Source organism: Triticum urartu, chromosome 7A (genome assembly GCF_056163025.1).
Source record: "Triticum urartu cultivar PI428250 chromosome 7A, HENAU_Tu73, whole genome shotgun sequence".
Classification (NCBI taxonomy): Eukaryota; Viridiplantae; Streptophyta; class Magnoliopsida; order Poales; family Poaceae; genus Triticum; species Triticum urartu.
Genome location: NC_141879.1, coordinates 73,423,735 through 73,495,554, shown reverse-complemented (window position 1 = coordinate 73,495,554; position 71,820 = coordinate 73,423,735). Strand labels below are relative to the sequence as shown.

Below are 71,820 nucleotides of genomic sequence, written 5' to 3'. Positions count from 1 at the left end.
CGATCCCCATCCTCCCTGGTTTTTGCGAAATCCCAACTCCATTTTTTTGCCCGGTCTCATATGCGCTGCAGACAGGGGACTTCGACCTCGCCTGCGTTCTCCCAGGTTCGTCGGCATCAACCCGACCTCCCACAAGTTGGCGTTCGGAGGTTTGGCGCCCTTGCCAATCCATTCTCTGATTTGTTTTAGTTTGGTGGAGATGTAATTGTTTGATAGTTTTCAGTTTGTTAGAACAAAGGGTAGCAGGTAACTACAAGATACATTGCTTGCTGGTTTGCTACAATATTTGACCTGATGGGAGATATGATGAATTCCTTGCTGGTTTGTTACGATATTTGGTCTGAGTGGGGACAAGATGAATTGCTTGTTGGTTTATCTGAGTATCTTTGTTGCACTAATACTACAAACACATGTTATCCATTTCTCCCTTGGTATATCTATTTGGGGAAGATTATAGTTTGACCACTGAGTAGAAATCAAATGCTTAATATTGGAATGTTTGCTGGATAAGAAGGTTGAAAAACTAGACGGTGTCGTACTCTCATGACTTCTCTTCTTTATGTTTGGTGTTCAAGATACTTATGCCACCATGTAAAATATTTATCCAATAACTTCTCTCTTGATGTGCAGCTATATCTGAACTTCTTGATAATGCAATAGATGAGGTTTGTAATATCTTCTAACATCTTCTATGAATTAGATACTCGCTGATTTAAATTGTGTGATAATACTCAAATGTCTGAAACACGGTTTATTCTGTTGTAAGCTGAAAATTTGAGATGTCACATTCCTGTTTCTGGGAAAACCATGCTATTACTGCTATCACATTTATTTATTTATTTTGTTGTATTCGTGTATTATAACACAATGCTCTGTTCATCAGGGTGTTAATAACTTCACTTTCTAACAAATGCCTCATCACTGATGGGGGTGACATCGAACAACAATTCTGTGTGGTTAATACTGTAAATTTGAGAAATTGATTTGCAAGCATGTGCCCATTGCAAATTTCATGGGTACATTATACATTAAGAATTTGTATGACCTGACATTCACGGGTGCTAATATTTTCTGAATAGGCATGAGTGAAAAGGTGATTGAGAATTCTGATGGACAGTGATGGGGAGGTATTTCTCAAGGTTGCTAGGTGGGTGGACTTTCCTTTTCTGCAAGGACTTCTCTAGGTGGGTTGTTCTGATTTCACAAGATTGAAAGAACTGAAAATTCAGTTAATTAGTCATGTTATTGGGCACTGAGAATGTTTCTCATATTAGTTTGTTAATATGCTTGGTTGTTACATTTTAGAAGTGATGTGTTTGTCTCGAGAAGTAATATTCTGCTCTACTTACGCTCTGAATTTGTGTGGGAAATTTATGCAGTTCTCTGCTTGCACTTTGGATGACCGTGTGAAGCACTGAATTCTGACGTCGGCCTTGCCGCAGAAGTCCGCCCGCACCGCTGATCGGCGGGTGTCGAAGAGGCCCAAATCGCTCCCACTCTGAAGCTCAAGGAGGTTCCAATCACCACCGGCGAAGAGGATGAGGACATCCTGGATATGTAGCCACGCAAGGTGGATCCCTCATCCCGTAGAAGCTGCGAGAAGAGGAGCCCCAGCCAGACGACTTACCCCCGTCTCCCGCAGATGGTTCTTCTTCCATTGAGATGCCCAGGCCTGACGGATCTTTCTCGTCATCAGCCCAGGGCCCGGTCCGCCGGAGCAGTCAGAGAGGAGTGGCGGATGTGCATCCTCTTAGACGCCGCCGGTCCAGAGGAAGCGTCATCACGCCCAGTGTTCTATAAAGAAAACTATCATTGATCTGATCTATGTTTTCTGCATGTTATGTGTTTGATGAGATTCCTCCAAGCCAGCTGTTCAGTGAGCCCCCCTAATTCAGTTGTTTCGGTTGGTTAGAGATTGCTTGTGATTCACTTGTCGATCAGTTAATTAGATTGATTTTTTAGTATGTTCATTCAGCTTATTCAAATAATCACATTCACAGGTTTAGTTTGGTTTGGTTATCCCATATATACTTAGTAGTTCTTTTAGTCCCGTTCATGTTGAGAATTTCTGAAATCAAATGTACAATTTGCGTAGTTAAAAGGTATTAAAGTGATGTTTGTATGCATAGTTTCTGCCTTTATTGTAGCTAGAAAAATGTGACTGCAAATTTTGCCAATCATTTATAGTTCCTGCCTGTTTTCCTAACTTTTTTCTAGGAAGGAATAACAGTAGGACATGCATGTGTTACTTTCCAAGACTTGTTCGAGATAAGGACCCAATGAGTCGTCGGAAACTTCCCCTGTCTCTGCAGCAGTAAATGATTGTTCAGAGTGAGAGTTTGTCTAAAAATTGTGCAGAGTGAGGCTCTAGCATGCTGCACACGGTGTAGACAAAGGTATGGCATCTTTCATTTGTTTTTGTTTTTTGAAGTTAGCAGGCTGCGCACGTACATCTCTATGTGTAATTTTGAGCCTTTGTTAGCTTGTTGATGCAACAAGTGCCGAGGAGTGACGTGTGTGCTTACCTCATGTTTTTAAAAGGAAAACCTTCCATGAAACAACTTATTTCAGTATGTTTTTATCTTCCCCTATGATTTATATGTAGTCAAGTTTAGCCTCTGTGCTGAAATTGTATATAGTGTTAGCCTATAAAAACATAAGTTGTTATGTTCACTTTCATAAGTGAACCACAAAGATTTCTCGCCAAAAAAAACCCATATGGATTAGTATCCCGTGGGCAAATAAGAAAATGCAATTATTTCAAGGATTTCAGTCATCCTTGCGGTTTCTGGAACTATAACAACTTCCGTGTATACTTCTATACTGTATTCTCTGTACTTGAGATTTTTTTTTGTGCAAAGTATCCAATATCCATGTATATCTTTTTGGTTGTGCTTATGCTCTTGAATAATAGAGCCATTTTCTTGGAAATTCACTCCCGATTTAACTCTCTTCTTTTCTGAATCAATTTAACTGTGTTGGTCATACAATTTCCTCGGAGCAAGAGCAAATTTAACAAGGCAATATAACAAAACGTGGAGCAGCTAATGTACATCCAATCAACTCTCAGGGCATTCGAGGAGGTACTGCTCTTTGACTGAACAACATGTTCACGTTTTTCTTATTGACGGAAGCATGCTCACGTGGAGGCGCCCAGAGGTTGTGTGTGGGCATGTATGACGTTGGGATAGTCATATGCTTATTTTCTGAGATGTCATCCTATCCATGACTTTGAACATCAGTTGTAAATAAGAAGGGAAGTTGTATCTATAGCACCGGTGTTATTTATCCCTTGCATCAAAATGTAGAATTTTCTCACTAGATTTGCACAACATAGATATAATGTATATATTTTCTCAAGTATTTGCAATGACCAGATCTTAAGAAACGGTGTGCATATTAAGGCCTAAAACTTGTATTTGCATTTACGTCCTTGGTTACTGCAATGGATCACCTGAACTGACAAAATAGTGGGTTAGCATACTTTGAAAAGAACAACACTTGAGCATATGTAGCCATGTAGGTCATCGAAGCTGCTTTCTTGATACTTGATACATACATGCTACCACATGCATGCTGGATTTGTGCTCTATTCAGATTTCAGTATAAGCATGCGAGAAAATAAGCCATTTTAAATTGAGTCCTGACATATTTTGTTTTCCACTTTGAGCTTCTGTTACAGAGAGGAACAATGGATATATCGAATAAAAAATGTAACCAGCTTTCCCCGGGTGAAGAATCCTCTACTAAAAACGAGCCTCAGGTACATCCTACTCAAGCTACTTCTGTCGCTAAATGACCTGGACACCTGGTGCATTCAATTGTTCTCCATTTATCCATGAAGATATCATAACATGCTTTATTTTGTTTACAAACAAACTGTTGCAGAATCAATTTAATTCTGTTAGTGGGCAATCCCTCTATATTAATGGATACATACATAGTGGCATGCCTTTTTAGCATCATCTTCTATCATGTTATATTATTGCCTACTGCCTAACAATTTTTTGCCGAAGGGGGCAGATGGCATAGGAGAGATCCACAACAAGTTTTCCTCAGGTTCTTTTGCTGACAACAAGCCTGCACAACAGCATGCTCGCGCACACCGCAACCATAGAGATATACCACGACACATACCAGGTCAGTGACTGACATATCATCTATTTCACCCTTCATATGCATCCGCTTCTTTCTCGTCCCCTTTTTCAGGGCGATCAGAAGGGCAAGATTGGCATTTTTATATTTTCCATTACAGTTGGTTATAAATTTTTACTTTGTTTTGCCAGGAGAGTTGTGCTTCATGTAGCTATTACACCAGGATAATTGTATGCTTGCGCTGAAGAAAAGGTTATACCAACCGAGGCCAAGTGCACTGAACTCACCCATGCCTCGTATGGATGGCTATTCTAAATTGGATGCTCTTGTTTCCAGATTTCTCTTCGTTTCCTGATTTCGTTAATTTTCAACTATTTCACATTGCCATGCAGGTTTGGGGCTCAAATGTGGAGACCTCTCCTCCAGCGGACAACATCACAATGTATTTTCATAGAATACTTATGTAGGTCTTCTCCTCTCGGAACTGTTAACATTCTTCGTTCTTCAAGTGAGTTTTCATATAATTGAGGTAGTGGGAAGAAAACATACTGTAATATCTGAAAGATATGTAAATAGTTCAAGTAATTCGAAGATATCACTAAAATATACATATACATACATATATGCTGTATACAACTATATTATGAAATATACATTTTGACTTCTGAGCAGAGTCCTTTCTTTAGTCAATTAGACATGGACATCAAATAACTAAGCGAAATTAGCATGATCTTGTATCAGTTAGCACGTGGGTTGCTGAAATGGGGGTACGGTGGCACATGTTTGTTCGTATGTACATGTTGGGTTCAGGGAGTTCAGAACTTAAGGTTTCTTCATTTAAGATGGTTCCTTTTTCTTCTTTCATAGATCTCTTGTTTTCATATTTGTGTATAATTTCCATCATCAAAACAGGCTTCAGAATTCTTTGATTTCATGGCTAATGGAGTTGCATGCTGTAAAAATCAGCCAAAGTACAGATTGTACGCTCATTCTTAGTCTTGTTTTGTGTGGAATTATGGAGACCGGTCGGTGCAGATGCGGCTTATAAAGTTTCATACTTCCGATCCAGTACTTCATAAAAAAAAATCAAAGTGTGCATAGGTTTATTGTTCTGTGTTGTATTCCTGGACTTTGTGTCGTACGAGCCATTGAATTTTTTGGATTTGGTTTTGCTGTACCTGCAGAAATTTTGGCATGTTTAAGACTTTAGTTATGCTTCTCGAGTAGCATTGGAATTGTTCTCAGACTACTTTCTCTTGTGATAGCTTTAGCGATGATGGAAATTGGAGTGCAGCTTGATTATTGACACCTCATTCTATGACAGGCTTGGCAAGAAAGGCGGCAGCTGACGAAAGGTCACCACCAAGATGAGCGAGACTGCGCCGACGGACTCAGGTGTGTGCTCTCGTTGGTGGTTTCAGTTTGATAATTCTCGTTACACCTAGCTTCTGTTCTCTCAATCTCTGGGAATTTTGTGTGCCATTGCATTATTGAATACGTGCCAGCAGGATGAAAAGCAGCAAGCAGCGGTGCATCATCCAGAGGCGGTCAGCATGGGGATAAACCTGCCTTTCCTCCACGTTGACGAACAGCAGGACCTAAGATAGCTGAGGTGCGCTTGCAGATAGAGGCGCTCCTGCAAGAGATGAGGGAGCAGTTGGTGGTCCGGACGGCGAAGATCAGGTCAACGTCGGCTGCTTTGCTGTGCCATTGCCACACTTCGGCTGGTACACGCTCGGACGGCCATGGCGCCGGCGCCACTTCGTCATCTTCTCTGGAGACACACCATTTCTGCGGGATAAGTCATTGGAGGAAGATGAGAGATGAGTGATTGGAGGAAGATGAGAGATGAGTCGCTTACTCACTGACAGAAAAATATTTGGGCACAACCTCTTTTTCACGAGGGATGATTGATTGTTCCTCCACCTTCGCTTTTGTGCCTTATGCGTTGCTTGTGAACCACTGTTGTTTAGGTTGTCGGTCATGTAAACTACAATGACATATTAATATAATTTGACTCCTAAGCCACTTCCTTTAACACTGTGAACTACATCCAGCAACGTGGAAGGGGCGTGTCCAACATGGCACCGCCCAGCTTTCTATCAGGCGGCGCGCCATGGCGCGCCCCAACCGCTAGTATATACTATGTGGTCATTTTATGCAGTTGGAAAGGCGGTGTGCTTGGCGATTTGGCTGCTGTCAGATTGCGGTAGAAAAGTGATGGACAATTGAGATCGACCACAAGTCCTCAACACAAAGAGAACAAACACTGCTACTACCTTAACAGTGTGCACAAATCAAACCACCGACCGACGTGCATATCGGCATCCTCTGCCTCCCCACATCCTCTGCCTCCCATCAAAATTTCATTCCCTCCCGCCTGAAATTCCGAAAATCTTGCTGCCAAAATTATACGAAAAGTAACGCAAACCACGTCGCGCATGCTTCCAATCCATCCAAGCAAGTTGAAAACCAAAACCAAAACGAAAAGCCACCCAAACCCAAACGACCCACCCTCTTCCTCTCCCCGTCTTCTCTTCTCCCGATGCGTCGCCGCCTCTCCCCATCTTCCGCTAAGCCACCGCCACCGCCCTCTCACACCTCCTCTCACCGTCGCCTGTGGCACTTCGAGAACGAGCAGCAGAGGAGGCGGCGCTCCAAGATCGTCCTGCCTCGTCGTAGTGGCTGACGGCCAGGTGCTCCTCCTCAAGGAGGCGCATCCTCGATCTGGCCGCCCGGCTCCGCACTCGCGCAGCCGACGGCGCCCGGGACGGAGGCGCTACAGTTGGACCAAGACCCCGCATTTTTCGTCGACGGGCTGACTCCACCACCGGCGGCATCACGCTGCAGTTCCAGCGATCCGCGACCGTCTCCGGCAAGGAGCAGGAGCAGGAGGCGGTGGCGCACGTCGCCTGCAGCAGCCTCCACATCAACCGCATCGCCATCCAGGTTCGTCAGGCCTCTCGCCCCCGTCCCGTCTTCCGTTCCCCTCCGCCGCTGCATCTTCCTTAATTGGTTTCTCTTCCCTACGCGCTGTCTCCGGTGCCAAGTACTCTAGATTGGATCTCAGGCGGATCCATTCGTCTTCCATCCACAGAACAGAAAAGAATCGGTTATTTTGGGCACTCAACAACTAATGTATTAGCTTCTACAGTACTGTGTGGAATTGGGATGTGTACGACTCTCCCTGCTTCTTCTGATAGATACATTTATCCGTGAGGGAGTGAAAATCTACTTATACTTGCTTACTGCAATACTATGTACTAATTTGTAACTGAATTACTCTGTCCGTGCTTTATCTCTACTGTCCAGCCAGATGAATTGAATGAATGTCAATGTGGTAGCAGAGGATATATACAGAATCTGCCAAGGACCGTGCACAACATGCACAAAGTCAAAACATTATATTGTCATGAGGAATAAGATATTGGTCTACTTGCTGCAACTTCTTGAAATTTCCTGATTTGGAACAAAAATCGTTCTACATGTTAATGGTACCCGACCGTATGAGCCATAAAAATTGCAATCCCAGCATCATTAACGGCTTAATACATGTCTAGTTGTAAGCACTTGAGGCTCTTTGTTGTTATTCACTAATCTCGCTTGTCACTAACAGGGCTAACCCAATTATTGACCAACCCTGCTTTTGCTGAAATATCCTCTTTGAAAAACTCTGTAGTTAAAGATAACCTGTTGAAGCTAGAATTCTAATGCCGTGTTGTCTTCCGCCTATAAGTATTACTCCAAGTGATTATCCTACTGTACCCATGTTTTTGACAAAGAATGATTTGAAAAAAAAATCTAGTCAATCTGTTTACACATTGCAACAAAATCCTGACTATTTACATGTTTAGGTTGGGTCAATTGCTTTGCTCACCCTGGAGATGCAGCTCTGGACGCTGCTGAAACTACAATGGTAAATGCATGCATACCAACCGCCCCCGTCCCATCTTCTATTCGCGGCCGCCGCCACATCTTCCTTATTGGTTTCCCTATCCTTCGTGCTGCCTGCGACGCCAAGAGATTTTGATCGTCAGGCGAATCCATTTTTTCGGAAATTAAAAATAGAGCTTGTTTTTGGTATTCAACAACTGTATATACAACTTATATGTGGAACTTGGGATGTCTAGCAGTCTGCTTCTGACAGATAGATATCTGTGAGGGGGTGACAATTTACTTACTTGAGATGTAATTTATAACTGAAATACTCAATGGAATTAAGATATTGATCTAGTTGCTGATACTTTTTGAAATTTTCTGATTGAGCCAGGACACAAACTGTACGTGGTAATATGGTATGATGACCGATGAACGATAGAAGTCAGAATCGAGTATTGGTTAATGCCTTGATACATGCCTAGTTCTAAACACTTGAGGATGTTATCTTTGCTGAGATGGGTGCCTAGTTATTGACTGACAAATGCACTACGTGTCATTAACAAGGTCTATGGAGACGAGCTATGGTCATTTGCTTACTTTGAATTGTTTGATGATTTATTCACCGTTAAATTGCGCTCTTGTTACTTTGGACGATGGTTCCTGAAAGCTAAATATCCTTCTAGAAAATTTGAAGCAAACTCTCTAGCCAAAGACAATCTGTTGAAGAATCCTAATGTTGTGTTGTCTTTAATTTCAACATTTGTCTATGTGATTATCTTACTGTACCCATATTTATGATCTAGAATGATTTTAAGATTTCTACCCAACTACTTCTGATATGGCAACAATATTCTAAACGTTTACATATCCAGGTTTGGTCAATCGATTTGCTAATGCGGGAGATGTAGCTTTAGAGGCTGCTGGCACTACAACAGTGAAGGTATGCATGCGTGCCTTCTCAAATTTTCTGCTAGTTGTCTCTTGTAGGATTTTCTAACTGCTTGCATCATCAGTAAAAAAATTCATGTTTACGCTTGTAATTCTCCCAAGTCTCATGAATCAGCTAGATTTTTTCAGAATGTCACAATTGCAAGAAATTGTGTGGGTCTATTAATCAATCTTTGGTTAAGTCATTGAAGATGGTTGAAACTAGAAACACTGTGAACCATGAATGAAGAATAAATATTGATGCTACCTGTTGTTGAAAAAAGATTTCCTTTTTGAAATTGTTGTTCTCAGTTCCCCTGGTTGAGGAACATATTTCTAAAAAATATTGCAGACCTAGCAACACAAGTGCAACAAGATCAATAGCTTTATCTGCTGACTACCCAATCAGAGTCTTGTCACTTCATGTATTGAGGCACTTACAATAATTAGATGCTGATATTTTTTAGGGATGAGACAACAAGATTAGTCCTTTTGCTTGTTTACTTAGATGAACCTTTGCTGGAAACACTCTGAAATCAATTCGTTTGGGGTGTTCTCCTCTAGCGGTTCTAAGGCGCATAGAGGGTGTTGTTTAGGGTCAAATGGCTTATTCTTTATGGTCTCTGATGAATGCTATGGTCTTTGGATGCTCTATATGCATCCAATTGCTTAGTTTCCTAAAGTCCTCAATTTGAAGTGTTTATTGTTGTTGTTCTAGATACTGATTGTCATGTGCTATATCTATCTAGCTCAAGGCCTGCTTAGAATTTCAACTCTAGGCTTAATTCAATGCTAGGATAACTAATTTTGGTTCATTGGTGTTCTATTTAGTATGGAATGTATCTTCTGTTTCAACTACTTACCGTAGGTTTAGGGCATTATTTAATATGAGTGGATTTTTAGCACCCGGGTGCCTAGGCACCCCCTTATCAGCACTGTTGGTCCAGATTCCATTGCCTAGATATATGTGCCATGTACTGTAGTGAACATCTAGTTAGCAGTCGTTTTGTTTGTTAATCACGGAGTCTGCTCGGTTTTCAAAAGTGGCTCGTAGGTTGATTCCCCCTAGTATGTCACTGTTGCTCGTAAGAAGAAGATGATGCCTCCCCTAGAATCTTTTCTGATGCTATCAGCTCTGGTCACCCCCCAAAAGCTAACACAATAAACCAAACTGAAGACGACGTGGCGACTGGGAATCTCTTGTTATGCTGGTGGGCACATGCACTCTCAATATGTTGTCACTTCAACCATCTCGTGTACCGTGCAGACCGACTGCCATGCCTAAACCTGTCACACCTATTTCTGCATGCTGCCTCCTTCACCCGTCGCTTGCCTGATTAAAAAAAGCTGCACGATTACTCTGAACACGCAATACGTCTGCAGCTGCATAGAGGCTTGCATGAATATGATAACTGGGTGCCTATACTCCTGGGTGTTGTCTCACCTTTCCGTATTTAATATACTTGAAAGCCTGATTCACTATTCCCTTCAGTAACTAACTACCCCACGTGGTTTTTTCAACCAATAGACTGAATCTATGGTCTGTTTGGTAGCATTACCATACTATAGTTTGCACAATATGGCATGCTATAGTTATTTTTTGTGTGTAAGTGCTCTGTATAGTTACTCAATCCCCTTTTGGTTCATGCATGCTTACATGTCTGGTCTTGAGGTGCTATCTACCTTAAGGCTTGCTTAGAATTGTAACTCTAGGATTAACTTGATACTATGATTGCTAATTGATTTATTTGTCTTCTATTTAGCATGGACTATATTCTCTGTTTCCACTACTTAGGACATTGTTTAATATACTTGAAAGCATGAGTCACTCCTGAAAGCATTGTTTAATATACACGATGAATGGTCATTCGGTTATTGCGAGAATGGTAGCTTCTTCTGATACATTGCAAACTTGTTCCTGTTTGATGATGGTTGCTGAAAGCTAAACATCCTTTTAGAAAAACTCAGTATTCAAAGACAACCTGTGGCTGATATTCTTGTGGTGGCTATCAGTGTGGTGCATAGGTAGGCTTTGCTGCGATTCTCCCATGGAATGTAGCACATAATGTTCCTTTACATGCCCTTTCCTGTTATTAAGTTTTAGAGATGAGGAATAGCATTGAGATCCTGGATCTCATGTTGGCCATCATGCCATGGCAACTTCTAGGATTTTAGGCTTCCGTGATATGCATGATTCTTATGATGTGTGTCCATGACTGTTGCACGCCCATGACTGTTGCTTCCAACCATAAGGTCAAATTTTGTTGGCTTCCTGCAACCACAAAAAAAAATCTGGTTTCCCCATTTTGAATTTTCTGGTTGCCTAATACTATGATTAAACGTTGCTCCATTCAACCTACTCAATTCGTTTATGATGTAGGAGTGTACTACAAGAAGGGGGGTTCACTTTGCGTGGGTTGTACTTGCGTATGTGTGGAATTTCATGCATGGTTCATCAGTGCATAGGTGCATCCTTCCTATCAACCACATACACGTTCAAGTATTACTTGTGCCTATCCAACTAGGTGCATACACTACATTTGATGTTTCATGCTGATTTTTGTAGCGATATTTGCAAGATGTTTTCTTTCCTTTTAGGGAATTATGGAACATGAAAAGAGTTGCAAATGTTTCACTTTGTTAAATTAAATAAATAAAGACACTACAGCCTGTTGAAATCACACGAGCAGCAGAGCTCCTTTTAATTAGAAAGCTTGCATATTGATGATTAGTTTTGTCCTTGTTCCTTCTAGAACAGGAGGTTGCAATATTGCTGATTTCTGTCCTAATCCCTTCAATCAAAAAGTTTTACTCAGTCCAGGTATCCTTTTGCAAAGCTTAGATGGTGTTATGCACTGGGCAATGGAGACAATCGCGTGGTGGTAAGCCTCCTCTCCACTCGCAATGGACTTCAATGCTCCTTGGCGGGTCGCTGAGATGCAGCCATGCAGCCTCAAATCGCCATCTCCAGGAGAAGGAGGTTTGGTTTTGCTCTTACTCTATGTTGCTATTACGTGCACTTCACCACTCATTGACACTTAACTGGATGTTTTTTTGATGCATGTGTGGATGGCATGAGAGCTAGTTCTTGGGGTTCATGTCAAATCTGCTCTCAACTTCTCAACAAAGGGGTAGGCCACCCACGACATGATTTCCTTTTGATCTTGATTAAAATCAGTAGACTGTTTTTCTGTCCACAAACGCACCAAAAAACAGAAGAGGCTGTTGTCTTGTCCTCTTTTCTTTTTTCTTGGATTTCAGCCACAGATTATCTTGTTACCTGCCTTGCCCTGTTTTGTGCAGCAGCAATAACCATGATTGATTTCGTACAACAAAGGAGAAGGGGTTCATTTGGGCAGGCAAGCTGTGCGGTCAGAGGTGGTGCTACCGTTCGGCATTGGCTGCACACATTGCCATGGTGAGCTCCTCTACCTCCTCTGTAGTTGTTTGCCCTGATGATGCTCATGGCCATCGACCCGCGGTCGTACAATGCTCTGTTTCACCGCCATCGAGCCATGGATGATCTAGGATTAGTTAGGGTTTTGGTGCGGATAGAGATTTGTTACTTTGATGGGCTGCTGTTTAAGGTTGATTGGCTTGATTAGCTCAACAGGCTGTTGTTTAGGGATGAATATATAAGTATGTTGTGGTCTGCAGTTCCGGCATTCAAGTCTTGTGTTGCTGCATTCTAGTGGAGGTAAAAGCATTTAACTTGAATAGGAAAGTTTGATCCACTTATAACTGATTGTCCATCCATACATTCTACCTACCTAGGTGTGTTGTTGTTTTTCTTCTGTTGCTAAGATTAATAGCATCACATATCCTATGTTTTTCTTTCTCACTCAAGTAGAACCTTGTGAGGTGTGTGTGCCCCCTTCAAGCGCAACATCCAGCCCATCTTTTGCTGCTAACTGAAAGCACAACAGCTACTGTATGTTTTAGGGGTAGAAATGATAATCTATGCCCCTTGCTGTTTGCTATACAAGGTGATTCCACTTCATCCTCCAGCTAGTTACGTCGTCACTTTTGTTTGCATAACTTTGTTGATGCCTTATTCTTTTAACCACCAAAATCTTCTATTAACGCATGCTTAATCTATGTATTTGTACATAAATTATTGTCCAAACTAATAATATCATCTCATGGGGAATTGGAATTGCAATTCAATTTCAATTTGAACTCAACTGAGATGGATCTGATTGGATTATACCTTTCCAACCGATGATACATGTGTGAATCTATAGAAAGAAATAATAGTGTAGGGTTGCCTCAGTTGATGCCATGCCAGTGTCCATGATTGACGCCCGAAGGGTGGGCAAATTGGCAGGACGTATTTAACAGAATCTTGATAGGTGAAGTTCACATTCCCCAGCTCACCAAAAAGTGCATGAAGTCTATCCTTCAACTTATGAACCGCCGCTTTCAATTTATGAACCACCGCTTCCTTTTTCGATCCATCCTAGAGTTGCGTCGGTCCCAAAGCCTATGCGGGCGCCTCGACCGCTACTCGCTCATTGCCAGCAACCCTGCCATCAATGCCTGCCTGTTCTGCCGCTACCTGGATGACGCCACATGATAGCGCGCCCGCGTGGCCTACATCCTCCATCCCCCGAGTGCCTCTGCGGCCGCGCGCGGCTCCATTCTCTCATCTTCTCGCGCCCGCATTGCCTTCCGCGCCGGCTCTCATCATTGGCCTTCTCTATTGTCACATGCCCATCTTGCGGCTGTGCCCACCCTACTTCCTGTAGCTCAACAAAGTTACAATCTGCAACATCCAATGTTCAACTTTCGGGGATGATGGATACAATTTGACCTACCTTTCGGGTTTTTTCCCTTTGATCTCGAGTGAGTTTTTGTTAGCCCGGTTCCTCTCCAGTTCTTGTAATATTTAGTGTTATCTCAATGAATGAATGGCATGAATGCCTCCGCCTTCGATTGACGGGGATGATGGATACGATTCAACTTACCACTAAACTGGGATGGAGAATATTCCACCCATGGAATACCAGCGTATTTGCTAGCCTCTTCTTTTCAACAAACAGTTTGCATGGGTCTACAACTACAGAAGAAAGGTATTACAAATTTAGCACCATTATCAACATAGAAAGTAACATTAATTACCAATTCAAAGTCATTAATTACCAATTCACACTCCTTGATATCAAATCCGTTGTGTTCATTGATGAGATTTAGGAAGTAAATACCAACTCCGGCCTTTTTTTATCAAGGCAGTGGAAGTTAATTAGCTAGTGATATCAACTGTTAATTAAACCTAAGAGTAGACTAATTAAAATATAGGAAGTTGTTGTGTGGACTCACATATCGACTTTAGTCTCATTTGGCAATATCATATAAAAGGAAGTGTTTTCTTCTAAACTGAATAGCAAACTTTGTGATTGCGATGCCTTCTTTGTGCCTGCTGCTTTTGTAACATATTCTCACTTTTAACCTCACTAGGGAACTTTGTAACCCATCAACCTGTTAATTCAGATACATATGAATTAAATTAGCTAGCTAGAAATTAATTGAATCTTTTATGAAGCATAACTTAGAAGTAGACAGTGTACAAACCACATTTTGTATGACTCTTCCATGTTGCTCTCGCCGTTATAACCGACTCAATGTTGGGCAGAAGAGAATAGTTTTAGATTAAACAGAGACATGATGCATAAAACCCAGTGACTATCATTCTGCAAAAAATATAAATCTGGAAAATAATATTTCAGTTAAATGAGTGCATCATTTTCACTGGAAATGAAATCATTTCCTCAAGCCAGCATTTACCCTCTCGATAAGTTTTATTTCTGCTTCTTCTATCCTAAGATATCATCAATGAATCCATCTGCACATTTGCCATCAAGAATCTTCACCTGTTTTCGTGTCAAATGAAAAATCAGCTAGTCTTTATTGGCACAACAAATTGTTATCTACTATCGTCGTAAAAGCACGATAAGCGGTGAACCAAATACATCTCAGCCACCCAATCACATTGATCTAATGCTTCAAATTGTTTCAACTGATCAAACGTGTTTACCCACTAATTACTCACCATGCTACTACCCCTTTCTAATTCTAAGTATAATCTGACCAAAACTAACTACTACCTTGCACCACCTCCCACACCCCCACCAAACAGTAACGCTACTTCTCGGTCGTCGCTCTGTCCCTCCCCCTCACGGAAGCCCGTGGCTCGGTCTTCACCAATGGAAGCAGAGTCCAAGGTTATCAAAAGTTTTGACTGGGTTCAACAAATAGAAATAAAAAATGACTGGGTTGCTATAGTGGCTAAATCAGAGAAAGTTTCTTGATGGAACGTTGTAGATCTACAGTGTGGTTACTGAGAAGTTCAGAATACTTTTCTTGAGTATCAACAAGCTCAACAAACTAAAATGATGGAAGACAAGGGTGTACAAGCTGAAACTGCTAAAAACTTTCAACAATTTAGTGAGGACAAAGGGCCACTACTAAAAGTTCATCTAGAATTGAGAAAGGTAGGAAGTTCATGAAGATTGATGGGTCTGTTGTTGCATGAATGAGCTAGCGATATTATCCAAAGCTCGAGAAAAAAGTAATTCTTGAAATGGGGAGTACATATTTCTTGGAATGATCATTTAATTTTTTTTCTACACCTATTCATCTTAGGAATGCTAGCAAGTGCATTGCATGTGCACCATTCCTAGTAAAGGAAATTGTGCATACCACACTTGTGTGGCGGATCAATGATAAGCCGTCCAACTTCTTCTGTGATTTCTAGTCAGAGATCATGGTCTTAAGGACAAAATTCATAAATCCATCGGTTACTTCTCCTGTTTCCTTTAATGAATTTACAAATTCAGCATCACGAATTTGAACCTTTGGATTTCCATTATTTTCTCCTCCTAGCAGGTGATTCCTATATGTGTCTTCATAATTATCAAGCAATTTCCTATTGTATTTCATAGGACATCCAGAAAAGCAATGGCCATGGGCATTATTCTCCGATCTGTGACGGCAAACAGTTGGAACAACCTTAAATTTTGAACCCCCGTCTATAGGTAAAGCCTTGTTTGGTGCCTTTCGAGTGCGGGATCTTGTACATTACAGGAGTATCATGTTAGTTGTTGGACATTCACAAATAAATGAGTCTTCATATGTAGAAGCTTACTAAAATGAAAAATTAACAGTTGCTTACAATACTCTAGATGGTCAATGCGGGCTGAGGAGGTGCATGACCAATGTGCTGATAACACTTTTCAACTAATTGGTTGATACATTCTTTCATTTGAGTAGCCTCAGAATCTCTCTGGAAATACAATTGACACTCACATCAGCTCCCTGGAAACAATATGACACAAAATGTCAACCCTAGATATTTCAAACGAAAAATACTTTAGCCCGGACCTGAGGAAATGAGTGTGTGCTCGCTGACTTTAATGTCTGAAAATAACAAGGATGGTAACAAGGATGGTTAGACAAGGGCAGAGATTGGCAAGTTATGAAATTACATCAAGTTAAGTTATGAAATTTAAGTGACATTATCTCTAGGCTAAAAAATAGCAATGCATTAGCCACACTATTTAGATGTATATCTTTGATATACTTAACCCTTGGAATACCAACAGGTGGTGGTTCTAAGTCATGATCTTTCATGTAGTCCACACATATAAGCTGCATGCAAATATATAAGTATAGATAAGACACAAACAAGTTATTGCTAGTAAAGAAACAAATACATAATTTTCAAACCTACATTCAGAATGTGAAGACATCCCGCACAATTCTTAAGCTTATTTTGTTTGAATTTTCCTATAGACTTAACAAGATAAGTAGTAAAAGACCACACCAGTCCAAATTCTTTATTTCGGACTCAATGAGATCTTACAAAAAACTTGTATCTACTTTCCCATATTTGGAACAAGCTAGAAATATGTTCAGTATATCAGTCATGAAATAGATAGGAAAATCATCATCAGATGTTTTGTTGCTTGTTACTTTATTCCAAAGGGTTCTCATACTCATATCAACTAGCTCACTGAATCTTGTATTCCTTGCATAGTTTATGACATCTTTGTGTCTGCTTATATCAAAGTCTCCTTTGTGCTTAAGAGTTTTGCCCCAGAGGGAAGATTATAGCAGTCCCTAAAAATAGTTTTTTAAATGGATATGTTCTCAAAAACCTTTCCTAAGTTTCAGAACACCAGAACTAGCATCATAATCAAAATGGCAACACATAAATCTTGTAATCTCAGCATGCAATTCACCAATGGATTCCATGTCAAACACAAAACTCATGTGCATATCATATCTTCTTCCGTCCATCTGAAAGTCCTTTGAGTATTGTGAAAACAAGATCGGAGTGGCAAAAATGTAACAATTCCCAACCATTTTCCGCTAACTCTTTTGAAGAGGACATAATTCCTGAGTAACTGGTATAGAAAATGAAAAAATACAACAAGGCAGGAGATAGCAAAGCAATCAAATCCATTTATGACATCATGCAGCTACAACGAACATATATCATGTTAATTTTGGGCTAAATTCAATATTATCGTGCATCATTCAATATATAATTCATGATGAGCATGCATCATATCACAACTGGTATAGAAAACAAAGTTTTAAATAGCGGGTTATAGCACCGCCATACACTACTAGGGAAAAGCGTAGCAGTAGCGCAGGTTTTAGGCCTACCAGTAGCGCGGGCGGGAACACTACTGGTACGGCGCTACAGCTAAAGGTTAGCGGTAGCCTGGGTTAACCCACGCTATTGGTAATTACTAGTAGCGCTTCTCGCAGCCCGCGCTACTATTATTTTTTCGTATTATATTTTTTTATTTCATGTTGTATTCATACACGTTTATACAAGTTTTCATATAGCAGCAATTTAGAGATTGTTTTTTACATCATAATGAGTTATTATATCACTTGGTGAAAGAACCGTGGACTAGTTTAAAGATAAGTCCATCCACTTGAAACTAATCTGCGGTTCTTTTACCCAATGATATAAATACCATCATCATCATCATCATATCATTAACAACTTATCATCATAATACATCATTGTCATATAACACCTCATCATCAATGAGACATCACATAGCAAGTTGGTCACTAGTCATAATCACAACTCCTCATCATCATCAACTCTTAACACATTGTACCACATAATAAACATTGTACCTAGGACCTCTTCTCTCTCATAGGACCTACTACCTTTTCTTAGGTAAAATAACATAAAACAAGATAGCCCCTGACTCTCCATTATGGAGAATGGAGATTATCCTGTCTCCAATTCTTGCCTTTCGCACAATGTTGCTTCCAAGAACCTCCCTACGACTAACCATACATTTTTTCCATTCTTTGATTATCATGTCTTCACCGGTTTTAGAAATTAGATATGGGCAGGTGTGATTCGTAAGATGACCTGACTGTATGTTCAAAACATCAAGGCGACCATTCTGAAACATCAGATGAGGCACACAATCCTTCGGGATTTTCTGTTGAAAAACATAGTAATAACTTCGTAGTTAGCAATGTAGTTCAGTTTTAGAAGAATTTCTGCAAAAGATGCACGGATGTCGTAATAGTAAAAATCTTAGCATGACATCTCCATGGATGTTACCGTAGTTCAGCACGTGCACTAGTGTCACGTATTGACCATAATGTGGAGTTTGATAATAAATATTGTAATTCTTAAGATCAGTACAAAATGCGATCAGATGATTTTTCTCCTGATAAGTTAATTTCGAGCCATCGGTGTAGTAGGTTCTGTCTACCATCTTCTGCACATTGTTTGAAGAATGAAAGTAAGCTGTCAATGGAAATAAGCTGTCAACTATTTTGAACTAAATAATATAAATTAGTTAATAACTATGTTTGAGAAACTCACATAGCGGTAGAATTGGAGGCGTATCAACAAGGACCCAAATGTCCATATTGTCTTGGTCGATGTCAGGATCACCAAGATCCATGGTGACAAGCATACCCTCATAAAAACCATGCATCTTGCAAAGTGCTTCTCAATTTGTGCAACCAAAATGGGTTACGCTCTCAGAATTGTACAGATTTATTTCAAAATCCATACCACGATGGTTCCTTAGGTGAATTTTCTTTGTTTCGAAACTTTCACGGTCTTCAAAATCCATCCTCTCCAAGACATAGCATCTTGCATGGCATGTGATAAGCTAGTCGAATTGTAAAAGATGAAAATTACACGTTGAAATAGTTGAAGTCGTGCTTAATTACAAAAAAACACACTTGTCGTCGTTGCGTACCATTTCAACATCGAAGGTCTCCTTGAGCTTAATGCTGAAGCGCTGATCTTCGTCCAGGTGAGGCCTGTCGCACAGAGCTCGGTCGTCGTTGCACCAGTCGCACTCCCCCGAGAGACTTTCGTCGTCCGATGATGACATTTCCTATGTTCATAATGCAAAGATTAAACTTGTACAATCCAAAGATTAAACTTGTACCCGAAATGTCGTTTAATTATCTTTGTAGAAAATCCAGCCACTCGATATTTCTTACATATTCTAGCACAAGTCATGCCAAAATTCACGGAAAAATCCGGCATGACCTTTGCTAAAAAAGGACCCATCGAGCGCGTGAAATTTGCTGGAACGGAAATTAATCAACACTCCGGCAAAACATAGTCCACGCGGAGGTGTAAACCTGCAAACATGACCGGCCACTTGGGCAAGCACATATCCTATTTGTGCAACACAAGATATACATGTTTTTATCTATATCATATGAGCACTCAAACTTGATGGTCATTGCATTTCAATGGTTGAAAATATGAACAAAAACATTTCAAAATATCTTATAGGACTCATATTGACATGGAGATTTGGCTGGTCTACCTTGAGGTCGGAGGGGGTCAGTGACGGGGACGACGGCGAGGATGATGGAGGGGCTCCTTGATTTCTGCAAAAACAAAAACCCTATAAGCTATCAACTAATCAAATGCATACGCCTTGCATAGTGGGGGTCCAATTTGAGCATTCAAAATAGGAGTACTTCTCCAATTTGAGCATTCAGTAAATAAAACCAAATCATAAAATAAATAAGTATTCAAATTAGCATGCATTCAATAAGCAAAACTAAATCATCTCTTGCGTTCGTACATCGTCGAATATTATCACTAATACATCTCAAATAGTATCATATATATAACATCACTAATACAACTAAAATCATAGCGAACGATGGGTATCGGCGCAGGCGGTGGACACCAGAGATAAGGAACCATTACAGGATCATAACTCCAGTGAGATCCCTGAAGAACCTGCCAGGTATTGGAGAACCTGCCATGTAGCGACGGACGTGCTCCTGTTCCTTGCTGACAGGGTGACGTACCACCTCCGTGGGGTCCTCAAGCCTTTGCACCGTCACTGGCCCACGCGACCGCCAACAAAGAAGGTTCGGCTCAACAACGGGCTGGCTCCTCACCAACCTGTGGCCCTCGGTTGCTAGCACCTCCCAGTACCAGCTTGGCGGAGCCCAGTCCCGGACATGGCCCCTCTGATCAACTAGGTGTCCTTCGCCGAGTCGACGACGAGGATTCGGGATAGGCATCGTCGACGTCGATGCGGAAATAATTGCTTTAAGTAAAAAAATGACAACAAATGTGACAAGTTCAAAATATGACATGTCTACTTCAAAACGAATCAACCTAGAATACTATTAAATATACCTAAAAATAAACTAGTTCTATTAAATTTTTTTACAAAAAAATAAACTAATTATATAGTAAAATTTTAATTCGATCATCAAATATCATATATCTAAATTTTCTTACTAAAAATAACTAGTTCTATTAATTCAACTTAACACTTACTATAAATAAAAGTAAACTAGTTCTTACTAAAAATAAACTAGTTCAACTGGGTCTATTCATTTTCTTAATAAAAATACACTAGTTCTATTAATTCAACTAGTTCTTACTAAAAATAAACTAGTACAACTAGTTGTATTAATTTTCTTACTAGAAATACACTAGTTTAATTCAACTAGTTCTTACGAAAAATAAACTAGTTCAACTAGTTCTATTAATTTTGTTACTAATTCTATTAAACACTACTGCCCTAGTTCTTAAGCATCTACAAGTACTAACTAATTAGATGAACCCTACCTAGGTACTTAAGCACCCATTGATGAACCCTAGGAATTTTACCAGAATCGCATTGATGAACTGCTTAAGTAGTTGTAGATGCTTAAGTACTTAGGTAGGGTTCATCTAATTAGTTAGTACTTGTAGATGCTTAAGAACTAGGGCAGTAGTGTTTAATAGAATTAGTAAGAAAATTAATAGAACTAGTGTATTTTTAGTAAGAAAACTAATAGAACTAGTTAAACTAGTTTGTTTTTAGTAAGAACTAGTTGAATTAATAGAACTAGTGTATTTTTAGTAAGAAAATTAGTAGAACTAGTTGAACTAGTTTATATTTAGTAAGAACTAGTTTATTTTTATTTAAAGTAATTGTTTAGTTGAATTAATAAAAACTAGTTTATTTTTAGTAAAAAAATAGGTATATGTGATTTGATGATCTAATTAAAATTTTACTATAGAACTAGTTTATTTTTAGTAAAAAAATTAATAGAACTAGTTTATTTTAGGTGTATTTTAAAGTATTCTAGGTTGATTCGTTTTGAAGTGGACATGTCATATTTTGAACACCTCACATTTGTTGTTATTTTTTTAGTTAAAGCAATTATTCCTGCATCGACGTCGATGATGCCTATCCCGCATCCTCATCGTCGACTCGGCGGAGGACACCTGATTGATCAGAGGGGCCATGTCCGGCACTGGGCTCCGTCGGGCTTGTACTGGGAGGTGCTACCTACCGGGGGGCGCAGCTTGGTGAGGAGCCAGTCCGTCGTTGACTCGAACCTTCTTTGCTGGCGATTGCGTGGGCCAGTGACGGTGTGGAGGCTTGAGGACCCCGTGGAGGTGGTACGTCACCATGTCAGCGAGGAGGACGGGCACGTCCGTCACTACATGGTTGCGTTGGAGGGCAGGTTCTCCAATACCTGTTAGGTTCTTCAGGGATCTCACTGGAGTTATGATCCTGTGATGGTTCCTTCTCTTTGGGTGTCCACCGCCCGCGCCGATACCCGTCGTTCGCTAGGGTTTTAATTGTATTAGTGATATTATATGTATGATACTATTTGAGATGTATTAGTGATAATATTCGACGATTTACGGACACAAGAGATAATTTAGTTTTGCTTATTGAATGCATGCTAATTTGAATACTTATTTATTTTATGATTTAGTTTTGTTTACTGAATGCTCAAATTGAAGAAGTACTCCTATTTTGAATGCTCAAATTAGACCCCACTATGCAAGGCGTATGCATTTGATTAGTTGATAGCTTATAGGGTTTTTGTTTTTGCAGAAATCAAGGAGCAACTCCATCATCCTCGCCGTCGTCCCCGTCACCGACCCCTCCGACCTCGAGGTAGACCAGCCAAATCTCCATGTCAATATGAGTCCTATAATATATTTTGAAATGTTTTTGTTCATATTTTCAACCACTGAAATGCAATGACCATCAAGTTTGAGTGCTCATATGATATAGATAAAAACATGTATATCTTGTGTGCACAAATAGGATATGTGCTTGCCCAAGTGGCCGGTCATGTTTGCAGGTTACACCTTCGAGTGGCCTATGTTTTACCAGAGTGTTTATTAATTTCCGTTCCAGCAAATTTCACGCGCTCGATATGTCCTTTTTTAGCAAAGGTCATGTCGGATTTTTCCGTGAATTTTGGCATGACTTGTGCTAGAATATGTAGGAAATATCGAGTGGCCTGGATTTTCTAGAAAGATAATTAAACGTCATTTCGGGTATAAGTTTAATCTTTAAACGTCATTTCGGGTACAAGTCTCCCAAGGGAGTGCGACTGGTGCAACGACGACCGAGGTCTGTGGGACAGGCCTCTCCTGGACGAAGATCGGCGCTTTACCATTAAGCTCTAGGAGAACCTTCGATGTTGAAACGGTACACAACGACGACAAGTATTTTTTTTCATAATTAAGCACGACTTCGACTATTTCAACATGTAATTTTCATCTTTTATGATTCGACTAGCTTATCCCATGCCATGCAAGATGCTATGTCTTGGAGAGGATGGATTTTGAAGACCATGAAATTTTTGAAACAAAGAAAATTCACCTGAGGACCCATCATGATATGGATTTTGAAGCACTTTGCAAGATGCATGGTTTTATGAGGATATGCTTGTCACCATGGATCTTGGTGATCCTGACATCGACTAAGACAATATGGACATTTGGGTCCTTATTGATACGTCTCCAATTCTATCGCTATGTGAGTTTCTCAAACATAGTTATTAACTAATTTATATTGTTTATTTCAAAATAGTTGACAACTTATTTCCATTGACAGCTTATTTTCATTCTTCAAACAATGTGCAGAAGATGGTAGAAAAAATCTACTACACCAATGGCTCGGAATTAACTTATCAGGAGAAAAATCATCTGATCGCATTTCATACTGATTTTGAGAATTACAATATCTATTATCAAACTCCTCCACATTATGGTCGATACGTGCCACTAGTGCATATGTTGAACTACGGTAACATCCATGGAGATGTCATGCTAAGATTTTTACTATTACGACATCCGTGCATCTTTTGCAGAAATTCTTCTAAAACTGAACTACATTGCTAACTATGAAGTTATTACTATGTTTTTCAACAGAAAATTTCGAAGGATTGTGTGCCTCATCTGATGTTTCAGAATGGTCGCCTTGATGTTTTGAACATACAGCTAGGTCATCCTAAAATCACACCTGTCCATATCCGATTTCTAAAACCGGTGAGATAATTAAAGAATGGAAAAATATATATGGTCAGTCGTAGGGAGGTTCTTGGAAGCAACATTGTGCGAAAGGCAAGAATTGGAGACAGGATAATCTCCATTCTCCATAATGGAGAGTCAAGGGCCATCTTGTTTATGCTATTTTACCTAAGAAAAGGCAGTAGGTCCTATGAGAGGGAACTAGGTCCTAGGTACAATGTTTATTATGTGGTACAATGTGTTAGAGTTGATGATGAGGAGTTGTGATTATGACTAGTGACCAACTTGCTATGTGATGTCTCATTGATGAAAACGATGATCATGAGGAGGTGTTATATGACAATGATGTATTATGATGATAAGTTGTTAATGATATGATGATGATGATGATATTTATTATATCATTGGGTGAAAGAACCGCGGATTAGTTTCAAGTGGATGGACTTATCTTGTTAAGTCTACTTGAAAGTAGTCCACGATTTTTTCACCCAGTGATGTAATAACTCATTATGATGTAAAAAAATCTCTAAATTGCTGATGTATGAAAACTTGTATAAAGGTGTATGAATACAACATGAAATAAAAAAGAAATATAATACGGAATAATAGTAGTAGCGCGGGTTAACCCACGCTATTGCTAACGTTTAGCTTTAGCGCCGTACCTGTAGCGTCGTACCTGTAGCGCTGCCGCCCGCGCTACTGGTAGGCCTAAAACCCGCGCTACTTATAGGCTTTTCCCTAGTAGTGATGTCTCGCTATAGCTATGCAGTTTTGGCGCTCTATTGTTGTCATGTGCAATGGCGTAGCCATGATTGGCCGACGCCCCGGACAAGAAATAAGAGGCTGCATAGCTGTAGCGAGACATCTCTGAAAACGCCATAGCCATAGCTGGGCTATAGCTATTTAAAACTTTGTTTTCTATACCAATTGTGATATAATGCATGCTCGTCAAATTAGTAGCCATACTCCCTCCGTCGTTAAAAGAGTGTACTTCCAACTTTGTTGGAAAGTCAAAAAAATCGATGTTTGACCGTATTTATACAATAATAAACCAGTATTTATGCCATCAAATTAGTAGCATTAGATTCATGATAAAATATATTTTCGTCATATACCTATTTGGTTTCACAAGTATTGACATATTTTTGCACAAACTTGGTCAAATTTTGAGATAGTTTGACCCTCCAACAAAGTTGAAAGTATACCCTCCAACAAATATTTTTGCACAAACTTGGTCGAATGATGCATGGTTATATTGAATTTAGCCAAAATTAACATCATATATGTGCATTGTAGCTGCAGCATGTCATAAACAGATTTGATTGCTTTGTTATCTCCTGCCTTGTTGTAATTTTTCATTTTCTATACCAGTTACTCTGATATTATGTCGTCTTTGAATGAGTTAGCGGAAGATGGCTAGGAATTGTCACACTTCTGCCACCCAGATCTTGTTTTCAGAATGCTCAAAGGATTTTCAGATGAACGGAAGAAGACTGTGAATGATATGCACATGGGTTTTGTGTTTGACATGGAATCCATTGGCGAATTGCATGCTGCGATTACAAGATTTATGGTTTGTAATTTTGATTATGATGCTAATTCTAGTGTTCTGAAACTTGGAAAAGGTTTTCGGGACATGTCCATTTGAAAAACTATTTTAGGGACGGCTATAATCTTCCCTCTGGGGCAAAACTCTTGAGCACAATGGAGACTTTGAAATAAGCAAACATAAAGATGTCTTAAACTATGCAAGTAATACAAGCTTCAGTGAGCTAGTTGATATGACTATGAACACCCTTTGGAATAAAGTAACAAGCAACAAAAGATCTGATGATGATTTTCCTATCTATTTCATGACCGCTATTCTGAACATATTTATAGCTTGTTCCAGACATGGAAAGGTAGATACAAGTTTTTTGCAAAATCTCATCGAGTCCCAAATAAAGAATTTGGACTGGTATGTTTTGTTTACTAATTATCTTATTAAGTCTATAGAGAAATTTAAACAGAATAAGCTTAAGAATTGTGCGGGATGTCTTCACATTCTAAATGCAAGTTCGAAAAATATGTATTTGTTGCTTTACTAGCATTAACTTGTTTGTGGCTTATCTGTACTTATATATTTGCACGCAGCTTATATGTGTGGACTACATGGAAAATCATGACTTAGAATCACCACCAATTGGTATTTCAAGGGTTAAGTATATCAGAGATGTACATCTAAATCGTGTGGCTAATGCATTGCCATTTATTAGCCTGGAGGTAATGTCACTTAAATTTTGTAACTTAACTTGATACGTAATTTCCTAACTTGCCAATCTTTGCCCTTGTTTGACCATCCTCGTGAATTTTAGGCTGGAAAGTCAGCTGACCACGTCCGTGTACAGAGCACTGTAGGGTAACGCAGCAGAAAGCAAAAAAAATTCCAACCTACGCACCAGCCCAGGACCATTATGGAGACTGCTGCGCAGCGGGAGGTAGAGTCGATGACGATCGGCGGTGCAGATCCCCGCAGCTAGGATTTACAACCTCCCAACCGCGAGGATGTATACCCTCATCTGCCCCTCGGACAGCCCTTCGGAAGGTGGTCGGACAGTCCCCCGGACGGTGTCACGGACAGCCCTTCGGGAGGACCTTTGAAACTTGGACGGTCACTCGGACAGCCCTTCGGGAGGACCTTTGAAACTTGGACGGTCACACAGACAGCCCTTCGGGAGGCATTCTCTAACTAAGACCAAAACTACGATCTCTCTACAGAGTTGCACACATACGGTGTCATCTATTCGGCAGGGCTTCGCCGTCCAGAACTAGTTCCCACCGGAACCCAGACAGCCTTTCGTCTCTACGAAACTATTTCGCCGGCCATATCATTGCAATGGCACTTGTATGTGAGAAAGAGTGAGTGTGGAGAGTGCCTCTCTACCTCTATTTATAGGAAAACCCAAGGGTTAGGGGGCACATGAAAAACCCAAAATGCCCACACTTTATGCCACACATAAAGGGCATAAAGGGATGACAAGTGGAGCCCCATGGAGGAACTGCACCCTCCAACGTCCCACCTTCATGGGGGCCCCCCAAAGGGGGTTCCTTGATCACCATGTCCTTCTAGAAGCCTTTTGGGAAAAGACCCTACGAAACTATTTCGCGGGGAGGGAGAGAGAAGCCAGATCATTGCAATGGCACTTGTATGTGAGAAAGAGTGAGTGTGGAGAGTGCCTCTCCACCTCTATTTATAGGAAAACCCAAGGGGTAGGGGGCACATGAAAAACCCAAAATGCCCACACTTTATGTCACACATAAAGGGCATAAGGGGCATAAAGGGATGACAAGTGGAGCCCCATGGAGGAGCTGCACCCTCCGTTATGTTTTTATAGCTATACAGCAGGCCAAAACGCTACTAGATTTTTTATGTATATGTATCAAAAAGTATGTACCAGAGGTATATATAGGAGCTATACAAGCTAAGCTATTATGGAACTATAAAATATAACATAGGAGGATTACAAGGTTGTTCATGTTCTATCAGTGCTTAACCTCTCTTCTTTCTTGGGCTGCAGTTTCTTATTGCTCGGACCTGCAAGATCTTGGCAGAGTTGCTGCTTCTCCCTCTAGTGCGCGGCGTGGCTGGCAAGGCCGCAGATGCACTCGTCGAGACGGTGACTCATATGTGTGGCCTCAACAACGACCGCCAAACGCTCGAGCGGCATCTACTAGCTGTCGAGTGCAAGCTGGCCAACGCTGAGGAGATGAGCGGGATAAATCGCTATGTCAAGAGCTGGATGAAGGAGCTCAAGTCCGTCGCCTACCAGGTCGACGACGTGCTTGACGACTTCCAGTACGAGGCGCTGCGCCGCGAGTCTAAGGTTGGCAGGTCCACTACCCGAAAGGCACTCAGCTACATCATGCGCCACAGCCCGCTGCTCTTCCGTTTTGAAATGAGCAGGAAACTCAAGAACGTCCTCAAGAAGATCAATAAGTTGGTTGAGGAGATGAACAAGTTTGGCCTGGAGAATTCTGTCCATAGGGAGAAGCAGCAACATCCTTGCTGGCAGACGCACTCAAAACTGGATGACTGTACCAAAATCTTTGGAAGAGATGATGATAAGACGGTGATGGTGAAGCAACTGTTGGACCAGCAAGATCAGCAAAAGGTGCAGGTGTTTCCCATCTTTGGGATGGGTGGTCTTGGCAAGACCACTCTTGGTAAGATGGTGTACAATGACCAAGAGGTCCAGGAACATTTCTAGTTGAAGATGTGGGACTGCGTGTCAGACAACTTCGATGCCATTGCTCTTTTGAAATCCATCATTGAGTTGGTTGTAAATAAAAGGGGCGACATGCCTGACACCATTGAGTTGTTGCCAAAGCAACTTGAGGAAGTCATTGGTCAGAACAGATTTTTACTTGTTCTTGATGATGTATGGAATGAAGAGAAGAGAATATGGGAGGATGAACTGAAGCCACTATTGTGTTCTGTTGGTGGACCAAGGAGTGTTATAATGGTCACATGTCGAAGCAAACAAGTGGCCTCTATAATGTGCACTGTCAAGCCCCATGAGCTAGTATTTCTTACTGAAGAAGATTCTTGGGAGTTTTTTTCAAACAAAGCATTTAGCAAAGGTGTAGAGGAGCAAGAAGAGTTAGTCAACATCGGAAGGCGTATTGTCAATAAATGTGGGGGGTTGCCTCTTGCACTCAAGACAATGGGTGGATTGCTGAGTTGAAAGCAAAAAGTACAAGAATGGAAGGTCATTGAAGAAAGTAACATTGGGGATAATGTTGGAGGAAAATATGAGGTCATGCCCATACGAAAGTTAAGCTACAAACACCTTTCATCAGAAATGAAGCAATGTTTTGCATTCTGTGCAGTTTTTCCTAAGGATTATGAAATAGCGAAGGACAGATTGATCCAACTATGGATGGCTAATGGCTTTATTCACGAAGAAGGAACAATGGGTTTAACACAGAAAGGAGAATTCATTTTTGATGAGTTGGTTCGGAGGTCCTTCCTCCAAGATAAGAAAGTGGTAGTGAAATACGGTGTCTATGATGGTAACACGCCATATAAGACAATAGTATGTAAAATGCATGATCTAGCAAAAGATGTCACAGATGAATGTGCAAGTACAGAAGAACTGGTGCATCATAAAGCATTGTTAAAAGATGTTTGTCATGTGAAAGTATTAGAGTCTGAAATGAAAAAGATCAATGGGTTATGCAAAGGCACAACATTCATCCGCACTTTATTAGGTACTTATTCACCATCACATAAGGATTTTGAAGAGTTGCTACATGTATCAGCATCACTAAGAGCATTACACTACCCCCCTCCAGTTATCCTTTGCAAGGCCATAAATGCAAGACATTTACGATATCTTGACATGTCTGGATCCCACATTGTTAGGTTGCCAGATTCAATATGTGTGTTGTATAATTTGCAGACGTTGAGGCTCATGCATAGCTATATGTTGCAACAGTTACCAGAAGACATGGGAAGACTAAGAAAGCTCATCAATCTTTACCTTTCTGGTTGTTGTGGTCTCAAAAGTATGTCTCCAAACTTTGGTCTACTGAACAACCTTCACATATTAACAACATTTGTTGTGGATACAGGAGATGGCCTTGGAGTAGAGCAGCTCAAAGGCTTGTCACACCTTAGAAATAGGTTGGAACTATTTAATTTGAGCAAGATAAAAAATGTGGAGAATGCAAAAGAAGCCAATCTCAGCCTGAAGCAAAATCTAAGTGAGTTGTTATTCTCTTGGGACCAAGGATTTCATGATGAGCCTAAACATGTGGAAGAAGTGCTTCAGTGTTTAGAACCTCATAGTAATATCCAAAATTTTGAAGAATATATCATGGATTTTTAAAAATGACAGTGAATTTGGAAAATATTTGTGAATTTAGAAATGCCAGGAATTTTGATAAAAGTGTTCTTAAATTTTAGAATATTACCATTGATTCAAAAAACAAGAATTTTAAAATGTACACAAAAATTGATCCAAAAATTCAAAAACATGTTCATAAATTTTTAAAAATATTCCTAGATTCAAAAAGTGTTCACAAATTTCAAAAATACTCATGAATCTTCTGTATCTCTCACTAACGTATTTCCCTCAATATTTAAGTATGCCACCTCACCATGCAACATGGATGGATCAGCCCAACCCAACATGCAACCATGCATAGGAAAAAATCCATAGTAACATGCATGCTAACTTCCATTATATTATGCTATTTTATGGTTAATAAATATTTCAAAATTATGTAATAGTCACACAATAAATCATATGTATTTTTAGTTTTAGTTATCACCCAAAAGTCATATGCAACTTTACTTATAGTTATCCTCCAATATATATATCATATGTATTTTCATATTTATATTATCACATTGTTACCTCAAATGTTCACATTACATACAGCCAAATCTCATCGAAACGTTGTGGTCATCATATCCTAGCGTCGGTGTGCTTGAGACACAATTTCTAGAAACAAATATTCCAAATGTGTATGCAGTTCTGAGCTCTTTTCCTCTATTAGAAGTGTCACTTACCATCCATGTTTGACTGAATACTTTACATTCAAAGTTGACAAAATGACATGATACAGGAAGCCCTTTGGTTTTGCAAATTTTTCCTTTGGCTTTTTCTCTTTAAGTTTTACTTCTATACTTTTAAAAATAATTACAGATTTAAAATAAGGTTCCAAATTGTAAAAGAATGTTCATGATCTTAGAGATGTTCAAGAAATGATAAATGCTCACGGATTCAAAACATGTTCGTCCATTCAATAAATGTTCAAGGTTTCAGAAAATATTCACGAACTTCTATAAATTATGAAAATATTAAAAAAATCAGGAATTTTAACAACAGTTCAAAAAATTCCAAAAATATTAATGAAGTAAACAAATGTTTGCCAAAAACAGAAAATGTTCTTGAATTTCAAAATGGAGCTCAAATTTCAAAAAAAATCTCCGGTTCAGAACAGTTTTTCACAATTTAAAATTAATGAACACATTTTTTATAAAAATTACAATTTTAAAAAAGTTTCATGATTTTTTTAAAAAATTAGAATTTGTAATAAATGTTCATTAATTTAAATAGTGTTTAAGATTTCAAAACAATGTTATTGAATTTGGAAAATGTTCATGATTTCAAATAATATTCACGAATTTGAATGGTGTTCACAAATTGTAAAAAAAATGCAAAACGAAAAATAAAATAAAATCAAAACATAAAAGAAAAACGAAAAATATAAAGAAATAGAAAAGGCTTAAAAGGAGAAGGAAAGAAAAAAAAACAAAATGAAAAAAGCCGGTTCACATTCTAAAAAACGGTGGAGATGAAATACGAAAATGGGCTGGCCCATATGAATACCAGCTTGTGAGGGGGGTACGCGCTATGTCGCTAATCGGTGACCTACCCGCCAAATTGGAGTGACCTGCATCGAGATACGAATTGGTTGGTGAAGCTTTAACCTCAGGTTGTCTCTTAATACTTGATTGAACTTCTGGGAGGCCTGGGCTTCGGGCAGCATGAAGATCTTCGCCTGACTATTGCACCATGACAGATTTTGGTGCAATGACCGGCTCCAACGGCGCGGCTGGACCAATGAGTACTTCTGCACTCTTTGCGAAAGGAATCTCGAGAGCTCAACACATCTGTTGTGGGGGCTGCCCTTTCTCCTCCATGATATGGCAGAAGGCCTCGACCTGGGAGCGCTGCGCGACATTGGAACACAGGCGTGATCCAAACACAGACCTGGGAGGGCTATTACATAATGAACCGAGGAAAATTGGTGCTTATCCTCATGCTTCCATCGCATCGTAGCAGTTAATCCATAATTATGTGCTTTGGGTTGTGGCTGCACATGGTGACTGTGACGTCTTGCAAAAGTACTACAGTACGTATGTTTCCCCTCTCCTCTCAGTGGACAATGGATTTAATACAGAAAGGAGAATTCATTTTTGATGAGTTGGTTTGGATGTCCTTCCTCCAAGATAAGAAAGTGGTTAGTAACACAGAATATGAGACAATAACATGCAAAATGCATGACTTAATGCATGATCTAGCAAAAGATGTCGCAGATGAATGCGCAAGTATAGATGAACTGGCTCAACAGAAAGCATTGTTAGAAGATGTTTGTCACATGCAAATGTCAAAGACTGAATTGGAAAAAATCAGTCTGGTATGCAAAGACATAACCTACCTCTGCACTTTGTTAGTTTGTTCAAAATCATGGGCCGATTATATGTCTAAAAGCAGACCAGACAAGGATTTTAAAGTGTTGCTACAGGTATTGGCATCGCTAAGAGCATTCCATTCCTCCGAATCTTCAAGTGTCATTTGCAAGGTCATAAATGCAAAACATTTACCATATCTTGATATCTCTGGGTCTAAAATCGTTAGGTTGCCAGATTCAATATGCATGTTGTATAACTTGCAAACATTGAGGCCCATATGTTGCAAGAAGCTGCGGCAGTTACCAGAAGACTTGGCAAGACTGAGAAAGCTCATCTATATTTATCTTTCTGGTTGTCATAGTCTCGAGGGTATGGCTCCAAACTTTCGTCTACTGAACATCGACTACATATGCTTCAGGGCGATTGAGTTCTTCTTCAATGAACACGGAGAGACCACGACGTGCTACACAAACTCAATCCACATGGCAAGGAAATATGTGTGAGCTGTTGCCCGCCGTAAAAAAGATGGATCTTCTTTAACCCACCATGGACATGATCGTCCCGGTGTCGGAGACACGCTGAAACTAGAAACTCATCCGGCACGCGGTCCACCCAACAGAGCCGTCCTGGAGTGAGCTCCTCGCATGGTCCGATACCATGGACACCTTCAGCACCGACGACCATCCAACCCATATCTCCCACCCTGGCATGTAAGCCCCGTCGGTGGATCCAATTGTTGGGGGTTTCCGCCTCCCACGCGTCTTGATGGACGGCGGCAGCGACCTCAACATCATCTTCCCCGACACCCTGGCCAAGATCAGGATCTCCCGATCCTACCTCCAGCCTTCAACACCGGCTTCCACGGTTTCATACCAGGCCGCCCCGTCCAACCCCTCGGGTAGATAGAGCTCGAAGACTTCTTCAGTGATGAGGAGAACTTCAGATTGGAAATAGTCCAATTCGATGTTGTCCCCTTCCGTAATGGATACAATGTGATCCTCGGCAGGCCGGCATATGCCCGGTTCATGGTAGTACTGTCATATGTGTACCTACAACTGAAGATGCAGGCCCAAACGACACGATCACAGTCCGCGACAGCCCTGAGAGAACACTTTTTTTTATCATCGCATACACGATCACAGTGTGTTACATATTTTAGTTTTAAACTTACAAATGGTATCTATGTAAATGTAATTCCAACATTTTGATCTTATGAATTAAGTAATTCCGCTGTGTAAGTACTCCCTCCATCCGCGTCTATTGGGCCCCTTCGTATATTGAGTCTAACTTTGACCAGCTGCAAAACTAACTAAATATAAATTATATATGATAAAAAAGTATATTGTTGAATTTGTATTGGAAAGAGGTTTCCCATAGTATAATTTTTGTGGCATATAGTTTGCATTTATTTAATTAATTATTTAGATCAAATTTCAACCCAAACTAAGAGGGGGCCTAATAAACATGGACGGAGATACTATGTTTGTCATGGTAAAAAATGAAGTTCTATGTTTGAATTAATCGCCTGAACACAACTTCGCACACAACAAATGTCGAAGGATTGTATGTGATTGTACAACACGGTTAAGGAGAGCCAACCGTGTGCCAGTTTCGCACACGATGCACCACTCTAAAATGTGTGCGATGTTTCGCATTATCGCACTCGATTAGATTCCCAGAACCGTTTTTTGAACTTCACACATGATTTGCTTTTGTCAATCGTGTCTGATGATGCTAGTCGTCGCCGCGCAAGGAAAACATGTGCAGCACGGTTCAGCTAAGCCAATCGATCGCGATGAGTAAGCGATCACACAGAGTTCTTTTACGTGCACATGGTTCAAATCTACTATATCACTAACACTGTGTTCGGATGTCTGAATTAGCCCCTTCGAATTGGATATGGTATTGGCTACGTGCCAATTCAGGTGTTCGGGTGTTTATCGAATCGAGCGACAGAATCGGGCCTGATACAGAGCCGAAATCGCCTCCACGCGCGCAGCCCTCCCGCGATACAGAGGTCTCTGCCTCCGATTTGGCCCGAATTGGGTTACTCCCGCAAAACGTACCGCTTGGAGACAGTCTCGCGCGAGACCTATCCCTTTCCTCCCGCGCGTGAGGTGAGACGCAAGCTTCAGGAGCCGCCGCCGGCGCATGTATGGATCCCCACTCCATGGCCCTCCTTCTCCCCCTCCTCTCTCCGACGGCGGCGGATCTTCAAGCCCCCGTGGATGCGGCCCCTTTCCCTCCCCTGCATAGCTCCTTCCTCTGCCCCGCGAGCCGGTGCAGCCCTGCATCTGGCCTGTGTCGCTGGCGGGCGCGACCTCCATCCCGGCCATCTCGCTGGCCGGTGCTCCCTCCATCCATCTCGCTGGCTGGCGCAACCCCTCCATCTTCTTCCCCCTCTCCCATGCCATCTACTTCCCCTTCCTCCTCCATCTTCTTCTTCCCCTTCCATGGACCCCTTCTTTCTCTTCCTTTGCTTAACCAGCCAGCCTTTTCTAAGTTCTTCCTCTTCCCTTGTTCTGTTCTTCCCTGATGTCCACGTTCCCATGAATTTACTGATCACATGTTTATTTTTTTGCAGGTGTTGCTGGATCCCCCTTCTTTCTCTTCCTTTGTGCATTTGTAAAATGTTTGTTAATTTTTATTCCTATATAATCATTCAATTATCACACATTGTACAGATTTTAATTTGATGCAGAAAGCACAAAGCATTACGCAATTCCATAGTTTGTCATCCGAACATGATTTGGTATTGAAAACTGATTATGATTCCATGGGCCAATTTCATGAGCATCCAAACATGTGAATTCGTATTCATGTCATTACGGTTTCCTCCCTGAATTGGAATTAAAACCAATTCAATACGGAGGCCTACAATACAAACATCCGAACACAGCGTAAGCCTTTTAGGATTGGAGGCCTCTCATTCAATTGAGGTCACCAATTTTGACCAGGTCGACAATCTCTCGCTTAATTATTTCAGTTCACTATATATATATATATATATATATATATATATATATATATATATATATATATATATATATTTATTTATTTATTTATTTTAGAGCTCTCCTAATCCATTTTGAAATTAAATATTGGATTTAGTTCATGATTTTGACTGGATCAACAATTTTTCAAATCAATTGGAAGCAACCAGCCTATAAAAACATATCAATCCTAGGCACCCTCTCATCACCTAAAAAAAGCATCAACATGTTAAACTATAGAAGCAACATAGTGTATGCAGCCACCGATGTAGAAATTTACCAACATAAGTATGAGTTGATTAGCAGACAACACAAAATCAAACCGCGAAAGCCCGCCAGAACACTACATTATATGAATAAAAGAGAAAAGACACTCCATCATCTTCCCCACTAACCAAACTTAATACTCACTCTATTCTACAATATAAAGTGTATTAGTTTATTGAAAAGCCAACTTTTTTGAAATATTGACGAAGTGTAGAGGCAAAAATATCGACATCCACAATACTAAATAGTAATAAAAATATGAAAATTCATTTTGTGGTTTATCTAAGAATCCGATTTGATATTATGGATATTGATATATTTCTACAAAAATGTGGTCAAATTTAAAGATGTTTGACCTTTCAAAAAACTAATACACCTTATATTATAAGATAGATTGATTACAAAAATTTAAAAACATCGATAGCGCAACAAAGCATGCTCAACCCTTCTAGTTATATATCATGTGCGATGTCGTTGTTACACAAAATTTAATGCTAGGATTTGTGATTGGGGCTTAAGAACATCTCCAACACGGACCCTCATACCGTCCGTAACCGTATGGACCGCGTGGTCCGGATGTGTTTTGCCATCCAACGTGGTCTCTTACATTCGCCCATTTGGCAGTTCACACAAACTGGAAACAAAGTCAGGCGTGGGGGGTGGGGGGGGGGGACTTTGCAGGCGGCCAGACCGTTGTGCACGCGTCTGGCAACCATGGCCCACCAAAAACCCTCTCCCCCGCCCGCGTGCTTTCCCACTCGACGCTGGTCAGTGGCACTACAGAGCGTCAGCGCCGCATTCATGCCAACCCAGAGCGTTCGCGACCTTTGAATGAAGCCGGCAATGAAGTGGTGCGTCGTCCGAGAACGTAGCCCGCGCCGCTTCTCGTTGCACGTAATGTCTCACTCCATTCAAATGGCACAACTTCTCCCGCCTTCCTCCATTAAATGTACACGGTTTCCGAGGAACATACTCAGGCACTGCCCGTCCATCCCTCTACCGCCCAACATTAAGGACCTCGCCGCATGGCCTACCCTCCGCCCGCTATTTAAAGCCCAGGTCGGCAACACGGCCGCAACTATCCACCCTCCTCCGCTCTCTACCTCCTCTATGCACCACACCGCCATGGCCACCTCGAGATCCAAAGCCTTGTGGGACGGCCTCTCGTCCGAACAGAAGAAGGAGATCGCGACCATTACAAATGAGCTCACCGGAGGCCGGCGTTGCGGGCGCGCCAGAGGAGGCCAGCGATAATCCGACATTAGCGTCTGTGGCGGCCAATACCGGCATCACCATGGGGCGATGCCCCTGCTCACTACACCAACATGGTGGTGGAGGAGCGGGAGGCCACGTTCTGGCAGGTGCACGCCGACCAGCCTACAAGCTCCGCCTTCTCGACGAGCACCGGTGTGTGGAGGAGCTACTCGCCGTCGGCATGGGAATCATGGCGGATGTGGAGGTGGTGGAGCAGGAGGCGCTGCTCCAGTCCTACCACTCCGCCCATGACATCTGCCGTGACCGCTGGCGCTACCGCCAGTATCAGGTGGATTAGAGGCTTCCTACAAGGAGATCGGCAAGGCGACAGATGAAGTTTACGGGCCTGATGATGATGACAGGGGCAAGGTTCGCAGCTCTGTGACGGTCGCGGTATGGCGCCGGGACAACAACGGTGACACGTCCATAGGCGCTGCTAGCGTGTGAGAAAGAGTAGTGCATGGTAGGTCGCTGGCGCTCGGTATCCACTGCTCCTCCCCTCCCGCCGGAGCTAACACTACTAGAAAAACGGCTATAGCTAATATGGACATTAATGACGTACTATGTATGTGGTGCGCCACTACTATATAGCAGTGGCGCACCAGAATCAGGTGCGCCATTGCTATGTTTTTACTAATGGCGCACCACATGAGCAGTGCGCCATTGCTATTTTTTTGGTCCATCCCCCCAGCAGACATAGCAATGGAGCACCACACCTAGGTGCGCCACTGCTATGCTACATAGTAGTGGCGCACCTAGGTGTGGTGCGCCATTGCTAACGTCTCACACACACAAACACACACCCCCCTGGATCGCCCTTTAGGTTTAAAAAGAATAAAAGAAAATGATAAAAGATTCAAAAAAATTCTAAAAAAACATAGATGCCCATGTGTTATGTGTTCTAGTTGTTAGGAAAATTAACAAACATGAATTTTGAATTTCTTTTGCAAAAGGCCGCCGTGTTTCGGTAAAATGGCCGTAACTTTTGCATACGACCTCCGATGAAAAAGTTTTTTATATGAAAAATCATCTACTCGAAAGGTTACATCCGAATTCAAATGGGGGAACCCCGTTGAAGGTTTTTAGAATCCTCAAAAACCTAACAGAATAAAAGATACGATGCTTTTAAAATCTAGAGGCAAAAAAATTCAAAAAATTAGTAGTGGCGCACCGTGGGTGAGGTGCGCCATTAGTAATTTTCCCGCCTTCCAAATTCAAAAAAATAAACAAAGTTAGTAGTGGCGCACCATGGGTGTGGTGCGCCATTACTAGTTTTGAAATTTCAAAACTAGTAATGGCGCACCACACCCATGGTGCGCCACTACTAAGTCTGTAACGCCACAACCACTATATATATTACCTCTTCTTCCTCCCCTCCATCACTTCTTCCCTTTTCTACCTACCTCTTCTTCCTCCTCCCCTCCTCCATGCCCCTCCCTCCTCCTCACGGCTCTCCGACGACCTCCTCCTCCCTCCTCCTCACGGCTCTCCGGCGACCTCCTCCTCCTCCTCTCCGGTGACCTCCTCCTCCTCCTCCTCCTCACGGCTCTCCGGCAACCTCCTCCTCCTCCTCTCCGGTGACCTCCTCCTCCTCCTCTCCAGTGACCTCCTCCTCCTCCCTCCTCCTCACGGTCTCTCCTCCCTCCTCCTCCTCCTCTCTCCTCCCTCCTCTCCTCCTCTCCTCTCTCCTCCCTCCTCCTCCCTCCTCTCCTCCCTCCTCTACTTCCAGCCACATGTGGATCTCCCCGGCACAAAGAACGTACCAGAACAAAATTCGGAAAAAATTGCCAAAAAAATGTACCAAATCCAGATCCAGATTTCAAAATTTTAGTAGTGGCGCACCTGTTCATCTTACCAGTGGCGCACATGTTTATCTTACCAGTGGCACACATGTATGGTTAGTAATGGCGCACCAGGTGGTGCGCCACTACTATCTGGATTACTAATGGTGCACCAGAGGTGCGCCATTAGTATTTGTTACTAGTGGCGTGGTAATAGTGGCGCACCTATAGTGCGTCATTAATGGCCAAAATAGATGCGCCACTAACAGGCCTTTTTCTAGTAGTGTAAGATTGGTGGGCTCATCCTCGTCGGTCGATTAGCCGCTTGTAGGCTGCGCAGGCGGAGTTGTAGACTGCCGAGGCGGAGCTGGAGCTTCACTTTGCGGGGCGCACGGCCGGCCGTACATGGGGAACGGACACCGGCGGTCATTTAGACTAGGTTTAGAATAGGTTGTAGTTAAAAAATATATGTAAAATTTAATGAATCTCGTCTAGATTATATGAAAATCAGTCGGTTTGCAAGAATTTCGTCGTTAGTTGATATACATTTCAAATGTATGCGGATAGCATTGATTGGCCTGTTCCTACATTCGTGTCCACCTACTAGTCCCCGCACCACGGACGGATGTATTGTTCATTTTAAGCGTTGAAGATGCTCTAATAGGACCGATATACTTTGAGATAGTTTGAACCTCCAACAAAATTGAAATTACACTCTTTCAAGAACGAAGGGAGTATGCAATAGTGTAGAAAAGTATTTATTACTACGTACATGACGCAGCTTCGTCAGGGTGCAGCTTTCATGCTGTTTATTTTTTCCAATATCCTTTCGGGTGGGGCACGGCAAGGAGGGATACCGAGGAAAAGAGGTAAAAAGACATGACATGCAGGAAAAGAAGAGCCACAATAATTCAGTGGCAAAAAATAAATAATAATAATAATTCAGTGGAAGAATTTTGAAGCACAAAAGAAAAACCATGCGTTGCCGTACAAGGACCGTTATTGCATTAATTAACTATATACTAGGACATTGATACTCCCTCCTTTTCGGTTTATAGGGCTCAATTCAAAAATCTCACCAACCAAGGTAGATGGTGAGTGATGGAATATTTTTTGTAGTTTGCAAAAGCACCTAATTAATGCTCTTGTTTTCCTTAAAAATTATGTTTATCAATGCATTAATTGCAATGCATGCATGCATAAAGTACATGCATTGGTCAATTTTCTCTTAATACTTACATGCAATGATTTAATGCACCTTGGAATCTGAACATGTGATGGAGAACAACCAAATTGAGCCTTATAAAATGGAAAAACTAAAATTTTGAGATATGCCCTATAAACCAGAAAGGAGGGAGTATGTGATTATTACAAGGCTCATTCATTAGCATAGTGTCTTCTTTTTGTGAGAAAATAGCGTAGTGTTATCGTGAGCTTTAAACCAACTAGAGGATTGAGGCATGGAGATCCCCTTTCTCCCTACTTATTCTTGTTATGTACAGAGAGTTTGACTGCCCTTTTAGCTAATGCGGAGGAGAATGGAAACATTTCCGGTATAAAGGTTTGCAGAGATGCCCCATCAATTTCTAATCTCCTTTTTGCTGATGACTCTTTGATCCTTATGCGAGCCAATCCACGGAGTGCGGAGGCACTGAAATCACTTTTGGATTTGTATTGTGCCACCTCGGGGCAAGTGGTTAGTGTTGAAAAATCTAGTATATTCTTTAGTCCCAATACTAAAGTGGAAAACAAGGCACAAATATGTACAATTTTAAATATTATGACTGAAGTCCTCAATGACAAATACCTGGGTTTGCCGGCTAATGTGGGCATGGACAAAAGTGATTGTATCCAGTTCCTGATCGATCGAATCATTATGAAAATTAGTGGATGAAAGGAAAAATTGTTATCTTCTGGAGGGAAGGAAATTCTGCTCAAATCTGTTGTACAAGCCATCCCCACCTATGCCATGTCCGTATTTAAAATTCCTAAAAAAAATTGCAAAGGAATTATAGACACGATGTCGCAGTTTTGGTGGGGTGACGAGGACAATCAGAAGAGGATGCATTGGATGGCATGGTGGAAAATGTGTGTTCCAAAAGATCAAGGAGGTATGGGCTTCCGAGATATACACTGTTTCAACCTGGCGCTATTAGCTAAACAAGCATGGCGTCTTCTCGATAATCCGGAATCTTTATGTGCAACCATCTTGAGACCTAAATATTTCCCCGAGGGAGATTTGATGAACACAAGTTTAAAGAAGGGATCCTCCTTTACTTGGCAAAGCATTATGGCGGGAGTGAACTCTTTGAGAAATGGTTATATCTGGCGAGTTGGAAATGGACAAAACATCGATATTTGGAGAGATGCGTGGATTCCTAATTGTGCGAATAGAAAAATGTTACTCCTAGAGGTGGGAAACTTCTGTCAAAGGTGGTTGATCTTATTGATCCAATCACAAATTTCTGGGATGAAGATTTGGTGAGACAAACTTTGTGGCTAATTGATGTGCAAAGGGTCCTCCCGATTCCCCTCCCTATGCAGAATATGTCAGATTACATCGCCTGGAGCTATACCAAAAATGGTGTATTCACTGTTCGATCAGCTTATTTGGAGGAATGAAACCAACAACACGGGAGGAAATTGCAATATACTAATGGTATGGGTCGTACCAATGTCAATCCTATTTGGGGTAAGATTTGAAAATTATCGTGTCCGGCAAAGGTAAAGATATTTATTTGGCGAACGTTGTATGGAACTCTACCGTGTCGTGTTACACTTGCCAATAGACATATAAAAGTTTCGCCCCTTTGTCCATCTTGCTCGAATGGGCAAGAAGATACAAAGCACATCTTGTTTCTGTGTCAGAAGGCAAAAGAGATTTGAGGAAAGCTGGGGATGTACTAGGTAATTAAGAAAGCTTGTGTTATTAATCGTGTGGGTGAGGCGGTTCTTGAATTTTTACTTCTTATGCCACACCAAGAATATCTATATTAGGTTGCCAAAATACAAGTGAATTAATCGCGATAACCGCCTGGTATTTATGGTGGGAGAGACGCATGTTGGTTCATGAAGGGAAATCTCAAGAAGTGAATCAGATTTCGATGGGGATTCGTGCTATAACTGCAAACTATGTGAATGCCCACTCCCCTAGTGCGACTAGTAGAAAAGAAGGATGGAGCCGACCTCCTATGGGTTTTGTTAAACTAAATGTTGATGCTTCTTTTGACCATGATCTGCTCAGGGGCACAACAGGTGCGGTGCTCAGAGATGACAAAGAAAACTTCATTGCTGGCGGAAATTGGAAGATCGATTGGTGTGCTGATGTACTAACAGCAGAAGCGATGGCTCTTAGGTTTGGTTTAATTCTTGCACAAAAGGTGGGATGCAATCGTCTTATTATTAACTCTGATAATATGAAAGTTATCGACACAATGAAGAATGAAGGACAATTGGCGGGAGTTGCGGCGGCAGTATTCGAGGATTGCTACTTCATGGCATGCGATTTTCCGTTGACTAGATTTGAACATTGTAATAGGGTAGCTAATAAGGTTACTCATGAACTTGCTAGGCTAGCGAAAGTTTCTGTAACTAGAGATTGGTTTGAGGAGCATATGGAGAATATTGTATCTCTTTTTATAGACGATGTAACTATCATTTCCAATTAATAAAGTGGATGTTTTCTTTAAAAAAAGCGTAGTGTTATGGTAAAGACGATTTGGTTAGTGAACAGCCCAGATCTTGGTCGATCAGATAATCAATATACTGAAAAACTTAAGGATGGTTCACTACCTGTATGAGCTGAAAATCAATACTCGTTCCAACCTGTGTGAGCTGTAAATCAATAATCGTTCCAACTACTTGAGCAAGATGGTTCTCGGCCTCTCTAATGAATTGGTGCACTAGACTGAAAGCGATACCTCATGAGATGCGTGACCTCACTTATTTTAAGAAATTGTGGATTTGGAGTTGTCCAGCCATAGAGGAATTCCCGTGTGGTCTCCTGGAGCGGTTGCCAGCCCTTGACATCTTAAGAGCAACTTCAATGCGTCGATCTAAATGGACGCGTGTTTTGTTTGCTTTTTATCTATTTAGGTCAGCTCATCCACCCCCTTGTCTGTTTGGGTCGGCCGTGCACCCAAAGCACGGATGCATTTTCTTCCTCGCGGCCGGCTTGCGTCCATGCTTGAGCTCATTTTGCAACGTATGAAACAAATTACAAACGAAATCTAAATAAATATCTCATAGCTTGACAACCAAATAAATATCTCATAGTTTACAAGCCAAATAAAAATCAAATCGTCTCAAATACATTTAAAAAGATAGCCGATACATCTATTGTTTGCCAACTTGAGCCCTTATATACTCAACCAAACCATCTTGCAGTTGAATGTGCGTTTCCCAATCACGCATTTGATGATGAAATGCAGTGAGCTGTGCAAACGTTGCCGCTCATCCATGCTCAGGCACAACATTATCACCCTGAAATTGAGAGCCCTGGTAACAGATATCATCCGAATGCTCATCCTCTGTGATCATATTGTTCATGATCACCCAAGTAGTTATCATCTCCCACAAGTTCTTGTTGCTCCAAGTTCTAACAGTATACTGAACGATGCCCCATCGAGATTGAAGAACAGCAAAGGCACGCTCCACATCCTTTCTAGCACTCTCTTGCTATTGGAAAAATCTCTTCCTCTTCTCTCCTACAGGGCTGGGGATTGTCTTTACAAAAGTAGTCCACTGAGGATAGGTACCATCAGCTAGGTAGTATCCTTTATTTTAGTGGTAGCCATTGATCTCAATACTGACCTCCGGGCAGTTGCTTTCTGCAAGCCTAGCAAACACCGGAGAGCGCTGAAGCACATTGATATCGTTGTGAGATCGGGCCATGCCGAAGAAAGAGTGCCAAATCCAGAGATCTTGTGAAGCCACGACCTCGACTATGATAGTGCTAGCTTTGACATGACCCCTATACCGCCCCTGCCCCTCTTGACTATTGCAGGCAGGGCGGGGCCGATGAGTGGTGGCGTTGAGGGAGGGAGCCGAGCACCGGAAGGATCGGCAGGCGGCGTCGGTGATTTATTCGGTGATGCCGATGGATGTCCTCCAACACTTGATCGCCAAAGCAACGACGAAGGAGGTGTGGGATACGCTGAAACTCATGTTCGAGGGACACACCCGCGTCAAGCAAGCCAATCTCCAAACTCTCCTAAGGAACTACGAGACTTTGGTCATGGGTGACGATGAGTCTGTGGATGCGTTCGCTTCACGGGTGGCTACTCTCGTCAATCGGATCCGCGCGCTTGGAGAAAACCTCACGGAGACCTCGGTTGTCCGATGGTTCTTGCGCGTGGCCCCTCCCCGGTACCTGCAAATTGTCACGGCGATCGAGCAGTGCGTCGATCTCGCGACTCTCTCCATCGATGATCTTGTCGGACGGTACAAGGCTCACGATGAGCGCATGCGGTACAGTCTTGGGGACGGGAGGAACGACGAGCTTGTGATGCTCACGAAGGCGCAGTGGATCGCCCTAGAAAAGCAAGGCGGATCTAGCAGCAGTAGCAGCAAGAAGAAGGGGAAGCAGCGTTTGGCGAGAAAGAACTTCGCCGACTCGGATGATGACTCAGACGATGAGGATGCACCACCACCGAGGAGAAAGTTTGACATCAGAAAAATGAGGTGTTATAACTGTGGCCTCCTTGGCCACTTCAAGGCTGACTGCGAGGAAGCACCGAAGCAGAAGGCGCTCATGGCCCAGCAAGGAGATGAAAGTGACATGATGTTGATGTGTGAACTCGTGGACAAACAGGATCCAGACTCTCATGCGTTGACTAAAGAAATTGTGGAGCTTGCGGAAGAAAAAGTTTGCAATCAAGATTATGGTTTGGAAACTCGTGTCGAAGCTACAGATGCGGGGAGTGATTTTGAAACTTATGTCAATGCTATGGACGTAAGTGCCAACTTTACTGGAGCGGATGAAGCGATGGCTGCATGTGCTCGACCATGAAGAAGCAATATTTGTACTATGAAAGTTTCGACTCCAGGCGAAGACGTCACGCCAGAAGACCACAATGTGAGGCGGGACACGCGGGGAGGCGTGTCGCTTGTACCAGCCAAGCAATGCGCGTACTTGGCATCGGGTAACCCTTCTAGAGGCGTGAGTGTTGCTTCAGAGGATGGCGAAAAGTTCACGGACGTGTCGGATGCTGCAGTACATGTGGCCAGCGGAGGCCGCGTGCAGCATGCCCAGCATCCAGAAGGAAGCAATGCTCGGCCAAGAGGAACGCCAGGAGGTGGAGCAGATGGGCTTGGCTCATCAGGCGAGACTCCACCAGGCTACAACTCAGAAGTGGACACACGGCCTAGTGGCCAGGCCGGCTCACAAGTAGTGTGTGAGTCATGGAAAGAGGCAACAGCAACGGCTGGACGCTGCCCATGTGCTGGTGATGCGTATGCATCAGGAGCCCAGCCGGCTGCATGCTTGTACGCATGGGAGGATGCCCCGTTGGCACCTGCATCACCTCCGAAAGCACTGGAGGAAAGGACAACGTCACCTACATCGATATATCCACAACTGGTGTTACAACAATATTCGGAGCAAGTTCTTCGATCGATTGACACGGTAAAGGTGAAAAGGAGTGGGCTACAGTGTCTAGTAAGCGCCGAGGAACCGACGAAATTTATGGACGCAAATACGAAGGAATGTTGGCGCCATGCTATGAAAAAAGAGTTGGGGTGGATCTATGACAATAATAGATGGGAGCTTGTGGATCTTCCCAACAATGAAAAGGTTATGAAGCTCAAGTGGGAATTCAAGGTCAAGAAAGATGTTGAAGGATGCATTAAGCACAAAGCGAGGTTTGTAGCCAAAAAGTATGTGCAAGAGGAAGGTGTGGACTTCAAAGAAGTGTTCGTTCCCATTGCAAAGATGTAGTCGGTGAGATTACTCATCGCGCTCGTGGCTCAGGAATCATGGAAAGTACATCACATGGATGTAAACTCCGTGTTCTTGAAGGGCGAGATAAAAGATGTGTATGTGAATCAACCACCGGGTTTCATCAAAGAGGAAGAAGAGCACAAGGTATTGAAGTTACACAAAATCTTGTATGGGCTATGGCCAGGACCTCGGGAGTGGAACATCAAACTTGATCGGACATTAATTTCTCTTGGATTTGAGAAAGCCCCACTAGAGCATGCAATGTACAAGCGAGGTGAAGGAAGGGATCGTCTACTAGTTGACATCTACACCGACGATCTATTAATTACCGGGGCAGATGAAGAGTTGATTGCAAAGTTCAAGCTACAGATGAAAGAGCTTTTCAAGATGGATGATCTCAGTCTTTTGAGCTACTACCCCGGGATATGGGTACATCAAAAGCCGGAGGGGATCACACTATGCCAGGAGGCATACGTAAGGAAGGTACTTGAAAGGCGTGGCATGAAATATTGCAATCCAATTGACACTTCAATGAAACCTCGTCTTGAGCCAAGCAAGAAGAGCAAAGTACCTGCAGTTGATGCAATAGAGTATATTGCAGTGGCCGTTGCGGCATGTCAAGGTGTGTGGCTAGAGAGGCTACACGGTGATCTCATGGATCGAGATCCGGAACAAATGGTGCTCAATCTTGACGGCGAGTCTATAACTTTTCTACGCGAGGATCCAGTGCGGTAAGAAAGGAGCAAACACATTGATACGGTGTATCACTACATAAAAGACTGCGTGGAAGAAGAGAAGATGAAGGTTAACTACGTTTGCACTGATGATCAACTGGTGGATATGCTAACTAAGACTTTAGACCGAGAGAAGTTCTTGGAGATGCGAAGAAAGATCGGCGTCGGAGCTGTGACGTGACGACGTCGTGTTTAGGGGTAATTGTTGGAGTTAAACCCGACGTAGTCGCCGTATCCAGATCGTATACGGAACAATCGCCTAGATGTACACGTGCATGTATATATATATATATATATATATATATATATATATATATATATATATATATATATATATATATATATATATATATATAGACACACACGCACGTAGGAGCAATGCTTCGGTATACTCTCCTCACAAAACGTATAAAGGATAGTATGGACTTTTTATAAATTGTATTCACTTTTCTACGTATACGTTGTAGGTTCGTATAATAGCCGGCGACTACCATTTAGCTTTTTTAGTTTTAATCATCAAAAAATGGATGTCGTCGGTTGGATTAGAACTACAGTACTCACGCAGTACGTGTAACCGCACAAACCATCTGGGCTAGCACATCTGATATGCTTACTAACCTTGTTTTCTTCTTCTTGTTCGAGAGACAGAACGCCAAAAAAAAAAAACACAGCACCTTCACTCTTTGGTTTATGTTTTTTTTTGCACGGTTTTTGTTATGGTTTCTAGTTTTCCTGTTTTGTTCATAAAAGACTAATATTTGTTTTTTTAAATTGTGCATAAATTTTAAAAAAATGTCATGCCTTTCAAACTTGCTCAGAATGTCAAAACAGGAACAGTTTTTTTTATAAAATAACAAAAATTTAAACATGTACATTTTTTTAAAAGAGTATCGAATTTGGAATTCCAGAAGAATATGAAAAAAATTGAATTCCGAAAAATTTTAATTTATGAGAAATAGAAACACTAAACAGAATAAACGAAAAGTCAAAGAAGACAAAAAATGAACGAGAGAGAATATAAAAAGAGAAAAAGAGAAAACACGGTTCACGAACTTCGAGAATGTCCCAAAGCCGGAAAAAATGGCTGGGAAGCCGAGGTTCCCAAAACCGAGAAAACCTTTTGGCAAATTTCCTTAGTGAACTTTTTTTGAAAATTTTCAGATCCATGAATATTTTGTAAAAAAATTGATGAACTTTTTTCAAATCCGTGAGCTCTTAGACCGGGCCCACACGCGCCCGACGAGAGCAATGTCGTCGCCTAGTTAGGCCAAGGCCTAAGCGTTCTATTTTCTTTTCTATCTTTTTCATTTCATTTCTTATTTTACTAATTCACTTTTCTCTTTTTTTAATACCAAAGTACATGTTTTAACTAACTTTTTAAACTAATGATTCCAAATTATTTTTCTATTTTTTTATTAAATGCTTTTAAAAAATACTTACGGTTTTCAATTTTATCCCTTTATATTTATTAGTTGGGGTCATTTCAAGGATGTCCAAAAAACACCATGTTTAACGGAGATTATTCGGTAAGGTTGGAATGGTTCTTCTGAGAGCACATTATTTTTCAATATCTTTGAAATGGCCCCAATTTCCCCAGCAAAAAAGAAGAAGAAACGGACCTAATTTTTCCCATGGCCTTTTATGAGCAATTCAAGGCACCATGCCAAGTTGATTTGGGTTTCGACAAGTTCTGCATTTTCTGGAGTTTTCTTAGTAAAAGAAGACCGATAAAATGGTCGAACATGTCGCAACTTACATATGGTGTCGGAAATTGTTAAACCTAGCATGGTTGCCTACCATGGGCATGCACATCCGGGTGCACCCTCCATTGAACATGGTCTAGTTTTGAAAAAATTTAAATGACCCAAACTTTTGCAGGCAGGGGGCATGCCCGTGGTAAGGATCCATGCCAGGTTTGAATGATTTCCGACAAAATATGCAAGTTGCGACACGTCCTATCATTTAGCTGCCTTTTTTAACCGAGAGAAGTCCAGAAAAGATCAAATTTGTCGAAAACCAAAACAAACTTGGCATGGTGTGTTTAATCGATCATATAAGATCATGGAAAGATTTAGGGTGAGTTAATGGATGCCGCAAAAACATGCCCTCAAATGGACCCTTCTCGCTTACCTGAACATCCTCTGTTGAACATGATATATTTTTGGACATGCATGAAATGACCCCAACCTTTTCCAGTAGGTGGGCATGCCCATGGTAGGCATCCATGTCAGGTTTGAATGAATTTCCCACAACATATGCATGTTGTGTCACGTCCGACCATTTATAAGCCATTTTTCACCGAGAAAACTCTAAAAAATGCAAGAATTGTCGAAAACATAAACAGCTTGACATGGTGCCTTGATTTACTCATAGAAGGAGGTGGGAAAAATTAGGCCATTTGAAGAATGATGAGAAACAATGTACCCTCAGGTAGAGTCTTCTAGCCAACCCGAATATCCTCCATCAAACATGGTCTACTTTTGGACATTCTTAAAATGACCCCAACCTTTTCAACCTGGTGGGCATGAACATGGTAGTCATCCACGGAAAAGCAAAACAACTTGGCATGGTGCCTTGAATTGGTCATACAAGGCATCAAAAAAAATATGGGCCCTTTCAAGCATGTCGGGAAACGACGTGCTCTTATATGGAGCCATCTCGCCTACTCGAACACCTCTGTTGATCATGGTCTAAGTTTTTCTTTTTCCATCTTTTGTAGTGCGTCAAATATAACACTGAAAAAAGACTCTGGTTTTCCTTTTCAACCGGGCTGGTTTTTTCTTCGGTTTTTACATGGGTTTTTATATTATTTTGTTTTCTTTTCTTTTATTGATTTTGAAAAAAGTTCATCAAAAAGTCAAAATAAGTTTATCGATTTTGAAGGAAAGTTCATTGATTTGGGAAAATAATCACAAATTTGAAAAAAAAAACCATTGATTTAGAAACAAAGTTCGTCAATTTTATAAAAAAGTTCAACAATTTTAAAAAACAAATCGCCAATTTGCGAAATAGTTCATGAATTTGAGAAGAGAACTAATCAATTTTGGGGAAAAAAGTTCACTGATTTGGAAGAAAAATTCAAGAATTTGAAATTTTGTCGTCATTTTCGAAAAAAAATCACTAATTATAAAAACTTCATGCATTTAAGAAACAAAAAACAAAAAGAAAATACCAAACAGAAAATGTTCCGCTTTTCCAGTGTCCTATTTTAAGTATTAAAAAATATACACAACACGTGACCTCCCGTTGCCGAGTTGGTTAGTGCGGGTGTCCTAATTCCTGGAGGACCTAGGTTCGAATCCTGCTGGACGCACGATTTTTTGCGGTTTCATAAAGAAAAAGAAGGCTGACTGGGCCAGCCCGCGGCAGGGTGTGCACGTCCGTTCATGTACAGTGTATACGTGTTTGTCAAAAAAAACAGCATATACGTGAAGAGTTTATAAATTATGACTATCATACCCTTACTTATGAAGAGGTATGGGTTAATCTAAGCCGTCTTTGTGTTTACGGGGGTGTACCTAAGTAGAAGTGATGTACATATACCCCCTGTAAACTTGTACCGTAACCGTGAGATCAATAAAGTCATCGCAAAGTGTACGGTGCTATCGATCAGGGTAGATCGAGCCGGCTTGGGGCAGGAACCAAGACAGTCAGCGAGCTCCGTTCGTCGCCGTCGTTCGTTATTGTTGATCATTACCGTCGCTAGAAAGTATTCGGTGTCGGGACTGGGCCAACAGCGACTTGGTTGGTGGCTGTGAGGATAACATGGATGGTTGGATACCAATATGGTATACACACGACACGAGTTCCCTGGTAAATCTCCCGGCCTGCTAATTTTGTGACATCAAGTTCGATGGACTACAAATTGATGACACGAATGCTAACACGTAGGATGATTCGGCGTACCTGCAGCTGCAGGTTGGGATCTCTGAAACTGAAATCCCCCGCAGCATCTGTAAGAGGAAGGAAGCCTCACCTCTGTCGTCGGCCCCCATCTGGGGGTGGGGGCAACTGCAGTCAGCAGTCCCCTCCGACAGAGCGCACGCGGCGGCACTTCGACGGTGGACAAGGAAGTGGGGCGGGTGTGGAGGAGAGAGATGCGGTGATGGACGGTATGGGCAGATGCGGTGATGAATATACTCAAGCTTTGCACTGCGCCGGTTGGGTTGATGGAGCTTCAGTTTCTTCAGTTCCAACCTGCCGCTGTTGCCGTTCAGCTTCAGCATGATTGGCCAGGGCATGTAGTTTCATATACCAGGAATTTCAGATGATGGTAGGGTGGTGAATCTAACCCAGTTCAGATTGTGCATGATACATGATTCAGATGATGTGCGCTGGCTACATGATTCTGTAGTGTGTCGAGTATTGATCTGCACCTCAGCGAAAACAACAGATGGTGTACCCATTGTGTGCCTTTTATTGGCTCAGAGTTTTTTTTTCCCAAAACAGTTCAGAAATTTCAGACTATTGTTTCACTAAAAAAAATGATGTGCATGTTTGCAACCTATGCAATTATGATGGTTGTGTCATCTGTTTTTCCTCACGGAGGTATGTCCAGCTTCTCAATTATTTATTATTCAACTATCATAACAGCAGAAATTAATAGTCGGTATGAACAAAGCTGGTGCAAAAATCCTTTCCATGCATCATGTATAATATAACTTTTCTCAAATTCAAAAATCTGTTTATCTCATAACTCTGGGTTCACTGAGCTCACCATAATATGAACTTTTGTTGTATATTCTACAATTGTACTGATGTATAGCAACAAAAGAAGGAGAAAAAGGATTACCAGGTCTGGGTGCCGCGCCTCCTGTCTAGTTCAGCATAGAGCAAGTGACAGGTCGAAAACAATTTCTTGCATATTCCTGATGAACCGTTAGTGACACAAGTGAGAAAAGTCTTCATTCTTCACAGCAAATGCCGCTTACTGTCCTATCTACGAGTTGGAAAATGATACATGGTACAGACAACTGTTTGTATGTGCAAGTTGCAGGAAAGACATAGAGCTTAGCTTGAATATCGATATCTCAAATATTTATTAAGTGAAAAGGAAGTGTTGTCGGCCTATACAATATTTCCACACGAATATACCAAACCTCACGCGCTTTCCATCTTTTTCCTTCCACTGCCCTTTTCTATACAGCTGTTGGATTCCATGATCTTATCTCCATTTCCTTCCATCCCCTCTCCAGCAACCACGCAATCTCATAGCACACAACAGACCAACACAGAGGCGGCGACGGAGTGAGCAGCAGTACTGTTGCTCTTCACCTATTTGGACAAGAAAAAATTTGGGCGTTGTTGAGGTGAATCCTCTGCTCAATCCTTATTATGTTCCGCTCTTCTTCGGTTGTTCTGGTCTTTAGTTTTTTTAGACACGTTCTGCTTTTTTAGTTGTCTAGTAGGGCAAAGGCCCACTGGGATTTTTATTTATATGAATCAAAAAGTATGTACACGAGGGATGAACAAGAGCTATACAGGCTAAGCTAGTGTGGAACTTAGAAATAAAGTAAAATAAAAGGAGGAATTTAAGGTTGTTCGTGTTCTGTCAGTGCTTAACCTCTCTTTTTCTCTTTCATATATGCAACAGTCCTTGTTCCTCTGGCCTACAAGAACATGGCAGAATCGCTGCTTCTTCCTCTAGTGCGTGGCGTGGCCAGCAAGGCTGCAGACGCACTCGTCGGGACGGTGACCCGCATGTGTGGCCTCGATGACGACCGTCGAACGTTGGAGCGCCAGCTGCTAGCCGTCGAGTGCAAGCTGGCCAGCGCCGAGGAGAGGAGCATGACAAATGGCTATGTCAAGAGCTGGATGAAGGAGCTCAAGTCCGTCGCCTACAAGGCCGACGACGTGCTCGACGACTTCCAGTACGAGGCACTACGCCGCCAGTTTAAAATCGGCAGGTCCACTTCCAACAAGGTACTTGGCTACATCACGCGCCGCAACCCGCTGCTCTTCCGTTTTGAAATGAGCAGGAAGCTCAAGAACGTCCTCGAGAAGATCAGCAAGTTGGTTGAGGAGATGAACAAGTTTGGCCTAGAGAATTCTGTCCATAGGGAGGGGCGGCAACATCCTTGGCGGCAGACACTCTCAAAACTGGATGACTCTACCAAAATATTTGGAAGAGATGATGATAAGGAGGTGGTGGTCAAGTTGCTGCTGGACCAGCAGGGATGGGAGGTCTTGGTAAGACGACTCTTGCTAAGATGGTGTATAGTGACCAAGAGGTCCAGAAACATTTCCAGTTGAAGATGTGGCACTGCGTGTCAGACAACTTTGATGCCATTGCTCTTTTGAAATCCATTATTGAGTTGGCTGTAAATAAAAGATGTGATCTCCCTGACACCATTGAGCTGTTGCAAAAGCAACTTCAGGAAGCCATTGGCCAAAAAAGGTTTATTCTCGTTCTTGATGATGTTTGGAATGAAGATAAGAGAATGTGGGAGGATGTATTGAAGCCACTATTGTGTTCTGTTGGTGGACCAGGAAGTGTTATAGTGGTCACATGTCGAAGCAAGCAAGTGGCCTCTATAATGTGCACGGTTAAGCCCCATGAGCTAGTATTTCTTAGTGCAGATGATTCATGGGACTTGTTTTCAAACAAAACATTTAGCAATGGTGTGGAGGAGCAAGCAGAGTTAGTCACCATTGGAAGGCGTATTGTCAATAGATGTGGAGGGTTGCCTCTTGCTCTAAAGACAATGGGTGGATTGTTGAGTTCAAAGAAACATGTACATGAATGGAAGAGCATTGAAGCAAGTAACATTGGGGATAATGACGGAGGCAAATATGAGGTCATGCCCATATTAAAGTTAAGCTACAAACACCTGTCATCTGAAATGAAGCAATGTTTTGCATTATGTGCAGTTTTTCCCAAGGATTATGAGATGCAGAAGGATTTTCTGATCGAACTATGGATGGCAAATGGTTTTATACAAGAAGAGGAAACAATGGATTTAATACAGAAAGGAGAATTCATTTTTGATGAGTTGGTTTGGAGATCCTTCCTCCAAGATAAGAAAGTGCTAGAATATCCGAGAATGGTAGTATGTAAAATGCATGACTTAATGCATGATCTAGCAAAATATGTCAGCAATGAATGTGCAAGTATAGATGAACTGAATTAGCAGAAGGCATTGTTAAAAGATGTTTGTCACATGCAAATGTCAAAGACCGATGAATTAGAACAAATCAGTGGGTTATGCAAAGGAAGAACATGCCTCCGCACTTTGTTAGCTCCTTCAGGATCACACAAGGATTTTAAAGAGTTGCTACAAGTATCGTCATCACTAAGAGCATTGCGTTGTCCCCCTTATTCAATTGCCATTTGCAAGGCCATAAATGCAAAACATTTACGGTATCTTGACCTCTTTGTGTCTGACATTGTTACATTGCCAAATTCAATATGTTTGTTGTATAACTTGCAAACGCTGAGGCTCGTAGCTTGCAAGGAGCTGCGGAAGTTACCAGAAGACACGACAGGATTGAGAAAGCTCATCAATCTTTATCTCTTTGGTTGTGATAGTCTTAGAAGCATGTCTCCAAACTTTGGTGTAATGAACAACCTTCACATATTAACAACATTTGTTGTGGATACTGGATATGGCCTTGGAATAGAGCAGCTCAAAGACTTGCAACACCTTAGCAATAGGCTGGAGCTATTGAATTTGAGCAAGATAAAGAGTGCGGAGAATGCAAAAGAAGCCAACCTCAGTCAGAAGCAAAATTTAGCTGAGTTGTTGTTCTCTTTGGGACCAAAAATTTCATGATGACCCTAAAGATGTCGAAGAAGTGCTCCAATGTTTAGAACCTCATCGTAATATCCAAAATTTGGAGATACGCGAATATGGTGGCCTAGAAATATCACAATGGATGAGAAAGCCTGAGATGTTTAACTGTTTGAAAGAACTCAAAATGTCCAACTGCCCAAGATGCAAGAGTATACCTGTAGTATGGCTCTCGGTCTCTCTAGAGATTTTGTGCATAGAGAAGATGGATAACTTGACCACATTATGTAATAGCCTTGATGTGGAAGGTGGAGGACACATTACTCCTTTCCAAAATTTTCCAAGGTTGAAGAGGATGAGGTTGTTTGAGTTACCAAGCCTGGAGATATGGGCAGAAAATAGTATGGGAGTGCCTTGTCATAGCTTGCTAAAGTTCCCGATGCTTGAAGTGCTAAGGATAGAAAATTGCCCCAAGCTTGCAAGTATTCCAGTGATCCCCGTTGTCTGGGATTTGAGTATAGTTGGAGTTCACGGTACTGCAGTCAGTTTGATTTTTATGAGTATCCGTTTGGGCTCTTGGCCATTTCTCATCACGTTAACTCTTGAGTCTAAGGAAGACATAGCCATGTTGCTTCTAGACGCCCAGCAAAGCCGAAGTGAAAGACCTCTTGAAAAACTAGAGTATTTGGCTCTAAGAGGCCGTAACAGCTTGGACACAAGGTCCGGATTGTCCAGATCACGCCTTATGCCATGGAAATGCTTTCAGTTTGTGGAAGAGCTGATGATTCGCGGATGCAGTAATCTTCTTTGTTGGCCAACAGACGAGCTCGGGTGCTTTGATCGCCTCTGTGTTTTGCGTATTGAAGATTGTGACAACCAGGAGGGGGACACTTCATCGTCTGAGGGGACACTTCCACTGTCCCTGATGGAACTAGATATTTCGTTATGCAAAAGTCTGGTTAAGCTGCCTTCGAACCTTGGAAATCTGGCCAAGCTGATAAGTCTCTATGTGAGTTCATGTAGTGCTCTGAAAGCGCTGCCTGATGGGATGTCTGGCCTCACTTCTCTTAAGGAATTGAGGATTTGGGATTGTCCAGCTCTGGATGAATTCCCGCATGGTCTCATGGAGCGGTTGCCAGCCCTCGATGTCTTAGTGATACATGGCTGCCCGGATTTGGAAAGACGATGCAGAGAAGGTGGGGAGTATTTCCACTTGGTCTCCTCTGTCCCACGTAAGAGGATTTGTTGATGATGGCGTCATGAAACTCCAGAAGAGCTACAAAGTAAATTGGCATACGTGTGAGTTCACTGGTAAATAATCAATGGTCATCACCCGGGAGCTGTCACGCCTTTACTAGGATGGGATTAGTGGGCCCAATGGTCATCACCCGTACTTCTCTTTGCGAAGGCCCTCTGGAGGTGGAGGGTAAGTTCGCTAAAACCAAATCTGCACAGCAGAAGAAGCAGGTGTCACTCCAATATATTTCTACCATATGTAAGTTTCTCCAAAAGGCTCCTCCCATGTTCTACCACATACCCAATTTCCCTGCCATTCTGCCAATATCAATGAGTTTGCAAGTCATACCTTGTACTTGTATTGCTAGGCATCTTTGCAAGCATTTCGAAACATTTCAGTTCTTCGTTTCCATTGTTTTTTCATTTTGGCCACGGACGACTGAGTTACAAACATAAGGCTTCCCCTTTTTCACAAGAATGTATGAGGCTTCATTGCAAGGGATTTATTTTTGCCCCTCTCCACAGAGTTTCTTATGAACTGTGCCTGATTCCAATCTATGTGTACAACATTGTATTTTGTGTGTACATAATCAGTCTGTGCTGTAAGCCTGTAACAGCAAGTCTTTTGTCAAGTACTAGAAGAAACTTAACAAGGCGAAGAAGAATTTTGGTTCCAACCATTTCTACAGCGCGCATAACAATGGCAGTAATAATCTGACCTCGTGTCTGCTCCTTCCTTGAGTTGGAGCCTTTGGGAGCCTGACATGAACTATCCTGACAAGAATTCCAGTGAGCACTAATAATCAGGAAGGCACATATGCACACTAATAATCAGAGCGTGGCTATGTATGCGTCGACGAGCATCTTGCCGAGCCAGACCTGGGCCTGTGTGATGAGGTGCCTCTGCTCCTTTCCTTGCCAAATCTCTGCGCTCAAGAAGACGAGAAGATGCACACCGTGGGCAGCAGAGGCTGGGTCGAAGCCTGACTATAACTGAGGTGCTTAATTACGCCACTGGATGGGGCATAAATAAATATTGGTGCTTCATCTCATGTAACTGCTTTAGTGTTAAGCTTTTGACTGTGTGTATGTGTGGTGAGTTCTGAATGTAAGTTGTGGTGAGTTCTGAATGTAAGTTAATCCCAAGTTAATTGTGCGGCTTGGCTTGCTAGTTATCCCTGGAAAGTAGTACCCAATTTTCATGCTAATTTTAATGTGTTTGCGAGTTACAAAGATGAGGCATCTTTTTTTGCAAAGAATTTATTTTTGCCTTTCTCCACGGAGACTGTTATGAACTGCTTCTCATTCCAGCCTATGAGTACATCATTGTATTTTTGTGTGTAGATAATCAGAATTGTACTGTAACAACAAGTCTCCTTCTCAGGCAGATGAAACTTAACAGAGCGAAGAATTTTTCTTCCACACAACGGCAATACAGTTGTAATTCGTACTACAATACAGTTGGAGCCTGACATGAACTATCCTGATACTACTAGTCTACTACTACGGACTAGAGCAGATTCATTCATCTGTTTTGTTGTCCACAACTAATCATCACCAAATTAACTCTTCCAGGGAATCAAGGATAGCTAGTATTCCAGTGAACACTTGTAATCAGGCAATCAAAGCGTGGTGATGTATGAGTCGGCGAGCATCTTGCCGAGCCGGACTACCCTCTGCTCCTTCCTCATCTGCGCTGACGGAGACGAAAAGAGCAGAGATGCACGCCGTGGGCAGCAGAGGCTTAATTACGTACTGTAACTGCTAAGTGGGAGTTCTGAACATTTGGTACTAACTGGCGCCAAGCACATCCAATTTTGGTTCCTAGCAGATTGCCGATGCCAACTTGCCAATGATTTCAGGTTTGCAAAAGTTGGAATCCGGACAGGCTTTCAAGACCATGACTTTCCAGAGGCAGAGGAACACACATGTATGCCTGAATTCTGATGCCACCGTCTCATGCTGCAGATCCATTAGAGACCATGAATGACTCGGTGTTTTTCAGGTAAAAATTCTGACCCCAAACTTGGGCTTTCCTCTTGCATAGTATGTACCACTACCGCCCTTATAATCAAATTGATGGAGGCAAATCAACTGACCCTCATGTGTGCTCTGTTTTCCTGCATGAATAAACACTGAAATCGCTTAGACGACACTGCTGCTTAATCTGAAGCAAGCCACGAAAGAAATTGTTCGGCAGATCAGATTCGGCGGATGTTAACATGGACTGCTCGGGATTTTTTTAATATAAAATTGACCTTCTATTGTACTTGTAAACAAATCCATGAAGGAGAAACCCTGTAGACTTCGGGGAAAAAAGTTAAATTTTTAAGGTCAAACATGTGTGAATAGCAACTTGTACATATCAAAATAAAATTTGGCGCAGAAGTCAACGGGAGTTTTTTCTTCACGAAAATTTATATGAAAAAACAGTTAATTTTATTTCAAGAAAAAGTTATATGCTTTTTTTTGACTTTTTTACAATTATTAAAAAAAATCCTATATAGGGTGTGTATAACCCAGGAACCAAAGGGCATTTCCCTTTGGTTTATGGACTATCCACCAAAAAATGGTTAGCATTATGTGCCCTAGAAATAACTTTTTGCAAGTATATTTGAAGGACTACTCTATTTGTAAAAAAATTGGATTTTTTTGAATTTGTTTAGTATTTGTTTTGATTTTTTTCTGACCGGGTGCAGATGAGCTTGGCACCGAATTGAGTTTTCGATTTGTAAGTCTTTACTATAATATAAGAAAGGCTTCCAGTCCTCTCATATATTTACTTTCCAGTCAACATTGATAGCTTTCCATTTTGCAAAAGCCAGAAGCGATATTACATACACGAGTTCGTTGCTTCAATCTGTGCAACATAAACTAGTTATATGCAGATCGAAACTACTGCACACACGATGATTCCTTGTACAAAATTTGCATGATGCAACATCCACTGGTATTCGACCACTAGGTAACTAGCACGTTATTGAAACCACGGTAATCCTGGGCTGGACTGGGTCGGGCGACACGGGTGGCCCCGCCGCCGCCCCCGCTCTAGCCCCCACCGCGCCTCCTCTATGCTCGCCGCCGCGGCCGGCGCCGCGCAGGCAAAGCCCTGGTCGGTGGTTGGCGGCGGCGGGACCTTCTGCACGCCCCCAATCTTTCTGCTCAGATATGGACTAACGTGGATCTCACCTTGCTGCGTCGGACGTACGCTGTCGCCGCTCGTCTTGCCCTCCTCCCCAAACGTGAGGCACCTCACCCTGGGTCGCTTGGCGCCTCGGTTTGGGCCCTCGGGTGCTGTTGCTGGCGAGGCTGCGATGTCCAGCCATCCATCGCATGTGCCTGGTGGCGCCTCCGCGTGTGATCTGCCCGGATTTGGTGCCTCGGTGTGGATCCTAGGTCTGCTGCATCTTCAGTTTTCTGGGTCGACGAGATTGGAAAGGGCTCTCTTTCGGTGTGGTTCTGCCATTGGTGTGTGGATCATGGGCTGACCACTCTGGTGTGCGGCGGCGGCTTCGCTGCGGTTTGCAGTGGCTACTCAAGGTCATTGCGAGAGTTTCTTTCTCTAGATCTGGTGGTTGTCTTGACAGCGAGGTGCAATCTATGAACGACGGCTTGACGCGGAGGATATAATTATGCAGTGGTGGTGGTGTCACATCGCGTGCAGCTGTTGAGATGGAGGAAAAGTGGTGGTGACAACACATGGCGACTTCGATGGTGGTGCTAATTGAGCACCCGGTCTCAAGCTCCGAGGTGAAAACCTAGGTCAGAACCGAGTTGGTTTTACCTGGCAGTGCCAATGTTTTTTGCATCGTTACCTTGTTGGAGGCATTGCTCGGATATGCTTAGACCAGTCTTCAGGGTGAAAACCTAGAATCTGGCTTTTGATGGTTCGATCCGGTGACGGCCCCTTGATCGCGACTTCCTTTCTGAAGGCGTTACTGTTAAAGAACCTTATCGTCCTTGTGGTGTCATGAAATAGTTGGTGCGCATAAGGTCATCATCGTAATTTGTCGATTGTTGATTTGATCGCTTTGAGTTTTTCTTCTTCCTTTTCCATGCATAGGTATAGCTTTGGTCTTGTATGACTTTGCTATTTGCCGACGTATTTTGTGTGTGTGCGTTGGTATTGGCTGTGTGCATCCTAACTATGCAGAGGCCGGGTGCGTATTTATTATGTTTGTATCCTCTTGATACTTCATATTGAGTCAATAAAATTCACCCTTTCTTGAAGAAAATGATGCAACATCCACTGGTCGCTGCACTTCCAGTCCACCTCACCAACGGTTTCATCTGCTGCATCATGCAAAATTCGTCCGAGAAATATGGTTTGTATAGCACTGCTCTATATGGATTAGCTTGATATGCAAAATTCGTCCGAGAAATATGGTTCCAAGGATTTAACAAAGTCTGTGCTGTTAAGACAAGGCTTATTTTCACTTTCAGGAAAAACAGACTTAACAAAGGCCAAGGATTTTCCCTCCGCAAAACAGCAATGTCGTACTGGTGGGGTGAGAGGCGGAGCATGGGCGGGGACGGCGCGCCCTCCGGCGGCACCATGCCGTCCCAGTGGTTCCTCGACGTGGCGCCGCCCTGGCCATCCATGTTGGACTGCCCTGCCAGGATGAACACTAGCGTCGGCGCCCTCTTTGCGCCCGCGCGCGCTCATCATCACGCTCGCGGCCGCCGCGAGCAGGAGAAGCAGGATGTGTAGTGCTCACGAGAGCATTGTCGTGGCCTCTGGCTCCATTGTCCTGGCCGAGCCCTTGCTGGCTGCTCAACTCACTGGGTGCCACTGGTTGGCAGTACTGGATGGCCAATCCTGCATGGCGTGCTGTGGTGCGTGATGCTGTCCGCTAGCTTTCTTGGCCGGGGGCGGGGGACTGGCAGTGGCATGTCACATGTGTGTCTGTCACGGGTAGTCCTGGCCATCTCCGGCCCGGCCCTGTCGGCTCACCTAGGCCCGGCCCTAAAATCCAGGGCCTAAGCCCGATGGGCTTGCCACTGGGCCGGGCTTGGGCCTAAGTTTTGAGCCCACCAGCAGGGCCTGGCATATTAGCATTTTAAGAAAGAGGCCCAGCCCATGACCCTAAGCACTAAGGGCTTTTCAGGGTTTTTACCAGATGGGCTAGACTTGGTCTTGAAAAGTAGCCCGATGGTAGGGCCTGTGCCTCAGTTTTCTGCCGTGGGCTTTTTTAGGCCCGGCACAAGCCCGGTCCAGCCCGGCCCATGGCCAGGTATAGTCACGGGGCAACCGCGCTTCGCTCGAACTTGAAACAGAAACAGGCGTCAAATGATGGGTCAATTGCTTTGCTCACTCTGGAGATGCAGCTTTGGACGCTGCTGAAACTAGAATGGTAAATGTATGCATACCAACTTCCCCCGTCCCATCTTCTATTCGCGGCTGCCGCCACATCTTCCTTATTGGTTTCCCTATCCTTGGCGCTGCCTGCGATGCCAAGAGATTTTGATCTTCAGGCGAATCCATTTTTTCGGAAATTAAAAATAGAGCTTATTTTGGGTATTCATCAACTGTATATACAACTTATATGTGGAACTTGGGATGTCTAGCAGTCTGCTTCTGACAGATAGATATCTGTGAGGGAGTGACAATTTACTTACTTGATATGTAATTTATAACTGAAATACTCAATGGAATTAAAATATTGATCTAGTTGCTGATACTTTTTGAAATTTCCTGATCGAGCCAGGACACAAACTGTACGTGGTAATATGGTATGATGAACGATGGACGATAGAAGTCACAATCGAGTATTGGTTAATGCCTTGATACATGCCTAGTTCTAAACACTTGAGGATCTTATCTTTGCTGAGATGGGTGCCTAGTTATTGACTGACAAACACACTATGTGCCATTAACAACAGGTCTATGGAGACGAGCTATGGTCATTTGCTTACTTTGAATTGTTTGATGATTTATTCACCGTTAAATTGCGCTCTTGTTACTTTGGACGATGGTTCCTGAAAGCTAAATATTTTTTAGAAAATTTGAAGCAAACTCTCTAGCCATAGACAATCTGTTGAAGAATCCTAATGCCGTGTTGTCTTTAATTTCAACATTTGTCTATCTGATTATCTTACCTAATGCGCTCTTAAAGAATGATTTTAAGATTTCTACCCAACTACTTCTGATATGGCAACAATATTCTAACTGTTTACATATCCAGGTTTGGTCAATCGATTTGCTAATGCGGGAGATGTTGCTCTAGAGGCTGCTGGCACTACAACAGTGAAGGTATGCATGCGTGCCTTCTCAAGTTTTCTGCTAGTTGTATGTCTCTTGTAGGATTTTCTGACTACTTTCACCATCAGTAAAATTTGTCATGTTACTTTACCCTCGTAATTCTTCCAAGTCTCACGTATCAGCTAGATTTTTTCAGAATGTCACAATTGCAAGAGGAGAGTGGCTTTTTTATACCTAGGTTTGCTGCACCCACGCTGCACCCTCTTATCTAGCCTGTCCATGTTATACTGCTTTCCTCGAGATCCGTTCCATGACCAACTGATTAACAGAGGGAACAGTGCACTGTTTGTCCTATGTGTTCTGTCCCGACTATGCCCTGCAGTTGTTGCAGAGTTAAGACACAAAAAGGTGCGGTAGCACACAGACCACATAAAACTACAGAGAATGCATGCAGATTTTTTACAGAGAGAGAACTTGCCAGTGAGAAATTCAGGAGAGAGAACTTGTCAGAGACAAGTGAGAGAGAGTGACGGGAATATATTTTTAAAGAAGTGAGAGAAAGAGTCCATCAAAGACATGCATACTCTACGTTTTCTACTCCAGTTTTTTAAACAAGAGAGAGAGAGAACTTGTGTGTCAGAGAGAGGTTTTTGTTTTTTAGGTGAAAGAGTGCAGCATGTGAGAGAGAGGGCATGCAAAAGAGAGTGCTTGTGCGAGAGAGTGGTAAACCGAGTGAGAGGAGAGAGAGATGTGCAGGGAATCTTCCAGTGTTCACGTGGGCATAGAAAGTAAGACAGGTAATCAGAATAAATGGTCTGAAAAAAGTTCTGTCATGCAACAGGCCAGCGCACACATCTCTAGGATTTCAAACGGCTGGATAGGTGTGCGGGTCTATTAATCAATCTTTGGTTAAGTCATTGAAGATGGTTGAAACTAGAAACACCGTGGAACCATGAATGAAGAATAAATATTGATGCTACCTGTTGTTGAAAAAAGATTTCTTTTTTGAAATTGTTGTTCCCAGTCCCCCTGGTTGAGAAACATATTTCTAAAAAATATTGCAGACCTAGCAACACGAGTGCAACAAGATCAATAGCCTTATCTGCTGACTGCCCAATCAGAGTCTTGTCACTTCATGTACTGAGGCACATACAATAATTAGATGCTGATATATTTCAGGGATGAGATAAGAAGATCAGTCCTATTGCTTGTTTACTTAGATGAACCTTTGCTGAAAGTACTGCATCGGCGCCCCCCCGAACCTCCTCCTCTTTATTCTTGTCCAACTTCTCCTTCTCAATCTCGCATTCTGGCTGGATGCTAGCTCTCGGTCGGCTCACCCTATCTAACAACATTGTAGCTCTGACACGGCTAGCCTGTTCGACGCAATTGGTTCGGAGAAGGAGAAGCGAACACCGTCGGGGGGAGGAGGGAACATTGTGATAGCCTTGCCTACTCGGAGAAATGAGCACCACCAAGGAGGAGCAGGCATGCCTTCTGTCGACGGCTAACGCCTACAGGTGAGAGACTCTAATCTTTATTCTTGTCCAACTTCTCCTTCTCAATCTCACATTCTAGCCGGATGCTAGCTCTCGGTCGGCTCATCCTGTCAAACAACCTTGCAGCTCTGATGTGGCCAACCTGTTCGACGCAATTGGCTCGGAGAAGGAGAAGCGAACACCGTCGGGGGGAGGAGAGAACATAGTGATAGCCTTGCCTACTCGGAGAAATGAGCACCGCCAAGGAGGAGCACGCATGCCTTTTGTCGACGGCTAACGCCTGCAGGTGAGAGACTCTAATCTTTATTCTTGTCCAACTTCTCCTTCTCAATCTCGCATTCTGGCCGGATGCTAGCTCTCGACCGGCTCACCCTGTCGAACAACCTTGTAGCTCTGACGCGGCCAACCTGTTCGACGCAATGTCCGACAGGGCTGGCGACGAGGGGAGCACGGAGACGGCAGTGGTCGGGGGATTGCGCCAGAGCGCGGACATGAAGTACCAGGGCAAGGTTGCAAGGGTTTGATTAGTTGAAACAATTTGGAGCATTAGATCAATGTGATTGGATTTCTAGGATGTATCAGCCACACAGCTGCGCCCCAATCCCATGGGTATTTCATGTGTCATTGTTTGAATATTTCACGGGGTGGCTAAGATCCGGGCCAAAAAAAATTTGAGGTGTGCCCCCCCCCCCCCCCCCCCATTTTCATCCTGGGTCCGCCACTGCTGGTGGTACACTTTGTTGGCTAGTAGCTTCGATAGAAGGTCCTCACCAGTAAGGACCCATGACAAGTAAGTGGATAGCCAGAACTTGAACCCATCAGTTTTAGTTGGGTCAAGTTTCAAATTGTTAGATATATTTCACGTAGTGTGATGTATTTATTTGCTATGGTAGTATAAATTTTGCCCAAATTAGGTAAAACCAATTCATAAAGGCGCAAGCTAAATACATGGTTTTGATGTGTTGTGTTCTTGCACCCTAGTATATATATACATGGTCGGTCCTGTAAATACATGTGTTGTGTTCACTGTCTTGACACACAAATAAATAAAGGATGGTTTGCATCCGCAAGCAATCTGATCCGTGATGTCCTCCTGGGTGGCATTGGGTTCTTGCACAAACAGTCCACTACGTGGAAGGTTTAATCACCTCACCTCAGTCATATGCCTGAAGATGAAAACTAACAAGTGTAGCGAGGCATGTTGTCCCTAGATTGTTCGGAAATTGATGTCACTTTTTTCAGGTGAGCAGAGACATATCAGCAAAGTCGTTTTTTACGTTCCCCTTCTTACTGAATTTAGTTATCTATAAGTTTTAATAGTAGTCTGTTTTGCCTTTGTTGGATTTTACTACAGTCTACATATGAGTGCCACCTTATTGATTCCAGCCCAAAGTTTTTGTTATCAATACATGGACTACTGAAAAGGATATCATGGGTTGGTTATTACTGAATTTCTTTGGAAGTTATTCTGTCGATCTTAATATGTAGGAGATCTTGTTATGCTGATTATAAATCGAGCAAGTTATAGTGGCCCTTTTCTCTTGTTTATTTCTATGTTATTTAGCAGATAGCATAAGTTGCCCATGTAATTGGGGTTTCTAAGGGTGTGTTTGGTAGTTGTGACGAGGTAGAACATGATGGGTCCGACCCATTTCCGCAACACATTCCCGTGTTTGGTTAGTCCAACGAATGAGAATCCACCCGTCCCAGGAAAGGGAATATTCTCTCATTATCCCGAACCGAGGGATACGTCGAAATCGGCCGGATCACAGGGCACGACCAGTTGACTTATTTGTCTTGGCAGCCCTGGCAGCTTCAGCAATTCCACTGATTTCAGTTGTGGGATTGCCATTAACTCCGTCAGAAAGCTGCAGGAAGTCTCTTCTTCATGCACAATTGCCTTCTTTGTCTTGGCAGCTTCAGGGATTGCCAAAAACTTCGTCAGAAAAGCTGCAGGAAGCACCAGCATAAGATTGAGTGAGTCCAGATTGAGCAAGTGTAGCTATGCATTCATCAACTGCTTCTGGGTGGAGATGATCAATACCTTAAAGTTGTCGAAGGAGATCCTGCCATGGTGGCACTTAGCGTTACCAATAGTATGCATCAATGTCTCCATAGTATACTGATTGATCCGAGGACACTTCTTGTCCTCAATCTCCGTCAGTTTCAAGTTATCCACAATGTATGCGTGACACCCGAATATACAGTTAAACATGGCTCTATACACAAAAATAGAGAGCACCAGAATGCTTACCAGAATAATTATTATGCAACCAGGCATAGTCATTGACTTGTCAGATTTGTTAAGAGTCCTGACCTTCCAAGTTCTGATAGACTCCCTCAAATGCTCATACACTATTGCACAAAAGTCATAATCCTTGATGCTTGTCATATCCTGTGTGTACATGACTGCATTTACGTTTATCTTTTATTGAGTAGTAGGCATTAGAAATTTTGAAAAGAGAATGAGAAAAAATATTTGAACCTCAAATGTTTTTTGTCCTGTCTTCTCATCAAGGCCAATATATGTGCAATTTCCAACGACATTTTTGGATCCCCCAATTCAGTTCGCATTTTAGCAAAGTCTTTCTGTTGTTGCTTATTGTATTTAAGGGGGGCCTTATCACCACGAGGCAGTCTCAAGAGATGATGGATCTCCTCTGCTGTGATGTATACAATTACATCTTTCTGTAGTTGCACTTTGATCCTATTCTCTTCAAGATCAACCAGTTTCATACAAAAATTGGTTTCCTTGCGCTCGCAGATTGTTCTCAACTGTAGGTTTAGGAAAGTTGAAAAACCATATTCCTCGACCTGCTTAACTTCTGCATCATCAAGAAGTTTCGCTGCAGTGTTGAGTTTACCATCTCTTTTGTCATTGTGGTGGTTTAGTGTAGGGAAAACTTGGTTCTCCCAGTTAGCTGTTCACATGGCAGTTGGGTGTCGTGTTTCTTCTCCTGTTTGCAGGTCTAAACTTCTTGTTCCTCTGAAACAGTCGCAGTACTGCTTGTATTTCCGTTGGTTATGCTAAAAGATGGTTCAATCAAATGTTGGATCGATGAACTAATAATGATGAAAATTTGAAAACAAATTGTTACCTCCTAATATTTGCATTTGTACAAACTAAAATTCTTCTCCTAGCTCATGATTATGCATTTAACTGTCCTCCCTAGATGAAGAGTCAGAATTTTAGTTTGCAGTTGGGCGCATAAGAAGGAGATGTGTACTCAGGCAGTTTGTGTCTTGACTTTGGCTTCAAGACCCGAGATGTTATGACTGCAGCGAAACTTCTTGATGATGCAGAAGTTAAGCAGGTCAAGGAATATGGTTTTTCAACTTTCCTAAACCTACAGTTGGGAACAATCTGTGTGCGCAAGGATACCAATTTTTGTATGAAACTAGTTGATCTTGAAGAGAATAGGATCAAAGTGCAACTACAAAAAGATGTAATTGTATACATCACACCAGAGGAGATCCATCATCTCTTGAGACTGCCCCGAGGTGATAAGGCCCCCCTTAAATACAATAAGCAACAACAGAAAGACTTTGCTAAATTGCAAACTGAATTGGGGGATCCAAAAATGTCGTTGGAAATTGCAGATATATTGGCCTTGATGAGAAGAGAGGACAAAAAACATTCTAATGCCTACTACTCAACAAAAGATAAACGTAAATGCAGTCATGTACACACAGGATATGACAAGCATCAAGGACTATGACTTTTGTGCAATAGTGTATGAGCATTTGAGGGAGTCTATCAGAACTTGGAAGGCCAGGACTCTTAACAAATTTGAGGGAATTGACCCAGAAGCAGTTGATGAATGCATAGATGGACTTGCTCAATCTGGACTCACTCGATATTATGCTGGTGCTTCCTGCAGCTTTTCTGACGGAGTTTTTGGAAATCCCTCAACTGAAATCAGTGGAATTGCTGAAGATGCTGAATCTGCCAGGACAAAGAAGGCAACTGTGCATGAAGAAGAGACTTCTTGCAGCTTTTCTGACGGAGTTAATGGCAATCCCACAACTGAAATCAGTGGAATTGCTGAAGCTGCCAGGGCTGCCAAGACAAATAAGTCAACTGGTCGTGCCCAGAAATCTGCTCTTATGAAGAATGCTGCAGAAGTTGGTTTCAAGAATCCTGCTGGGGAGAATGCTGCTGAGACAAATCCTGCTAAGACGAATCCTGCTCTGACTGTTTCACGTTGCACCACGAGGTCCATGGGGAGGCTCAGAGTGGGTAGTTCACCTATTCAGCCAGTTAAGAAGCAGGTCAAAAGTAAGTGATGGTGGTCTGTGAATCATAAACTTTGATGTCTTGTACATAATTGTCTTTTGGTCTCTATGTTTGACGAAGACTTGAATCTGTGATGGGCTGCTGGAACTGCCGGGTGTGCTACTTGCTGGAACTTTTTTTGAATTGAAGGTTGCTGCAATTTGAATCAGAACTTGTATTATTGTGAACCAAGGATCCTTCGATGAATATATGACTAAGATTATGCTACTTATTATTATATTTTGGTCTTGTTCTTGTTGGTTCTTTTTTGGTTTCTCTGTTGCTGTCATGCTGCAGATCACAAATATCGTACCCCTCCGATAGGTCTGCTCATCCTTTCAGTAGCTGCATGGTTTTTGTGTTCTTGCGGAGCAGGGAAGAAAACCAGCATGCAGATCATGCTTTGGTTGGTTTGCATGATTAATTAAAGCTTTGCACTGACCAATCTGTTTGCTTATATGAGGACCTGTTGCCCTGCATGACCAATTGATACTACTAGCATCATAGTATGAGCTTATTATTTGGTATTACAGTATAGATTTTTTTAAGGGATGGCAAAGCTTTTGCTGTATGTCTTACAGTACTTCCAACATCCTGTAGGTGGTCCTGGTTGGAAGAGACGTTATTGCTGAACTGTTGCCTCTGGAATGTCCATCGCTGCCTCTAATGTGCCCGCTAAACATAGCCCATTTAGACACAATACAGAGTCGCTCCTTGAGCTGTTCGGTGGTACTTTTCATAACTGGTGCTTGGAAGTGGGGAAGATGAAACTGAGTTCCGACTAGAGTTTTGGAGAGAGGATCGGATCCCTCTACTTGGGCATCTAGACAGCCTTATATAGGCCTGGCTATCTGGCTTACAGGCGGGACCAGCTAGCCCATGCCAGCTGGCCGGTGTCGGCTACAGACGGGTTTCTTCGTGACGCCGCTTAGCCGCAGTATAGTGTGCTATGCCTCACACAGTCGGTCCTCATAGCGTTGTAGGAGAACGATGTATGCGTCTTATGTGGCATCGGTTTCGCAAGGTGGGACTGGACTTTAGAGAAAAAGGTACTAGGTGATATTTGTACGCTGGTGAGACTTGGACCAGCCCTTGCTACTCCGGCGAAACATGAACTGCCTGCAAGAAACTGGGACAATTGATTGGCCTTAGTAAAACTACATGCAAGAAAACCAGATCAGCATGTCACAGTTTCAAAGGCTTATGACCATCCTAATTAACTTGGGAGCAGGATTGCGTTGTCGAAGGACAAGATATCAGAGTTACAACAAAACATCAATTGAAATGGAAAACACTACTATATCAAACCAACCAACAGCCATCCTGGTGAAGAAACAACTTTTTCGCTGTCCATGATTGAAAGTGCGTTATATCGACTAGAGGGGGGGGGTGAATAGGCGATTTTTATGAAAGTCTTCAGAACATAGAAGTTTTGAAGACAAACGATAAAATTAAACCTATTACCATGCAGCGGAAGGTAGACTACACTAGGCAAACCATAGTTAAGTATTCAATGAAGTGAAAGCATAAAGACTAATAGCAGCTAGGTAGTGAGGATCAGGTAGGAAGATATTGTGAAGCCAAATAGAACACGCAGTCACTCAGTGAAGACAAATGATAGTGCAAACATACAATGACTTCACAAGGAGTAACAGTAAGTAAAGGGAAGTGAAGATGAAACCAGTGACTCGTTGAAGACAATGATTTGTTGGACCAGTTCCAGTTGCTGTGACAACTGTACGTCTGGTTGGAGCGGCTAGGTATTTAAACCTTAGGACACACAGTCCCGGACACCCAGTCCTGAACACGCAGCTCAGGACACTCAGTCCTCACCGTATTCTCCTTGAGCTAAGGTCACATAGACCTCGCCCAATCACTCTGGTAAGTCTTCAAGGTAGACTCCCAAACCTTCACAGACTTCGTTCACTGACAATCCACAATGTCTCTTGGATGCTCAGAACGCGACGCCTAACCGGCTGGAGGATGCACAATCCTCAAGTGTAATAAGTCTTCAGATCACACAGACAAGAAGACTTAAGTGATGCCCAATTCTCTCTGGCTCTGGTGGTTAGGGCTTTATCCACGCAAGGAATTCTCTCTCAAAGGCTTCGAGGTGGGTTGCTCTCAAACGACAAAAGCCGTACTTTCTATCTAGCAGCCAACCGTTTATGGTTGTAGGGGATGGGCTATTTATAGCCACTTGGCAACCCAACCTGATTTGTCGGTGAAGTAGCAGGGTTGTTGGTGTTGTTTGGCGGTGCAGAAGAGCTTGGAGGTGCTGAAGGAGGTGGCGATGAAGTAGCATCGTCTTCTTCCTCAATAATTCTGGCAGTCACTGTGGCAGCAAAGGAAGAGAACTCAGAGTCTTCAAGTGATGGAGTTCCTAGCAGCACAACCCTTCGAGGAGGTGTGGAGTCAAACTTGAATCTCTCAGTGAAGCCATCCTCTTGAAGATCAGCTTCAGAACAGATTGTCGTGAGCCCTTTCCATGTGCGGCGACAGGTTTCATGGGCAACGAAAGCATTCTTGGTGGCAAGATTTCGAGTGCGATTAACATCCACCAAGAGGCTTTTCATCTGACGCTTCAGCCAGTCATGATGCCTATCCTGTTTCTGATGTAGAGCCACAAGAAGCTCTCGGTCGTTGAGAACACGAGTGCGCTTCTTGGGTCTTGGAGCAGTGGCACTGTCAGTGGCTTCAGTGGAAGCAGGATGTGGTGCACGTGTAGTGCCAGCCAAAGGATACACCCGTGAAACTGCTTCAACTCCTGCAACGTTCTAAGTAAAACTCTGATGTTCTGCATTCTAAAGACTTAGAGGTTGCTTGGCAGGCTCAGAATATATGGCTTCAGTAGACATGTCCACGTCAGGCAAGAAGATCCGATGATTGCGGGCTGAGGGCTGATACGAGATGGCGGAGTGTATCTTGATCAGCCGCATGACCCAAGGGGCGTAGAACTTCAAACCAAACAGATCAATGCCTGATGTAGCAAGTTGGCGTATGAAGAAGTCCTGTGCATTGAAGCATTTGCCATGAAGTATATAGAAGACCAAAATCTTCATTGCACCCTGAAGCTTGGCATTTGGAGAGTGCCCTTTGATAGGCCAGAGAGTTCGCCTGATGATGTGATAGATGGTTCTGGGCAGGTACTCAAGGTCTTCAACGAAGAACTCTGTGGGATAAGCAACATCTTGGGGCAATGGCTTCATCATGCTGAGCATTTGACTCATATCAGGTTCTGGCCGCTGAAAGATGCTCTCAATAGCTTCGGCATGCAGCTGACAGCCTTGCTCAAAAAGATTGCCAGGAGTGGGCAAGCCAGTGAGCTCAATGATGTCAAATGCATTGGCTTCGTGATTAACGTTGCCAGTCATCCACTCAAGTACCCAAGTCTTCAGATCTCTGCTGTACCCTTTGATGTGAAGTGTGGCATAGAATTGTAGCAGCAGCTCTTCATTCCAATGCTCTTCATCAGTAACAAACTGCAGCAGACCCACTTGCTTGAAGCAATCCAACGCTTTTTCTAGACAGGGCAGACCAGCTATAGCTTCAACATCAAGGCGCTTGTGTGGGAAGATGCGACCTTGGTTGTAAAGAATGCAAGAGTAATAGCTTCGCTGAGGATAGCTCCAGAACCGATCAGATGATATCCTTTCCCTTGAGTAGGGTTCCTGGAGCTATTGAAGAACGTGTTGTCTGTCCTGAAGCCATTGATGTTGAAGGAGCCAGGTGCTGATGCAGGACCTGGAAACATTGGCAGTCTTGGGATTGGATTTTGGACCTGAGTCCTATGCTCAACATGATAGTTGAATTGGGGACCGGCAGCAGACTCAGGAACAGAAGTGGCAGGATCAGTGGCTTCGCTATCTTCTGAAGCTTTTGCTGGGGAGGGCTCCACATTAGCTTCATTGTTGGTTGTGGCAGCCTCATGATTTTCATCCTCCACTTGACTAGCTGGAGGGTCGGTCACAAGCACATTCTCCTGGAGAACTGCTTCTTGGTGGGACAGAGGAGTGGGATCTTGTGGGACTCCTTCTTCTGCGGCTGATGCAGCCAGAAAGTCTTCAGCAGAGACTTGAGGCCTTGGACCTTTGCGAAGCCTGCGGAACGCAGACGACGCCTGTGGAGTTGGAGTGGGCTGGGCCTCATAGTCTTCTTCCTCTTGTGGGCGATCCGCCCATGAAGCATCATGTGCAATTGACGTCAGTGGACGGCCAATGCTGATGAGTTCGCTGTTGTCAAACTAAGGAAGGACTGCATCATCTTCTACATTGTCATGATGACCAATGTCTTCAGCAGCAATGGGATCAGCTGCTAGAATGTCTTCAGTTGACATTCTGCGTCAGGATGAACCATAGAAATGGGTTCAACTATCAAGGGCTCTGTGGGAGCAGCCCGAGCTTTCTTGGTCTTTCTCTTTTTCTTGGTGGGGGCAGTAGGAGAGTTTTTAGAGTGTTTCCTCTTCCTGGCTTTAGCCTCAGCAGTTCTTGTCTTCTTGAGTTCTGAAGCTGTTGACCGGCTTTTTGGCTTCGAGCCAGTCAGTCTAGTTGGGAAGACAATCGAAACTGCTTCTTGCCGTGGTGCATCAGGTTCAGCCGTAGCAGGCTTCTTCTTCTTCTTTGCGGCCATCCTAGGGTCGATGCCAGGACGCCCAAGTGCCTTGCGCTTCTCAACCTCATTATAGGCTTGCACACATCTGTCAGCCAGAGTCTTCATGCGCTCACGCGAACCCTGAGCTTCTGCACGCTTCTTCACAAAGGCTTCCTTGAGCTCGTGCATCATTGTCTTGAAGTTCTTCACTTGTTGCACGCTGAGCTTGGCCATATGCTTCTTGAACTGAGCCTTTTCATAGTCAATCTTCTGCTTCAGTTCAACAATGCGCTGGGCAATAGCAAGTTCTGAAGCAATGGCGCCTTGGAAGGCGACACTGAGGCCAATGGGTAGCTGCAGATCTTCAAAGCTGATGTTTGGCGTGTCAAACCACTCGTCAATGAAGTTGTGGATGATGGTGACATC

At 42.6% G+C, this 71,820-nt stretch overlaps 2 pseudogenes across 1 annotated transcript; both read left to right on the top strand.

Moving 5' to 3' along the window:
• The first annotated feature begins 27,357 nt into the window (after window positions 1–27,357).
• On the top strand, window positions 27,358–28,669 carry LOC147957915 (putative disease resistance protein RGA3 pseudogene; annotated as a pseudogene).
• Window positions 28,670–51,034: 22,365 nt separating this feature from the next.
• Window positions 51,035–53,728, top strand: LOC147957914 (disease resistance protein RGA2-like; annotated as a pseudogene). Its single transcript, XR_015611080.1, has 2 exons — window positions 51,035–51,170; window positions 51,455–53,728. The product of XR_015611080.1 is annotated as a disease resistance protein RGA2-like (transcript).
• The last annotated feature ends 18,092 nt before the right edge of the window (window positions 53,729–71,820 follow it).